The sequence below is a fragment of the Lethenteron reissneri genome, chromosome 43 (genome assembly GCF_015708825.2).
Source record: "Lethenteron reissneri isolate LAM-NWPU_2019-01 chromosome 43, ASM1570882v1, whole genome shotgun sequence".
Lineage (NCBI taxonomy): Eukaryota > Metazoa > Chordata > Hyperoartia > Petromyzontiformes > Petromyzontidae > Lethenteron > Lethenteron reissneri.
In genome coordinates, this window is record NC_083821.1 from 2,680,494 (window position 1) to 2,752,582 (window position 72,089).

The 72,089-nt window shown below is 50.9% G+C and overlaps 1 protein-coding gene across 1 annotated transcript; it reads left to right on the top strand.

Moving 5' to 3' along the window:
• Nucleotides 1–10,348: 10,348 nt before the first annotated feature.
• On the top strand, nucleotides 10,349–25,303 carry LOC133353322 (growth/differentiation factor 5-like). The gene is given in 3 exon segments (XM_061569462.1): nucleotides 10,349–10,990; nucleotides 10,992–11,517; nucleotides 20,077–25,303. Coding segments are annotated over 3 exon segments (2,004 nt in total). The 5' UTR covers nucleotides 10,349–10,765; the 3' UTR covers nucleotides 21,330–25,303.
• The last annotated feature ends 46,786 nt before the right edge of the window (nucleotides 25,304–72,089 follow it).

The following is a 72,089-nucleotide window of genomic DNA, read 5'->3' on the forward strand; positions in this document are numbered from 1 at the left end:
ACCCTCCCCACCTAGCCCCACCCAGCCCCTCCCCACCCAGCCCCTCCTCACCCTCCCCTCCCCACCTAGCCCCACCCAGCCCCTCCCCACCCAGCCCCTACTTACCCCCCCCCTCTCCACCCAGCCCCACCCCTCCCATTTTTGGATCCACGACGGACGGACGGACACAATAATCCCCTGTGGGCTGGTGGAACCAGGTGGTTTCTACCAGTAGAAGTAGCTACATATGTAGTAGCTCCATATGTAGCTACATATATAGCTACATATGTAGCTACGGGCCCCGCGCTAAATGCTTTCAAGCTATCAATTCCGGTTCAGTGATTCTGCACTTGCTATATTACTATAGTACTATACTGCCTTCAACTTTTATGAACGACTGGGTATGGGTGTTTAAGGTTAGCGATTTGTCGTATTATCTGGGCTGTATAGCAAATGAAAAAATACAATTACTTTACTATGCAAGTAAAAAAATAGTGTTTTAATATTTACGTGTTTTTTTTTAATTTAGAGCCCCTTTAAAACATAAAATGCTACAGGCCCCGCAACGAGCTTAATCCGGTACTGGCGCAAAGGTGGAGTCCACGTCGCTGTACCGCCACCTCCTGGGCGAGCCCAGGTACTGCAACAACCTCGACGGGCCCACGGGGCGGGGAAGATTTCATAGCGTTCGTCCAGGTGGATCCATCAACCCTCCGCGGTGTTGGGTTACAGGCGTGCGCTACCACAGTGGGGGCCACTGCGCTCACGACGGCTGTTACGATATGAGAACCCGGGGTAGGCTCGCCGTGCATGGGAGAGGGTGAATTCCAGGATTCCAGCGTGCGCGAGTTTGCGCTGTGCATACCGCTCACCTGTTTATGTGCAAACTTTGCTCTGTTATGAGGTTTGAATTCGCTCAAAATGCGGCTATGCGGTCGGACGTTGTGTGCTGTGTGTGTACTGTGTGTTTTGTGTGTGCGTACCACGTGTACTGTGTGTAGTGTGTGTACTGTGTGCGTATTGTGTGTATGTACTGTGCGTAATGTGTGTACTGTGTGTGTACTGTATCCTCTGGTCTGACACCGTTTGAGACGAGGCTCAAAGGAAAGCTGTCTCTGGTGTGGACCAATCAGTTTAAAAGACAATGCCACAGATATTATTATCAGAGTACGTTTTTTTAGCACTTTGACCACAAGCATTTTGGTTAATGCAGACATGATTCCTTGTAAAAGGTTTCAGTTTGGTGTTTTAACATCTTAACACAGCTGTGTTGTGGCCAGATAAAAGGGGGGAACACATATTCTCTTAAAAATTGGTGTTTTAATATATATTTTTTTAAATGTAGGGCCCCTTTATAACATATGTTACAGGCCTCGCACTAGCTTAATCCGGCACTGGGTACAGGAATTGCGTTGGGAGACAGAGGGAAGGACACATTTGGATGAAAAGGAAAGCATAACGTAGGTTGAGGACAACATTTTGACTTGAGATCAGAATGCGGCACGATGGACTCACCAACAGAGGGAGACACTGCTCTTATTATTCTTTGGTTATTTCGGTAAAGTCACGTCGATACAAAAATAATTAAAAAAGTGAAAAAATAAAAATAAAATGATAAAAATTACTAATGTAGACTTTAGCCTGGTTCTTAATCGGAGTGAGTGTACTGGCAATCTGTCATGTAGACTGTAGCCTGGTTATTAAGCTGGGTGAGTGTACTGGCAGTCTATAAAGTAGACTGTAACCTGGTTATTAAACTGAGTGAGTGTACTGGCAGTCTATAATGTAGACTGTAGCTTGGTTATTAAGCTGAGTGAGTGTACTGGCAGTCTATAATGTAAACTGTAGCCTGGTTATTAACCTCGATGAGTGTACTGGAAGTCTATAATGGAGACTGTAGCCTGGTTCATAAGCTGGGTGAGTGTACTGGCAGTCTATAATGTAGACTTATTACTCCTTCTTTCAGTAATAAAAATAAAATAAGTAAAAGAAAAAAAGATATACAAATTTAAAACCACGACATTTTGATCGCAACACAAGCAGCCGTCATCAGTTAAAGACGGCGGTCACCGCATTGCGCGCTCGCGGGTGCGTTTCTGCGGCCGTCTGGAACGCTCTCCCTTCCGATCTGTGCCCTTTTAAAATCGTCGAGATTAAAAAAATAAAAAAATAAATGAGTTAGAACAGTTTTTTTGTGTCTTAGTTTATTTGCCCTTCCCCCGCATCTCCGATTCGCACTGTTGGCTACGTACGGTGGGAAAGAAGTTTCAAATACACACACGTACGTACGTTGTACATTAACTTCAGGCCGTGAATTGTCAGAGAGGGGATCTCGTATGTGGACAGCTCGATGGCAGCCCGTCTTACGACACTACTCACCAGACACTACTCACCAGACACTCACCACTCACCTAACGACTTTTGCTTTTAAAATACAGAGCGGGGGTGGGGGCAGTGCGTCGTGAATACGGTAATGATTAATTGTTATCGGATAGACAATGGATGGTGACTGATTGATTGATGAAAGTTTAGTTTGAAACATCGATGATGGTGGGTATAATAATGGAGACCAACAAGGTTAAGTCTGTAACGGCAATGACGGTGGTGGAGATAATGCATGCTGGATGACTTGATTGTACCTACGCAAAAATCTGTCAAAACTTGACCCCACCACCCCCCCCCGTACGCACGCGTACTTTTTACACCCCCCCCCCCCCACCTGCGTACGTACGCTTGACGCACCCTCCCCACAAATCCTATAGAACGGCCGATATTTAATCCACGCAGAGACGATGAAGGATGAATAATATTGACGTGTTTAAGCAAACAGATAGTCCACCGCCGGACTATCTCACTCATTTGAAGGCCAATGTAGACAAATTATTATCGAGGCTTCACACCCCCCCCCCCCATTTCCTATTCGTACATTGTAAGTAGACCCCCCATACGCAAGCGTACGCATTTGGGTTAACCCTCCCTCCCCCTTCTATGCGTACGTACTAAGTAGATGGCCCCTTGGTGATTTGATGGATTATTTGATGGCCGGTTTGGAATTGTGAATGGATTGGTTGGCGATGCTAACGACAACAAAAAATCGGCATCACCGTCATCATTCTCACAATGCGTTCGTGATGACACGGGTCAGTCAACCCGGACCGGTCATTGAATTCGCACCCTTGACCTCGTGTTTAGTGCTCGGCGTAACCCACGAAGCGATCTCTCTTCACGAGCAAAACAAATATAATAAAAAACACCCCGTAGCTATAGACTTCCAAAAACAAAACCCCTGAGCACCTAGACGAAGACGCCGCGTGTTGCCTTTAACAGACTGTTGGGGCAAGTGCTGTTCGCGAGCACCTATTAAGCCCGGCACAGCCCACGACGGGGTGGGTGACCAACACCGCGCCCGGCCGCCTTTGTCTCCCCAGTGCCGATGTTTACACACCGCATCAGGAACTCACTTGAGGCTGAGCCGACCTAGGATAAGTCCAGAATTTGGTTCGAACAATCGCCACTTGTTACTGGTCCCGAGCGGGAATGCAACTCGCGTGGTGTGACGGCCGTGGTTTGGTAGCCCTCGGAATCGCCGAGTCGGACCGGCTCCCAACGACCAGGCCACGGGGTTCCGGACACGCCGGTCAGGCTCACGGCGATCGCCAGCGTGACCCCGGCCGCGCGAAACCCATTACGCAATGCGCGGGTGTGGTTGAATCGAGAGCGTCCGTGCGGAGGATCGGCGCGTTTGGGTCGACGAGCCCGGAGCTCCGGGCCGCGCACAGAGGCGGCCAATGACGCAAATAGAGCAGCATCGGCGTGCGTGCGTGCGCGCAGGGAAGCAAATGCGCGTTGCTTGCGGTCACGCACGCACGCGCGTAAAAAGTCACGAGGACGCGTAAAAGAAGAGGCTTTAACGATATTACGGCCTCCGTCCGTCGCGTCTGAGAGGTGTGTCGACGGTAGAAACGCGCGCGCGCGCCGTTGAGTGAGTGTGTGTGTGTTTGCATATAACCAAATTGAGGAGGCTCGTGCAGGAACATTTCAGTTGGAGGCAGTTGCCCTCCAACAATATCAACGACAACGGAGGGCAGAGGAGCGACGCTCACAACAACGAGCGGAGCGCCGTGCGGCTAAAAAGCAGCAAGTTGTCACAATACGGGGTACAGCTGGTGCATCTGCCAGCCATCTCAGTCAATTAACCCATGGCACCTGGGTCTGGCCCGTGACCTCTTGTCAGCGAGCCTTCGATACTGCACGTGGCCTCAACGTGCACCTGGCCTGGCACAGGCGCCGTGGTGACGTTACCGTCACTTAGTGGCTAATGGCGTGTATTATTACATAACCAAACCAGTCGGAATTGCGTCCGATCCCGTAAGATCTCGGACAATAATCACGGTGTTAAGCCTGGATGGTGCATCGACGGGGAGCGGTGGCACAGCGGTTAGCGCATTGCGCTCCGAAGCCGGCGACCTGCGTTCGATTCCTGCTCACGACCATCATCGGTGCAGATTATCTGAGCCGGTCCTGGGCCACCACTCGGTCGACTCAACCTTAAATCCGTACCGAATGCGGCTTGTAAACATCAACACTCGGGGAGACGAAAGCGGCCGGGCGTGCCGTTGGCCAAATCTGCTCCCACGTGGTCCACTCCGCCCTCAATCGGTGCCAGCGAACAGCTCTTGTCCAAATAGCTCGTGTAGGCTATCCGGGTTATCTTTGCTTTCATTATGAGAAGAGAGCAAGTGCAGGAGGCACTGTGGATGTAATTGTGACATCTCGGAACTGCGAGAAACGGCGACGGAGTTGGGCCTTCATCCAGCAGTGGATAGACCACGTCTTGTATATGATAGTAATTATTTTCGATTTAAAGCTTTCGTGACTGCAGGGATTCAACTTCTTGGTTCTTTCGGTAAAGTCACGTAGAATGGAAATAATAAATATTAATACAAATAAAACATAATAAAATAAAAATGTTTTCTTTTTATTATTTTATTATTTCCATTCTACGTGACTTTACCGAAAGAACCAAGAAGATATGATAGTAATGTTTATGAGCGTAGGGGATTTTGCGAGGCGTGCTTGTGTCAACATGAAACATCCCTTACGAGCCATAACCACTAAGCAGTGCGGTAAAGTCTACAGGTCAGCAGCTGGGCTGTATGCACTCCCCGGGTGGTAAATGTGGGAGTTTTTACCTGTCCATGAAAGAGGGCTTTTGCGAAACATTACAGGGTTCTGTGTGACATTGCATAAAGTCTTCTGATCACGCTCACGGGAATGCACCAGCGAATGTGTCCCAAGGCAATTATGACAAAATAAAAACAAACTCAGAAGAAGAAAGATCGTCAACAGCAGTCTGCGGCTTTAAAATGACAAATGTATAATTGGTGACGTATCTGGGAAAAGGCCCTTTTTAAATGGGGCATTTACTAATAGAATGATGTTAGGGCATAGAACGGATGACTCGGAGATCAGTGTCTCAGTCCAGCACAGCTGAGAGCCTGGGTTTGATTGCTGGTTTCACCCGCCTGTGATTAAACCGGGTTCTCAAGCGAAGGGAGTTAACGACACATTTCATATTTACGCGATATAACCCGAACAAAAACCTTTATGATATATAATATTCATCGCGAAAGCCTCCTACCACTACGACGTGTTAGATTCCCGAACCATCCTGGATGGGTAAGTCTATTTGTAAGCCAGAAAATATCCCTGCGCGCGACCAATACCAGTGACGATTATCTGAACCGATCACGGGGCTTCTCCTAGGTCGACTCGGCCTCAAATGAGTCACCTGGAATAGCTGTAAGAAGGCATTGTGCTGGGGTTGGACCTGGGTCACGTGTGTAGTGCAATATCGCCGGCTGCTGTCTAAAAAGTGTAACTACAATGTACGGCAGTACACACGTTAAGAGACGACAGTATATACGGGGGGAGGGGGGTAAAACATCTATGGAAAATTTTCGATTTAAAGCTTTCGTGACTGCAGGGATTAATCTTCTTGGTTCTTTCGGTAAAGTCACGTAGAAGGGAAATAATAAAATAAATAAATAAAACATTATAAAATAATTCTCACGACGTTTCGGCCACAACGCAAACAGCCGTCCTCAGGTGAAGAACAGGTCTGTCGGAAAGACAGCGTCTGACGTCTGACGCTGTCTGAGGACGGCTGCTTGCGTTGTGGCCGAAACGTCGTGAGAATTATTTTATTATGTTTTATTTTTATTATTTTATTATTTCCCTTCTACGTGACTTTACCGAAAGAACCGAGAAGATCTATGGTAAAAGTTCATGCAGGGGGCCATCTGGAAGCCCGGGAACCTGCTAGTAGGTTCCAGAAGGGGGGCGTGGCCAGGGCGGATCAAGGCCACGCCGGGAGCTCACGGCTGTTGCTGGAAGTGGGTCCCCTTGCCGTGCTGTTGTCTCACCACCATCGTCGCCACCGTCTTCTTCACCATCGCCGATGCCGCTAGGCTAGACAGCCTGCCAACTGGGCTAGCTAGTTAGGTGCCGGCGGCGATAGACGGCTGTGTGTGTCTATAAAAAAAATATATAGTGTGCACACACGGTGTAGTCTCCTACCGACACGTGCTTGGATAGTGGGTGACCACAATGGGCGAGAGACAGGTGGTATAGGTATTGGCCAGATCAGCTCAATAACAACGGTAGGAAGCTACTAGACTTTTGTACGGCTCATGGGCTTGTAATTACCAACATGCTGTTCCGGCATCGGTGCATTCCACACAACATCACGTATGCACGCCTGGTCCAAGCAAGAACAGTCTGCTGGACTACATAGTGACGGACCAGCGGATGCAAGCCCATGTTCTTGACACCGGTACTTACCGTGGAGCTGATCTGCCGACTGACCATCGACTTGTCATCTGTAAGATGCGCCTGCCATTCTTCCACTCCGGTGGTGGGTGTACACCCAGGACCCCATTCAAACCTACAGTGGCCTGGTCTCAGCTAGCTGATGAAAGTTGCAAGTGAGAATTACATCATCGCTTGCAGTTGCATCGTCACCCACTCCACCTGATGCCGAGTTGAAATGGGCGAGGTTTAGGACTGTGGCTCATGCAGCGGCAATGACTGCTTTGGGTACACGGTCCAAACCTCCACAGAGACCCTGGTTGACAGAGGTGTTCAGGCTGGCTGAGAAAAAGCGACAGGCCCACTCTCATCGTCTACAGCATCCCACGTCAGAGAATGAGGAGGCTTACCGAAGACTTCGCTTGAAAGGTTTGGAAGCCGTGAGGCGCTGCAAGGATGGGTGGTGGTCGCGGGTTGCTGAGGAAGATGGAATCTGCCTCAGTGGCCCGCGATCATAAATCACTCTTTAACTCCATCAAAAAAGTAACTTGCAGCACCACACCTATCACCATCATTAGGGGAAAGAACGGTGATCCAATCTCCGGCCCCCAGGAACAGGTTTGCAGATTTGCTGAGCATTTCTGTGAGCTCTTGGGGAGGGGAAATCCCTCAGCCTGGAAAACATCGTGGTGCAAAGTGGCGATGACCCTGCTGAGGCTGCGGTGTCTCAAATATTGGAAGAAGAAGTCACCCCCTGTGAGTGGCTGGCTGAGGTGCCATCTGTTGAGGAAGTACGGAAGGCGATCCAGAGTCTGAGACCAGGAAAGGTACCGGGCAGAGATGATCTCCAAAGCGAAATGCTGAGGGAGGGTGGCGTTTGTGCACAGACTGCCTTACATGACATCATAATAACAGTCTGGACCACTGGACGGGTTCCACAGGATCATTAAGAAGGGGGACCACACAGACTGGAACAACTACAGGTGTGCCGGGAAAGGTCCTAGCAATGATTATTCAACATCGCCTTGCCAGGCATGCTGAGCCCCAATATGGTTTCAGGAAAGGGCGGTCATGCACAGATGCCATATTTTCTGTCCATTTTCTACAGTGGAGGTGTAGGGAATTCTAACAAGACTTACATCTCTGCTTTATTAACCTGATCAAGGCCTATAATACCATCAGTAGGCCTGACCTTTGGGTTGTTCTTTGTGCTTTCGGAGTCCCTGACTCTCTGCTCACAATCGTTAAGGACCTTCATGATGGTGAGCAGGCCCGGGTAAAACTACGTGACCAGGAGTTGGAGCCATTCCCTGTTCACTTTGGGGTGCAACAGGGATGTCCTCTGTTTCCCACATTATTTAGCATCTATTTTGACCACGTAGAAGGTGACGCATTCGATGGCTGTACTAGAGGAATTTCCATCTAGTACAGATACCATGGGAGGCTGATCGATACTCGGCTGTGGTCAAGGGATGGCTCCCTATTGGTCAACCACGTTATGTATGCTGATGATCTGGTGATTGCTGCTCACTCAGAGGAGGAGTTGGAGGTGCTGCTGTTGAACCTGGAGCATGCCACTAAGAGGTGGGGCCTTACCATCAGCCCCACCAAAACTAATCACCTGCCTGCGTATTTTGTCCCATTAGATACTCCACCCCCACAACTCCCAATTGGTGATGGGGCAGTTGTGGACAGAGTGGAGAGTTTTCCATACCTGGGCAGTGTGCTCATGACTGGCTCCGGTTTGACAGCAGAGGTCTCACTCTTTTCATCTGTTGCGTAACGCTGTGTGGAAGCTACCTAGTCTGTGGCTCCGCACGAAGCTTCAGGTCTTCTCGGCCACCGTCATGCCCTCCCTTCTCTACGCTTGCGAAAGATGGACCCCCCTAATGGAACATATTCGCCGGTTAGAACATTTATCCCAGCCCAACTACGATCTATCCTGAGTTTAACCAGGTTGGATTGTGTGAGGAGCTCACAAATCCTTGAAAGATCTGGACAAAGTCCCATCGGTGAGCTCCTCTGGCAGGCAAGGCTTCGTTGGCTGGGTCATGTAGCCCGCAAGCTCAGCCACAGCATGCCTCAACAGCTTTTGTTCGGCCGGATAGAGGGGGCTAAACGGGCGCGGAACAGCCTAGAGAAGAGATGGAGTGATGTGGTACAAGAGGATGTGGAGCTGATTGGACTTGCCGATGACTGGTGCCAGCGGTGTCAAGAGTGGCCTCTGTGGAGGAGGCTCGTGAAGGACGCTACTGGGCAGTTGGAGGCAGTCGCCCTCCAGCAGCAACGGAGGGCGGAGGAGCGACGCTCACAACACCAAGCAGAGGGCCGGGCAGGCTAAAACATAGCAAGTTGGCACAATAGGGGGCACAGGTGGTGCATCAGCCAGTCATCTCAGTCAGTCGACCCATGGCACCTGGGTCTGCCCCGTGACCTCTTGCCGGGGGCGTTCGACACTTCACGTGGCCTCAAGGTGCACAGTAGCCTGGCACAAGCGCCGTGGTGATGTCACCTCCACTTCGTGGCGAATGGCGGTTGTTATTGTTGTTATAGGCACTGTGGGCAGTGCCCTGAGAACGATTGCTTAATTGCGCTTTATACATTTAAATTATTATAATTGCATCACAATCAATTAATCTCCTACACCCATTCACCAACTGGCACGGACCAGCCTGGTGAAGTATGTTCATCTATTTTTATCTGTACCGAGATAGAGCGTTGCCCCCTTGCACGCGTGTGCTTTCTCGGGTTTCCTCCCCGCTTGGATAAACACTCAACATTCATTGTCTGACAGCATCTTGAAAATCTTGATATAAAAAAAACCCAAAACGAGGAGTTCCCCCATAAAGCCTGGAACAGACTGCAGGGGCAAGTGCTGTTAGCGAGTAGCACCTATGAAGGTGCCGTCGCATGGCACACGATGGGGTGGGTGGCCAGCACCACGCCCCGACCGTCTTTGTCTCCCCAGTGGGGATGTTTGACGCACCACACCGGGTACTCATTTGAGGCCGAGTCGACCTAGGCGAGGCGTATGACTGGTTCAAATAATAATTGTCGCTGGTGTTGTCCGGGAATCGAACTCGGGTCGCCGCTTGGCACTACCGCCAGGATTCGTAGCGCAACGTACACACACACACGATACATACGAGTGCAAGTTTCGGTTGCTATCGTGAAACCATGAAGCGAGACAAAACCGTGTCAGAGAGGGCTTGCCCCCCCCCTGCCTTCTCTCCCCCCCCTGCCCCCCCTCCCCCCTGCCCCCCCTCCCCCCTGCCTCCCCCCCTGCCTCCCCCCCTGCCTCCCCCCCTGCCTCCCCCCCCCCCTGCCTCCCCCCCTGCCTCCCCCCCTGCCTCCTCCCCTGCCTCCCCCCCTGCCTCCTCCCCCTGCCTCCCCCCTGCCTCCCCCCCCAACTTCACCACTCCCTCCGACTCTCCCACACACTCGCTCGCAGCGCTCACCTCCCTCCCCGAACACGGCCAATCCTATAGCCGGACCCCCGCCCCCCCTCGAGCCCGCCCGCCCGCCCGCCCGCCACCTCCAAGCAAACACGACCCGGCTGCTGCCAGTCGACCTAAGATCGCTCACGCACGGAGGCCACCGCCGTCCCGATATCGCTCTCGGCGTGCGCGCGCGCGCGTGCGTTGGGGTACCGCCCAATACAACTGTCGTCAATTGGGGGTTTAAAAAAAAAACACTGTGTGTTCTTAATTTTCGACGTTAATTGGTCTGAGTGCGATCGGCCCCGCACGTGGCTTCACCTATTCGCGGAATCTCTCGACGGCAAACGACGAACGACATCGTCGGCGAAGGAGGAGTGGATGATGTCGCGTTGTTTGACGAGCCAATTGACGGGACTCGCGCAATGAGCGGCGAGCGAGTGGGATGTGACCGTGAACGCGCTGAATGAATGAACGAATCAGTGGCCGTTGGTAAGTGAGCAGCGGATGACTGAATGAATGAGTAGAAGCATTCCACCATGCGTGCGCACTCGCCGCCCCTGATGATGCTGCTGTTGCTGATGCCCTGGGGGTGGTGGCTTCACGCGGGACACGCGGCCGTCACGAGGGGACACGGGACGGCTCGCATCGGGGCGGAGACGTGGGACGGGCCCCACGGCAGAGAGGACGAATCTCGCTCGGGAGACGACGGCGCCAAGGCACGAGACGGGTCACGCGCGGGCACCACAGAGACCCGCGGTGATGGTGCTGGCTGGTGCTGCTGGTGGTGGTGGTGTTGCTGCTGCTGGTGGTGCTGGTGGTGGTGGTGCTGGTGGCTCTCTTAGCGGAGACGACGTCGCCGCGGAGACGCACGGTGGCTCACGCGGAGCGGACGTCTCGCACAGAGGGGACGACCCGGAGGCATGGGCTGCTGTCTCGCGCCGAGGGGACAGCATCGAGGGTGGGGATGAGTCTCGCCCGGACACCGCACGGACGCGCGGTGTCTCACGCGGAGAAGACAGTCTTGGCACAAGGGACGGCGCGCACGCGCGACGCGTACGGGGGGGCATGGCAGGGCACGTCCCGTACAGGGGGCACCTCCCTCTCGACAGAGCCCACGGCGCGCACAGGGGCCACGGAAACGCCACGTCGCCCGTGGTGGTGCTGCCGGAGTACATGGTGTCTCTGTACCGCACCCTGTCCGTGGCCGAGAACCTGGGACTCAACGGGAGCCTCTCTCGCAAGGGCACGGACGCGAACACGGTGACCGGATTCGTGGATAAAGGGCACGGTGAGGGGGATACATCGTCACCGTCATCATCATCATCGTCACGATCATCAGCATAGCCACCATCATCTTCATCATCACCATCATCAGCATCCTCATCGTCACCGTCATCATCATTACCTACTCTTAGGTTTTTTCGGTAAAATCACGTAGGTAAAAAATTAATAATAAAATATAAATAATAGAAGATGGTGATGATGCTTTTACCCACGTGACTTTACCGAAAAACCTAAGAGTATGAATCCTTGCAGTCACGAAAGCTTCAAATCTAGAATCATCATTACCATCATCATCATCCTCATCATCACGATCATCAGCACCGTCGTCACCATCATCCTCATCAATCGTCACCATTATCGTCATCCTCACCACCAGTCATCATCACTATAATCATCGTCATCATTATAACTTTCATAAGCATCATCACCATCATGGTGCTCATCATCGCCACCTCCATCATCATCATCCCACTCACCTGTATGTCTCTCTCTGTAGGGTATGATGTGTGAGGCGTGTGTGTTGGCTAAGTGTGTGTACTGCATAGGCTATGCGTGTGTGAATGCTATATGTGTGTGTTAGTTATGCTTGTGTGTAATCTGTGTGTGTGTGTGTGTGTAGGCTGTGTATGTGTGTATGCTGTGTGTGTGTAGGCTGTGTGTGTAGGCTGTGTGTGTAGGCTCTGTGTGTGTGTGTGTAGGCTGTGTGTGTAGGCTGTGTGTGTGTGTGTAGGCTGTGTGTGTGTGTAGGCTGTGTGTGTGTGTAGGCTGTGTGTGTGTGTAGGCTGTGTGTGTGTGTAGACTGTGTGTGTGTCGGCTGTGTGTGTAGGCTGTGAGTGTGTGTGTAGGCTGTGTGTGTGTGTAGGCTGTGTGTGTGGGCTGTGTGTGTGTAGGCTGTGTGTGTGGTAGGCTGTGTGTGTGTGGTGAGGCTGTGTGTGTGTGTAGGCTGTGGTGTGTTGCTGTGTGTGTGTAGCTGTAGGCTGTGTGTGTGTGTGTTGGCTGTGTGTGTGTGTAGGCTGTGTGTGTGTAGGCTGTGTGTGTGTAGGCTGTGTGTGTGTGTAGGCTGTGTGTGTGTGTAGGCTGTGTGTGTAGGCTGTTTGTGTGTGCTGGCTGTGTGTGTGTGTAGGCTGTGTGTGTGTAGGCTGTGTGTGTGTGTAGGCTGTGTGTGTGTGTAGGCTGTGTGTGTGTAGGCTGTGTAAACTGTGACTGGCAAGCAACACGATGAGGGAATCGCCAATACATAGTCTTCACAACCATCTCCATCCCACACGCGCGTGTGGGATGGAGATGGCCACCCACCCCCTCGTGTGCCGTGCCGCCCTTCACAGGTGCTCCCCGCTAACAGCACTTGCCCCAACAGTCTGTTAAGGCTACACGGGGGATCTTTGTTTGTGTGTGTGTGTCTGGAGAGCGGTAGTGTAGTGATCAGGGCACTGCATCCTCTGCATGCACCTGATCACTCAAAGGCGAGGCCTTCATTGTGGAATTGCCTTTCTACCACAGACGTTCCATCTGCCTCAGTCGACTCTTACCATCAACGTCTAATCCTGTTTAGGCTTTCCAAAGCGATGTAAAACTAGTACATTTAACACGCGAACAAACATTGCGTAAGATTCATCATTGATTGGTTTGCGTGAGATGGTGTGAGTAAAACGTAGTGTCGTATAGCCTCCTCCACCCGACAAGGCAAGTTCATGAAGTTGCCACGTGACTGAAGAAACGTGGCCGACTGATGAAACTAAACACATCTTTAAAAAAATATTTTATCAGGCAAGGCATACTGAGCGATGTAGTTTGTTTTTCAGAAGCGACCTTGGCCACAAATGGCTCGACGAAGTGGCTTATCGCGTGGACATGTATAGCAGCCCAATACTGTGAACGCGTGTTTGCTAAATGTGGAGGGAAAAACTGGAGGACCCGGAAGAAAATGCACGCGACCACGGGGAGAGAGATAAGCACGCAAACTACAAATATACAGCAGCAGGCGCCAGGGTCTGGATCGAACCCACGTCCTCCTGCACACCAGGCGAGGTAGTTAACATCTCCTAGCCAGCGTGATGATGATGATGAGAGAGACACGCAAACTCCAAATATACAGCAGCAGACGCCAGGGTCTGGATCGAACCCACGACCTCCTGCACACCAGGCGAGGTAGTTAACATCTCATAGCCACCGTGATGATGATGAGAGAGAGACATGCAAACTCTACATATACAGCAGCAGGCGACAGGGTCTGGATCGAACCCACGACCTCCTGCACACCAGGCGAGGTAGTTAACATCTCCTACCCACCGTGATGATGAGAGAGAGAGAGAGACACACGCAAACTCCAAATATACATCAGCAGGCGCCAGGGTCTGGATCGAACCCACGACCTCCTGCACACCAGGCGAGGTAGTTAACATCTGGCCACCGTGGCGCTTAAGTAGCACCGCCTGTAGTGTCGTTGTAGCTGATGTTGGAGATGGATCCAGGCTCAACATTTAACAATCGCGACACTTCAGAGACAGATGCCCGGCAATTTCACAAGAGGGAGACCCGTGACGGTGCGAGAACGCAGCAGCGATAACAAACACAAAACAACCCCACCCCCCTCCTATTAGCACGGTTGGCTAGTACGGTGCGAAAGAAGTTCATTATTTTATTACTTCCCTTCTACGTGACTTTACCGAAAGAAACAAGAAGATGAATCCCTGCAGTCACGAAAGCTTTAAATCGAAATTTATACATTATGCAATAACGTTTGACACACGTGGTTGTTTTATTTTTTTACTAAGAACCTTTATTCGGACACAACGCCATTCCTAGACCCGGACTCGGGATCTCGATACGCGAACTGTGTCTACTCTCTAAGCGTCTCCTTCCCTTGCGCTGTATCCCCTTTTATATCCCTCGAGCCCCCCTTTCTGGAAGGTTCGCTCACCCCACAATTCCTCTCGACCAACCCCCTTCCTCTTCCTCCTCCTCTTCCTCCAGTGGTAATAAAATACAATTCTCACGACGTTTCGGCCACAACGCAAGCAGCCGTCCTCAGGTGAAGAACAGGTCATTCAGACACTGTCTTTCCGACAGACCTGTTCTTCACCTGAGGACGGCTGCTTGCGTCGTGGCCGACACGTCGTGAGAATTATTTTATTATGTTTTATTTTTATTATTTTATTATTTCCCTTCTACGTGACTTTACCGAAAGAACCAAGAAGATGTGGCCACTACTTGAGCACATTGGCACAAGACAGAGAGGAAAGTGGAAACCACAAATGACGAAATGTGTCAGTGGACACTTACTGCGGGTTACCTGCCCGTGGATCGTGATGATGATGATGAATGGCGCATCGATTATCAAGCGATTAATACCGATTCCTAATTCTCGAAATGCACGCACAGGACGATAGGTCACACGTGTTATGGGGATCGATCCGTTGAAAGTTTGGGCGAATTATTACGTCCACGATATGCTGTTACATTTAGGCCAACGGAGTGCACAGCAAAGCTGCACAAATGTGAAATACAACCGAAGATGGTAAAAAAAAACGTTACAAAAAAATTACCAAAAATGTACTATAAAAAGAGGGAAAATAGATCAAACAATATACAAAAAATGGACAAAAAAGAACAACATTAAAAAAAAACTCAAATTAGACAAAAAAAACGAAATTGTTTGAGAAAAATAAACATAAAATAGACAAAACATTTACAAAAAAGAGACAATTATTTTTTACAAAAAGTATATTAAAAAAATTGACGAAGTTTATTGTCAAAAAATTTACGAAACAGTTGGAGAGAAAAATAGACAAAAGATAAGAAATAGACAAAAAAACGAAAAAATAGACATTGTAATTTTTTTTACAAAAATGTGATCAAATTTTATTTTTTGACTAAAAAATGTATGCAAAATTTTACGAAAAAATAGACGAAAAAATTACAACCCCCGCCCCCCCCACCGAATTGTACGAATTGTTAAACGAAATGGCAGTGGCGAACCGCGACAATTCACTCAGTCACCGGCAGGCGATTGGAATCGCCGCACCGATGTGGGAAAATAAATAACAGTTTGATTTTTAAAGAAAATAACTTCGTGGAATGCGATCTCAGTGGGGTGATAACAAGACTCAGGTGACTGCCAACAAACACGGTACTATAAACACATTTGTTTTTATAAGTAAGCTTTCAACACCGATGTTGTGATTCACAATGGCTTTATTTCGTGTGAGTTTTCATCGTGTAGTGTATAATGACATTCATTTGTGTTACTGTAAACCCTCCACCACCCGACAACCAATCAAATCAAGTTGTCACATCACAGGGCAAATATCAGAACCGGAATAATTATTTATACTGGAGGAATCCGATGAGCTACAAAGCTCTTTAATTGCTCACAGATACCAAGTCTTTGACCGCGTTCCCACAAGCGGCTACATTTAGAACATCACGGTTAATCATACACAAGAGTTGTTCAATGGGTTTATATTTGACGTCATTGTTTATACACTGGGACGTTCACGGCACGTGAAAACTCGGTCACAATCAAACACATGCGGCTGGTTTGCCCCACACACATACAACGGCAAAGACCCCCCGTATAGCCTTAACAGACTGTTGGGGCAAGTGCTGTTAGCGAGTAGCACCTATGAAGGCCGGCACGGTACACGACTGGGCGGATGGCCTAGCAGCACCACGCCCGACCGCCTTTGTCTCCCTAGTGGCGACGTTTACACACCGCACCAGGTACTAATTTGAGGCTGAGTAGACCTAGGGGAGGCCCATGACCGGTTTAGATATTCGTAACTGGTGTTGGCCGTGAACGGGAATCGAACTCGGGTTGCCAGGTTCGTAGCGCAGTGCGCTAGCATTGCTACCCTACCGCTCCCCACACATACAAACACGCACGCACGCAACCCATTTCGATCTGAGCGCATTATTTTCTCACGAAAAAATGTCCCCATTGGACACGATGACCGGTTCCTGATTTTTTTTTTGGGAAGCGGTAAATCGCATCTCGAAAACGGTTACCGGTTTGACCGGTCATTGCTTAACGACCCTGGTAAACACACACAGTCCACTATCAGCAGGCTTTTGTAACTTTATGAAGTTTGACGGCACCGAAATAATCGACTATCTTCCCTTTGTCTAAACGTGTAGTCTATCCTAATAGGTGTTAACATTGAAGACTGCAATATTTATACACAGTATACATATATGTGTACTGCATTAATGGTGGAGTTTTGGCACGCAGTGGAAAGCCCACTGCGCTATGTACCGAGCACGTCTGACATCAGTGGCGAATGATATCTGTATCTACCCACCCCCTTCCTCCCGCCGCCCACCTATGCCAATGCATTAAACATACACTGACCCAGCGTGGTGAAGTATGGTCAAACAGCATTCATGGACCATCGTGACGTGGGTTCAGAGGCCATTCATCCAGTAGAGGGATCTACATCAAATGGCGAATCGGTGTCATTCGCATGGGCACTGAATTTCGGCGGCTCTTAACTCCATCAGCTATTAAATGCTCTGGGTCAACTTTTCTCAACCAAATCCTTTAATTAAACCAGATCTGAGCCCGCTGAGAGCCACTGTGTGTCTCTCTCACGAAGCATACCTTGCCGTATCTTAGCCACACTGTTGAACCGTGGTCTTTGCGCTTAATAAGTCAACAGCCCGTTGATAATCTCAAGTTGGACTCTATCGGTTACTGGATTCTGTGTCCACCCCTAAACCGCATTCACTGCACAAACCGTGACGGCAGCAGCCAGCAGCAGATGCGGATGCTGCCTGATTGTGCACAAATTGAAAATTACAAAACTTTGCAGTAGTATTGGTGCGACCGCGGTCATCCAGAACAGACGTATCACGACGACTAAACGCCCCGATCCGCAAATACGATGGAGACATCGCAGCGACGACGACGACGATGATGATGACAATGATGCACCACTCCGCTGCCTCCTGACGTGGTTATCAGGGCTTGGCCACCAGAATGTGAAATTGTAGTCGTTGTTATCGTCGTCATCATCAGCCGTGGTCAACCCACTGCTGGATGAATACCTTCCCCAAGCCACCGTAGCCACAGCGACCGCTCACGATCCTGCGATTATGTAAAAATCCCCCCAGCACCTGCACGCAAAGTGATTTAATCGTTCCATCCACCGAGTGGATGTACTTCGGACGCGTTCCATTCCTTGGCTGCCACTCCGTTCATCTTCTTGGTTCTTTCGTAAAGTCACGTAGAAGGGAAGTAATAAAATAATAAAAATAAAACATAATAAAATCAAATAATTATTTTGTTAAGGCTCTCTTCTTCTTCCACCTCCAACTCAGCTTATATATAAGCTCCTAGCTTGGCAGTGTCTCATTCTTCACCTGAAGACGTCTGCTTGCGTTGTAGCCGAAACGTCGTGAGAATTATTTGATTTTATTATGTTTTATTTTTATTATTGTATTACTTCCCTTCTACGTGACTTTACCGAAAGAACCAAGAAGATGAATCCCTGCAGTCACGAAAGCTTTAAATCGAAAAATGCCACTCCGTTATTAATCTCGGCCATCGTGCCTTCTCGAGCCGGATGACGTCGCTATTATCCCGATTTACGTTCTCGAATCCACGTGCTCCTCTTCCTGTCTCACAGACAACGGAATCATCATCATCATCATCACCACCATCATCATCATCACCATCATCATCATCATCACCGATTCATACATCCAACACAAATGCAAGAACCCTCTTGAAAACGAATTGAGGCGAAGGAATTGAGGGTTCTGCTGTTGGGCTCTTTACTTTAAAATGTTTCAGCCAACTATTGATTAGTGTTTTATTATTATTATACAAGTGGGAGGAAGCCGGAACACCCGCACAAAACCACACGTGCATGACGGGGAGGGGGGGGTTAGCAACACTCCGTCTCCGTACCGATGGAAACGGATGGCGATCAGTCCACTTGCTGTAATGCCTCGTCGACGCCCCACGGGGAAGGAAGTTACGCAACATGTGTGTGTACGGCGGTGATCCACCAGCCCTCGCTGTTGCCTCCACAGCGCTGGGTTACAGGCAGCCACGTGCAGCGTAGCCACACGTGCCCGGCTTGAGAAGGAGCCCTTCTGAAAGGAGTGGTGGGAGCGAGAAATTGCAGGGGCTGCGCCTTCACCTTCACATTTACCTCCGAGAGTGCGATCGCCGTTCCGCAATGCGTTTTGGTCTCCGTGTGGCTGTACACTGCTGCCAGGCTGTGTGTGTGTAGTGGGGAGCGGTGGCGCAGCAGTTACCGCACTGCGCTGTGAACCCGAATTCGATTCCCGCTCACGGCCGCCGACACCGGTGACGAATTATCTGAACCGGTCCTGGGCCTCCTCTAGGTCGACTCAGCCTCAAATGAATACGTGGTGCGCTGCGTACACATCGCCACTGGGGAGACAAAGGCGGCCGGGCGTGGTGCTGTTCACCCACCCGCTCGTGTGCTGTGGCGAAACTTAAAATGTGCTCGCTAACAGCACTTGTCCCACCAGTCTTTTCAGGCTATACGGGGGATCTTTCTCTTTGTTTGTATTAAGTACTTTTTTCTACGAACAGCACTTTATTAAAATTGCAATGTTCGCATATATACTCCGATCGTCTCTAGATGTGCCATGAAGAAGGGCCATTGCCCGAACCGTCGCCCATTATATGTGTGTGTGTGTATGTTGTTGTAAGGCAGTGTGTTTGTCGAAAGCGCTGTGCCTCTGGATGTGGCTGATCGTGTGCACGGCGATGAGCGGTGACGTCCGCGTGTGTGATGCTGTGTTGCGTCACTCTCTCAAAACACGCACACGCGCACACGTGTACACACACCCTAACCCTTACACACACACACACACACATCTACACACACACATGCCCTCACACTTCCTGACGTACACCCTCACACCCTTACATACACACCCACACACACAACCACACACACCCCAATCACCATACTTCATCATGCACATACAACCTGACACACACCCTCACACGCTCCCCGACACACACACACTCACACGCACCCCAACACTCACACACCCTCACACGCCCCCAACACACACACCCTTATAAGCACCCCGACACACACACACACTCACACGCGCCCCAACACTCACACACCCTCACACGCACCCCAACACTCACACACACACAAAGATCCCCCGTATAGCCTTAACAGACTGTAGGGGCAAGTGCTGTTAGCCAGCACCTATGAAGGTACATGAGGGGGTGGGTGGCCAGCAACCACGCCCGACCGCCTTTGTCTCCCTAGTGGCGATGTTTACACACCGCACCAGGTACTCATTTGAGTCTGAGTCGACCTAGGAGAGGCCCAGAACCGGTTCAGATAATCGTCACTGGTGTTGGCCGTGAGCGGGAATCGAACCCTGGTCGCCAGCTTCATAGCGCAGCGCGCTAACCGCTACACTACCGCTCCCCACGCACACACACAAAAAGATCACCCATATAGTCTTAACAGACTGTAGGGGCAAGTGCTGTTAGCGAGCACCTATGGTTCATAGCGCAGCGCAGCGCTAACCACTGCACCACCGTTCCCCCACCGCCCAGGCGCGCCGGCCCCCGCGCTCACGCAGCGCTACGTCTTTGACGTGTCGGCGCTGTCGGCTCACGACTCCCTGGTGGACGTGGAGCTCCGTCTCCTGCGGCGGCCCCCGGAGGCTTCGCGCCGCGACCTCTCCCGCGGGGGGCTCTACCACGTGAGCGTGTGGCGGTGCGGGGCCGACCCCGCGTCACCGCACCGCGGCGACGGCGGTGGGGGGGGAGGCGCCCCCCTCGACTCGCGCACCATCGATGTCCTCGACTGGCAGTATCCGCGCTGGGAGGTGTTCGACGTGAGGAGGTCGCTGCTGATGGGCCAGGGAGGGTTTGGTGGTGGTGCTAGTGGTGGTGCTGGTGGTGGTGGTGCTGGTGGTGGTGGTGCTGGCGGTGGTGCACATCGATCCGCGACTGAGCTGTGCTTGGAGCTCGAGGCGGTGTCGGACCGATCCTCGGCTCGCGTGGACGTGGCCGAGTTGGGCTTCTCTCGGCAGGGACGCGACGCGGAGCGCAGCGCGCTCCTCGTGGTGTTCAGCCGCGGGCTGCGGCGCACGGACAACCTCTTCAGCAAGATCCGCGAGAAGATCAAGCCGTCCAGGAGGCAGCAGCAGCAGCACAACAACAACAACAATCGTCAGAAGGACCACCACCACCATCACCATCAGCAACAGCATCAACCACATCAGCAGCAGCAGCAGCACAGCAACAATCGTCAGCAGCATCTCCGCCACCACCCTCACCACCACCACCACCGCCAGCACGCCACGGACGAGGCGAATGCTCGCGCTCGCCGTGGCAGGAGGATGACCGTCCCGGGTCGCGGCGGTGGTGGCGGTGGTGGTGGTGTTGGTGGTGGTGGTGGTGCGTCTCCCAAGGGCGGCGGCGCGTCCCAGACCTCGCCCGGCGGGGTCCCGGCGCGTCGCTCCTCCTCCTCGTCCTCCTCGTCTCGCTCGCGCTGCGGCCGCAGGCAGCTGCGGGTGAACTTCAAGGAGCTGGGCTGGGACGACTGGATCATCGCGCCGCTCGACTACGACGCGTACCTGTGCGAGGGCGTGTGCGACTTCCCGCTGCGCTCGCACCTCGAGCCCACCAACCACGCCATCATCCAGACGCTGCTCAATTCGCTCGAGCCCGACGCCACGCCACCCAGCTGCTGCGTGCCCACCAAGCTGAGTCCCATCAGCATCCTGTACATCGACGCGGGCAACAACGTCGTGTACAAGCAGTACGAGGGCATGGTGGTGGAGGCGTGCGGCTGCAGGTAGCCCGGTTGGAGCCGCGCGTGGTGTGGGACCTGATGCGTCAAAAGCCAAATTTATCCGGAGGAGCCGTGAACTTCATGAGAAGGAGGAGGCGCTGGCGATTCGGTGCTCCCTCATTGTTTTCCGAGGTTGCCAATCCCCGCGTCGAACATTTTTGAGAGGACCGTTTTGCTTATCGTGCTTCGGTTGGGCACTCCAATTCGCCCTGACCGCACCAAGGTGGTGTTGCCAACTCTCCTGGTTTTTTATATTTTTTTGGAGCGTCTTTTCTCTCTCTCCGTGATGGAGCAGTTTCTCGTCCTGCGAAAATCCGAAGAGTCGTTGGCCGAAAAACATTGGTTTATATCGGTTGCGTAATAATGCACCAAGGGATTAATTTCTCATCGAATATTTTAGGGGGATCGACATTCCCCACCACCCCCTCCCGGCTATGAACTCTGCGCCCGCCGGGAACAGCAGAGTGTGATGGGGCTGGGCGTATTTTCTGGAGCTCGACTGTGGATTAATTGAAGCCACCACTCGCGTAGCTATCCCTGCATGCAGTACTGTGGGACCTTTGCTTTTGTTGTTGTTGAACCTCGGCAGTGGCAATCCTAGCGCCACGTGGCGTGGCAGAGGAGGCACCAGGAGAGGAAACCTGCAACGGTGATGGATTGGTTCGTAGCTTTGGTGGGGGGTGGGGGGGGGGGGGTCAAGGTGTGACTGCTGGAAGAAGGTATCCCCGTGCCGCGTTGGTTGACGGGGGTTGTTTGACCATACTTCACCATTCTGGTCGGGTTGCTAGGTTCGTAGCACCACCGCGATCGCTATTGCTGCGTGCGAGTGTCTGTGTCTTCACCTCCAGACAGACGACTCGAGAGGTGGCTATAGTGTTGCTATGACTGTCTGTCTCCTTCATCATCATCATCATCATCAGTCGTCTGTCAAGGTCAATCCACCGCTGGATGAAGGACACCCCAAGCCGCCGACGTCACCGCACACGCAATCCCGGCACGTAACGTTCGCTCTTCTTCGCGGTTCGAATCATGTCGTCGTTGTCGTCGTTATTACTATGACCCTGCAGGGTCCCGCCCTCTCTAAATCCACACCGCCCCTTCCCCCTGTCCCCCAATACAATTCCTGTATCCTTCACGACTCACAAAGCATGGCGCGTGGATAATGTCAGGTGCTATACAAGCGTGGGGGTGGTGGTTATAGGAGATGGAAGTACAGCAAGTAGGTTTGTAAGGCCATCTGTTGCAGACTGTTTGAGTATTATTGATTCTTATCCGCGACGAGCTTTCTCCGGGCATTGCGGATTATTTTCATTGATTAGCAAACCACTCCTGACTTTAATAGACACTGGTTCAACAGTCCTGTGCATACAGCAGGACCCTCGTGAAGACAGCCTCAATGCTCAGTGAGACTTTCCTGGATATATAAAAGGCATTATTGTACGCACGTATGTGTGTGGAACTTCTTTCGCACCGTACGTAGTCAATCGTGCTAATCGAAGGTGCCATTATTATTATTTTACAGAGGAAATTATGTTTTGTGTTGTACTTTTCAAAAAAGCTGAAAATCAAAGCGTTGTAACAGTCAATACGAATGGCACTAAACGTCCATTTAACAGCCCTGACAAGGGTTAACCTCTGCAAATGTGAACTATGTCAACCACAAAGTAGTACTCGTTTTATATACCGTGGGTTCACTCAGCCCTTGAGGTTATTGTGTTCTTGAATAACGCCATATGCCACGAACATACATAACACTGGGGCACGTGCTGTTAGCGAGCACCTATTAAGTGCTGCAAATGGCATACAAGGTGGGTGTCGTGTTACCAGAATCGTGCTCGGCTGTGTCTGATGTTTACATATACCACAACATTAATTTAAGGCCGAGTCGGCCTAGGCGAGGCTCAGGATCGGTTTAGATATCACTATCAGTTGATGTTAGCCGGCGGACAGGAGTCAAACTCAGGTGGCGGTGTGATTAGTGCGGTGTACGGACCACTTGAATTGAAGCAATTTCATTGATCAGATTTGGAGAATTGTAAAACGGAGTGAAACACCGCTCCCTCCTTCCCATCTTTGTCTTTTTGTGTGTACGCAATCCATCGGCCACACACGCGGACCTTATGGGAGTTGCATCCTACCAGCGGGAATCGGTTAACTGCAAGCAAGCTCTGAACCGGTTTCGATTGCTTCCCCAGCAGAGTCAAGGATCATTTCTATTACACTGGTCAACCAAAAAAAAAATTCTGGCCTGGACTTTTACGGCTGTTTTAGACTAATTTCAGGGTGCTGATTCCAAATCTGATCTCAGATTTGCTCTATCACGTCATTGTTATGCTATCGGCATACCCCATTTTAATTGATTTTACCCGAAATTAACTCTGTCACTTATGATTGCAAGTTGTTGCGAGTCAGTGACTGCTTTAGTGTTAAATAATGGTGCTGTATTTTTAGGATAGTGTGTTTATAATACAATTTTATGTAGATATCCACATTTATTTAATATTTTTCTTCTGCAGTTTTAATTGAAAATGCAATATTTGATATCTCAAAAACCTGATGTGATAGACAAAAACTGATTTGGAATCAGCACCCCAAAATTACATTGAAACCGTTGGAATACCTCGTGCCAGAAAAAGTGTGTTGACCAGTGTTTATAGTTGTTGTCGTCGTTGTAACTTGTTGACCCGCTCCTACTGGACACCCCCGCCCCTACTTGGGCGCCAGGGTGGCGAAATGTTAACTCCCTCGCCTGGTATACAGGAGGTCGTGGGTTCGATCCCGAGCCTGACGCCTGTATATGTGGAGTTTGCACGTTCTTCCCCGTGGTCGTGTGGATTTTTTTTCATCTCCGGGGCCTCCGGTGTCTCCTTCCACATCTAGAAACACGCGTTTAGAATATCTGGCTGCTATAAATGTCCACACAGTCAGCCACTTCGTTGAGTTCTCTATTGCGATACCAGTTCGCTTCTCAAAAACAGCTATATAACTCAGTGGGCCTTACCTGGTAGAATATCTTTTTTAAATAGTTAATATTGGTAAAAGATAAAGCTTCATAGCTCATCCGATTCCTCCAGCCGAAATAAAGATTCCGATAAAAGATATAGAAGGGTGACATTGTACGGGAGGATGAGTAAGGAGACGGAGGAGGCTAAAGGAGGAGGTGGGGGCTAAGGAGGAGGAGGAGGTAGGGGTGGGGGATGCGGGAATAGACGAGGAAGAGACAGGGGGTGGGTGTGTGTGTGGGATAAGGCGAGGCACTAATGATAGCTCGAATGCCCGTCTAGCAACGCGTGGCATGTTAAACACACACTCGCGAGTCTGTACGAGAACAGAGAGGAACAAGCGAGAGAGAGAGAGGGGAGCATGCAGACGTGAACTTAAGGGACCGGCGCGTGAGTCTGGTCTGTGTAGTGAGATTTTTTTTTGTTTGAGAGCGAGCGAGCGAGCGAGAGAGACGGAGAAACACACAGAGAGAGTGAGAGAGACGGGGAGAGACAGAGAGAGAGAGAACGAGCAGAAAAAGCGACCAGGAAGAATTTTTCAAAAGGCAAATGTAAATACATACCTCGACAAGGGACACGGAGCGAGAGAAATTACAGGGTTCGCGCGTCTTAATAGGGGAGTCAGACGGCGGAGGGAGACAAAGGTGGCTTTGGTGTTGGGTGTTGAATGAGGCCCGAGACGAGGGTCGAGGAAGCGTCTGGGGGGGGGGGGGTGAATGACTTCGGAGTTTGGTGGACTCAGCCGGCAGCCACGTCACCTTCTGTAGCAACAACACAAAAATGTTGGGATGTTAACTTTAAGAAGATGTAGGATGTCTGGAGCTCAACCTCCACTCACCCCTCCCCCCCTGAGCCTGTCCCTACAGACACGCTGCGTAGTGTCTACAGGCAGACCGCTTCAACCACAGCGTACACCATACCTCCCCCCTCCGTTTGGGTGATTGGTAATTTTCTTCTTGGTTCTTTCGGTAAAGTCACGTAGAAGGGAAGTAATAAAATAATAAAAATAAAACATAATAAAATAATTATTTTTATTATAAAATAAAACGTAATAAAATAATTATTTTTATTCTTATTTTTTTATTACTTCCCTTCTACGTGACTTTACCGAAAGAACCAAGAAGATGAATCCCTGCAATCACGAAAGCTTTAAATCGTGATTGTTAATTGTTACGTAATTAAATATGAAACGAAGACGCAGCTCTTAACAGTGTTTGAAAAAAACCCAACAACATATATATGGGATTTAGGAGTAATTATAAATAAACAGACATTTATTTCCATGTCACCACACATATATATTACAAAAAACTAATAAACGGTACATAAGAGTTTTGTTTTTTGGGATAGGCCGACGCAAATTGCGTGGCCACGTTTGTGCCGCTATTATCCTCTCACCACCCGACCCGACGCAGCCACACAAATTGAAATCGTCACCGCGTGTCAAGATGTTCCACGACGCACAGTTTGCCAGATCGACACGTGGCCTCATAACTCTTACCCCACCCCCCCACGCCCCCCTCCCGAAAAAAATCAATAATCAATCAGAACATCGGCTGTGAAAACTTGCGCATGAAGTGAAACAGAGCAACGTTGGGTTCCATCAGCCCCTTGGGACCTCTGGACCAAAAGGCCTTCCAGGTAGGCAATTTGTTTAAGTAGCAAACCTTGGAGCATCTTAACATTTCAAAGGGTCTCATCGGTGGAGACTGACCTACTGGTGTGGTTTCAAGTGTATTTTGTTGTTGTTGTTGTTTAACCAGACGAGACCTCAAGACAGCGGTGATGAGTCTCATTTGCAAGAGTCATATAGAGGAGGAGTAATGGTACACTATATATATTTATATAAATAGATATTTGTACGTAAATATATATTACACACCTCGCTGGCTCTTGCGTTTCTGTTTCGTTTTAACTTATTATTTTCTTCTTATTCTTATTATCATTATTTTTGAGTACAGCAATTCCATCGTTGTGTGATGCGTGCAAGGGGTATGGCTGGCGCAAGGGGACTGCTGGGATCACCCCTCTCTCAATAACTTCATCGTTATCATTATTGAACCGATACAAAATGTTTAGCCGGGTCCACAAACTGAGCAATCGGTTGCACGCAACTCAGTTGCACGCAATGCGCATGCGATTTGGTTGCATAGCACACTGGATGAACAATCCAGATTCCACTTTCATAAATTGTCCATTTCCCCACGCCCCACGCCTCTGTCCACGCAGCAGCATAAATGTGTAAAATCACAGTGAGTCGCGTGTGGGGGGGGGGGGGGGGGGGCAAAGTGTGGGTACTTCCACCTCTGTGAAGACATTTGACCCGCATGGAAGAGTCGGCCGAATGTGTCTCCCCAACGCCAACAAATAGAATCAAGCAACCAACGAATCAATCAATCTCTGTAAAACTCCTTCTTAAGTGAAGGACCTTCCGCCCGCAGTGACGCGAGCAATCGACTGCAGAGCTGCGCTTTTGCCCGTTACCAACGAGAAGTGTTATCGAGAGAGAGAGAGACCAGGAGGCCACGCACTGCTTGCCACGTTGCACAGTGGTGACGTTCACTCCGCGTTGCGCGCAGAATGTCCACACGCGACGTGAGGCCTGCTCGTCACACACGTGTCGGCACGTGTCGGCACGGAGTGGAGATTTCACCCCGGCTCGCACTAAGGGTTCATGCCAGTTCCGCGGAATCCTCAGCCTCAATTGTCCGAATTTAAGACGCGTTTTTCTTATACGTATTAATAATGTAATTAACTAATTGACCTCCAACCGTAATACAGTATACGATTGTAGGAGTGCTGTTAACCTGACGTGTTCCATGCTATTGAGTGATGCCAATATTATTGTAATGACGTAGAATCGTGAGACAGAGCGATATATTAACACGTGTAATAATATGTCCGTGTGTACTGTCGTCCGTTAGCCGTGTAAGATTCAGTGTAATCTGTGTGTGAATCCGTGTAATCTAAGTGATCTTTGTGCGCGAATGTCTATCTATATATATATAACTACGCCAACATCCGTTCATATTATTGAACCGTAAAATCAATAATAACAACAATAGCAATATCAGTAGCAATAAAAATCAAATTCAAACGTTCAGCCCTTCGTCAATCCACTGCTGGATGAAGGCCCTAAAACCACACATGCCAAAACGGCCGTGGGTCATTGTTTTGTTTGACCATACTTCACCACGCTGGTCAGTGCTGACTGGTTAAGGGCTAGGACTTAGACTCGGGTCGGATAACACTCGCCAATGATGCAAGAGAGAGGAAGGCCTCACAGAGAATGGCTTGACGACGAAATTGAGAGATCGGTGCCAGAGAAAGATGTGGCCACGATTTGACCCATATTGGCACAAGGCAGTGGACACCTACGGTGTTATCTGCCCATGGATCGTGATGATGAATGATGTTAACCGTTGCCGGGAATTGAACTCAGGTGGCCGGGTTAATCTAGGATCGTGCTCACCCACTCGCCAAGCTGTGTGCGTGAAGATCTCAGTCGGCCACGCGGTCACTGAACGCGGCATCCCACGGAGAGGCTGAACGCTCGTACCTACCTCGTGCCAAAGACCGTGTGCGTCGTCATGCCGGTGGAGGTTCTAGATTAGAAGCTTTCGTGACTGCAAGGAATCATACTCTTAGTTTTTTCGGTAAAGTCACGTAGGTAAAAATTTTTAATTAAAATTAATAAAAATAATAATAATAATAAAAAAAATCACGACGTTTCGGAGGCAACACAAGTCTCCGTCATCAGGTGGGACCGTCACAGCCAAATGTTGATATTTTTTTTTATTATTATTTAATTTTTATTAATTTTAATTTAATTTTTTACCTACGTGACTTTACCGAAACAAACTAAGAGTATGCCGGTGGAGGTTCCGTGACAGGTTTGAAGGTGGCCACGAAGTCCACCTCGGGGTTTTTCCAGTCTGTGGTGCGTGGCTTGTGCAGTTGGATTCATTGAGAAATATTGGAACCCGCTGCCAGTGGCTACACCAATCAGCACGTGCTCGCATCGAGATCCATAGAGTCACGCAGGGGCCCACATACTTGCATAGATACCCATAGCCTCACATAGGAACCAGTAGATTTAGAGACTCATAGACTCACCAATCAGCACTTTCTAATATAGAGGCCAATAGACTCAAACAGACACCAATAGATTAACATTGAGACCCATATACTCACAAAGATAGCGATAGACTCACATAGATACCCATAAACTCACAAAGAAAGTCATAAACTCACACAGAGACTCATAGGCTCACGAAGATAGCCATAGGCACACCACATAGAGACCCAGAGAACGAACTTGTGTTGGCTGACGGTGGCTTCATCATCGGCGCCTCCTCCACCAGACGGGCGCTGGTCAGCCCATGTAACTCCTCCAGGAGAAGGTGGATCCCAGCACTGGTGCAGCCTGATCATCATCACCACCACCACCACCGCCGCCGCACGTAGCCTCTGCGTTCCAACCCATCAGCGGGTCGTGAGTGCGCCATCACGCGTCGTCGGCTGAGGCTGGAAACCCCCTTCGAGGTGGTGAACTCTGGCGAGAGCCTCCCTCGCCGCGGCTGACGAGCTTCCTCGTTGTGTGCCGGTGAACACGGCAAGGTGAACGCTCGGCGACATCTGAATAAAGCAACTGTGTCATTTAACGAGGACCGCCTCCCCCCGTCGTCGCGTGCTGTTTGACGATTCATGTGTTTTGTTTTAAATAGTTTATATTAAGTTTGCTTGCTTGCGTGCTTGCTTGCTTGCTTACGACCGTGCAAATCTTTCGGTCGTTTGTTTTACCCACTTCCCGTGATCCAATCGAGCTGACATTTTGCACACAGACTCGTTGTGCGTGACAATTAATTTTCGTGAAATTTTTTTCTCCAAAATTTTACACTGTTTAGGGAAAAAAATTTCAATATTTAATTACCAACTGCTTAATGGTGGCAGACAATCATCTGACCCATAGGTGGCAGCCATCTCAAGGCAGAGGACGAGAGGACTCTAGCCGCCACGCAAATAAAGGATTTATAGTGAAAAACTTTGTTTTTACGGGTTAATTTTTCTTTTTTCGGGGGGCATACTGATGATTATAATTACGATTTCAACTTTCGCTCACTCTCGCGGAGAGAGAGGGGAGAGAGAGAACGACCCAGAGGCGCCAGTATGAACCAAGGACAAGAGGGAGAGGCAGCATCAGCCACGCCAGGAGCCGGCGCCAACTTTTGTCCAAGCTCTGCAGTCCTCGGTGTAGGAAGATGTTATCGGGAAAACTCATGAGTGCTTACATGTCGGAGGAAACCAGAGCAACTGGAGAAAACCCACGCGTGCGAGGGGGCAACGCTATATATTTATATATTTTATTTTACCAGGTAATGCCCACTAAGCTATGTAGCTCTTTTCCAGAAGCGACCTGGCCAAAAATTAGAAATCAAGTGGCTTATCACGGCACATTTATTTCAGTCGAATGCTCTAAACGCACACCGATTATAAATGTGGAGGGAAAACACGGTCGTAATCGAACCTACGGCCTCCTGCATACCTGGCGAAGTAGTAAACATCTCACCACCGTGACACCCTGGCCACAAACGAGAGCTCAAAGAAGTGGCTTATCACGTGGACATTTACAGCAGCCAAATACGCGGGCACGGAAAGACGAACTCACACCACGCCACACCGTGTCAACCCACACGGTTTACCCCGTATTCTTGTACAGGGAAATTGAGTTTTCAGCTCCATACGGTGTACAGCCGTTTCAATACGGGCACAGAACACGTGTCTATTTGTGTGTTTCTCCCTTGTGATGGGACTTGAAAGGATGAACGTTGAGATTTCTAAGGGGCACGGGGTGACCAATAAGGTCTGAATTGGTCTGTAATAAGGTAGACACTGATAAGGGGTTGACAGGTATAAATAAGGTAGTCACTGATAAGGGGTTGACAGGTATGACTGTAAATGTGCGCACGCAAACAAACGCACACACACAAAGACAAAGATCCCCCGTATAGTCTTAACAGACTGTAGGTGCAAGTGCTGTTAGCGAGCACCTATAAAGGCCGGAACGGCACACGAGGGGGTGGGTGGCCAGCGCCACGCCCGACCGCCTTTGTCTCCCCAGTGGAGATGTTTACACACCGCACCAGGTACTAATTTGAGGCTGAGTCGACCTTGAGGAGGCCGGGGACCGGTATAGATAATCGTCACCGGTGTTGTTCGTGAGCGGGAATCGAACTCGGGTCGCCGGGTCGTAGCGCAGCGCGCTAACCGCTACCCCACCGTTCTCCACACACACGTGCACACACACACAGACACACGTGCACACACACACATGTACACACAGACACGCGCACACACACACAGACACACGTGCACACACACTCACACGTTCACACACATACACACACTCACACGTACACACACATACACACATACACACACTCACACATACACACGTGCACACACACACACACGTGCACACACACACACATACACACACTCACACGTACACACACATACACACACTCTCTCACACACACAGACACACACACAGCCTGGCAGTGCTGTAGCGTGCGGCATCGCTCGCTGCCCAGGAGCTCGGCGCAAGCTTCACCCCCTCCACGGGGATCTCACAGCGGGGGAGCAGCCAACACGTGCGTGTGTGCACGTGTGAGGGTGTGTGAGTGTGTGTATGTGTGTGCGCGTGTGAGTGTGTGTATGTGTGTGTGTGCACGTGTGTGTATGTGTATGTGTGTGCGCGTGTGAGTGTGTGCACGTGTGAGTATGCATGTGTGTGTGTGTGCGCGTGTGAGTGTGTGTATGTGTGTGTGCGCGCGTGTGTGTGTGACTGGGCCTCAAATGAGTACCTGGTGGATTGTGTAAACATCACCACGAGGGAGACAAATGCCTCCGGGCGTGGTGCTGGTCACCCGACCCCCTCGTGTGCCGTGCCGGTATTCATAGGTACTACTCGCTAACAGCACTTGCTCCAAAAGCATGTTAAGGCTATACGGGGGATCTTCGTCTTGTGTGCGTGTGTTCTGCAGGGTTTCCCAAACTCCAGACCTCGCTACCCACAACAACCACCGCTCCGTCTTTCCGCGTTTACCAATTCACTCCTCCCCAATCGAACGCAAATTAACTCATTCCATGCTGCACGCGCCCGATGATTGGTCAACACGTCCCACGTGACGGCGCTAAGCAATTCACTCTGTCTGCATTAGTATCGCTGATTCACATTCAAATACCCCGGGTAGCCTTAACAGACTTTTGGGGCAAGTGCTGTTAGCAAGTAGCAGCAGCACCTACGAAGGCCGGCACGACACACGGTGGGGTGGGTGGCCATCACCGAGCCCGGCCGCCTTTATCTCCCAAGTGGCGATGTTTACACATCGCACCTGGTACTCATTTGGCCGAATCGACCTAGGGGAGGCCCAGGACCGGTTTAGATAATTGTCCCTGATGTTGGCCGTGAGCTGGAATCGAACTCGGCTGGCCCCGTTCGTAGCGCAGCGCACTAACCGCTACGCTACCGTTCCCAGTATTCCACACGTGCATACACACGCATACACACATACACACGCGTGCACACACACAGACACACGCGCACACACGCACACATACACGCACACACACGCACACGCGCGCACACACACGCACACGCACACACGCACACACGCGCACACACACACGCGCACACACACGCACACACACACACACACACGCGCACACACACGCGTGTCCGGCAGAGCCACTACACCAGAGCAGCACACAACTCTGTTGCCACTAATCACTCTCACGTGCAGACGTTCACTCCGTCATCCCCCCCCCCCCCCCCCACGTGGTCAGCAGGGAAACTCCTAGATTTACGCATCAGCAGCTACTCGAACCGTAGGAACCGTTCCTTGCTTTTGCAATCAGAGCCTCGGTTCTCACTCGAGTTTCATCGGCGTAAGGCACTACCACTAAGAACAACAATCTGGAGAAGTCATTAACATCTCGCCATCGTGACGGGCATTGCCGAGAAATGATAGCTCAACGAAATGGCTTGAGCACGTGGACATTTAGAGCAAACGAATCATCTCAATACTCTCGTGACTCAAACTCACAAGCGCCGCCCGGGATCGAGTAATCTGCTGCGGTTTAAGTCAACGGCTCGCACGGTGGCGATGAGATGTTAACTACCTCGCCTGGTGTGCAGGAGGTCGTGGGTTCGATCCCGACCCTGACGCCTGCTGCTGTATATTTGGAGTTTGTGTGTGTGTGTCTCTCCTTCATCACCATCACGGTGGCTAGGAGATGTTAACTACCTCGCCTGGTATGCAGGAGGTCGTGGATTCGATCTCGACCCTGACGCCTGCTGCTGTATTTTTGGAGTTTGCGTGTCTCTGTCTCCCCGTGGTCGCGTGGATTTTTCTCCGGGTCCTCCGGTTTTTCCCTCCACATTTAGAATCGACATCATCACGCGTTTGGCTGCTATACATTTCCACGAGATGACGATCAGCCGCTTCGGTGACTTTTCATTCGTGATAGCCAGATCGCTCCTGAAGAAGAGCTGCGTAGCTCAGCGGGCCTTACCTGGTAAAATGTAAAGAAGTGTAGTCTTCAATTTCGATTTAAAGCTTTCGTGACTGCAGGGATTCATCTTCTTGGTTCTTTCGGTAAAGTCACGTAGAAGGGAAGTAATAAAATGATAAAAATAAAACATAATAAAATAATATAATCTAATTTTATTATGTTTTATTTTTATTATTTTATTACTTCCCTTCTACGTGACTTTACCGAAAGAACCAAGAAGATGTAATTTTCAAGTTTATTGTATTTCACCTAACAGCTACAAAGGTGCCCTGCAGGCAATACAGACGCCCGCAGGGCCCGTTGCGTGAGTTTGTGTGTGCGCGTGTTGCACGTGTGTGTGTGTATGTGTGTGTATGGAGAGCGTTAGTGGAGCGCATAGCGCGCTGCGATACGAACCTGGCGACCAGCACCAGTGACGATTATCTGAACCGGTCCTGGGCCTCCCATAAGTCGACTAAGTACCTGGTGCCATTGGGGGATACAAAGGCGACCGGCTCACCCCCTCGTGTGCCGTGCCGGCCCTTCATAGGTGCTACTCGCTAACAGCACTTGCCCCAACAGGCTGTTAAAGGCTATACGGGGAATCTTTGTCTCTGTTTGTGTGCGTGCATGGTGAGCGGTCGTGTAGCGGTTCGCGCGCTGCGCTACGATCCCGGACTCCCGAGTTCGACTCCCACTTTCACGATTATCTGAACCGGTCCTGGGCCTCCCCCAGGTCGACTCAGCCTCAAATGAGTATCCGGTGCGATGTTTAAACGTCGCCACTGGTGTGGCAAAGGCCGTCTGCCGTGGTGCTGACCACCCACCCACACACACACCCACCCACACACACACCCACACACCCACCTACCCACCCACCCACACACACACCCACCCACCCACACACCCACACACACACCCACACATACACACCCACACACCCACCCACCCACACCCACCCACCCACACACCCACCCACCCACCCACACACCCACCCAACCACCCACACACCCACCCACCCACACACCCACCCACCCACACACCCATCCACCCACCCACCCACCCACACACCCACACACCCACCCACCCACCCACACACCCACCCAACCACCCACACACCCACACATACACACCCACCCACCCACACCCACCCACACCCACCCAACCACCCACACACCCACCCACCCACCCACACACCCACCCACCCACCCACCCAAACACCCACCCACACACCCACACACCCACCCACCCACCCACACACCCACCCACACACCCACACACCCACCCACCCACACACCCACCCACACACCCACCCACCCACACACCCACCCACACACCCACCCACTCACCCACCCACACACCCACCCACCCCCTCGGGGCCATCGTAGATGCTTGCGAGCAGCACTTGCCACCAAAAGTCTGCGTAAAGCCATACGGGCGAATCTTTGCCTTTCAATTGTAGCAGCGCGCGCGTGTCCGTGCGGGAGTGCGTCAGTGCGTCAGTGCGAGCTTCGCGTGTTGCGAATTGATCCGGCTGCCCTCTGGCCGGAGCGTGAACATTATTAACGCAGTCCGCTCGCGCGGGGTCTCTGTAGGGGCATGGAGCAGCTGAGAGAGAGGGAGGGAGGGAGAAAAAATATTTCTCGACTCGGATTACCAACATTCCCTTGCGCGACATCTGGTTCGCGGTGGACGCCGCCGAGTGAAGGATGCCGTGCGGGATGGACGCGGCGCGCGCGTTGGTTGGGTCTCAGTCACGTCCACGGTTTGGGAGACTGCCCCATGTCGCTCCCCCCCCTCTTCCACAACACGACACCCCCCCACCACTACCACTACGCCAACGTTATCGACTGCCCCCCCCCGCCCCTCCCGCCTTATTCGCTCTCAATTTCAATTTGTTTTCCCAGTTGCGCGATCGGCATCACGTCACGAGGCCACGTTGTCCATTCGGAGCGGGCCCGCGGAAGCAGACATCACAGAACACCTTCCGAGATAATCTTCAAGTGATGTGTGTGTGGGGTTTATTTATTTATTTTACTTATTTCACACGCACTCTGCCAAAGTCAAAGATCCTCCGTACAGCTTGACAGGCTGTTGGGGCAAGGGCTGTTAGCGAGTAGCACCTACGAAGGCCGGCACGACACAGGAGGGAGTGGTGGGTGGTCAGCATCACGTCCCATCGCCTTTGTCTCCCGAGTGGCGATGTTTACACACCGCACCAGGTAACTCATTTGAGGCCGAGTCGACCTAGGGGAGGCCCAGGACCGGTTCAGATAATTGTCACTGGTGTTGGCCGTGAGCGGGAATCGAACTCGGGTCGTCCGGTTCGTAGACGCGCTCGGTCACACACTCACAACACACTCAACACGCGTATTGGTCACGTGGCTGAGCAGATATTTGTTGCTAAATAAAAATGTTACAGGTCACGTGATTATTCTACCGCCACTCGTCCTCTCCAAGCAGCAACTGGTCTGGGTTAAGTGTCGGAAAGTGTGGCGCGGTGGCTTAGATCGCTGGTTTTCACTGATTTTCAGATGGGGACCACTTTCGCCGATAGGAAATCATCAAATTTCGATTTAAAGTTTTCATGACTGCAGGGATTCATCTTCTTGGTTCTTTCGGTAAAGTCACGTAGAAGGGAAATAATAAAATAATAAAAATAAAACACAATTAAATACAATTCTCACGACGTTTCGGCCACAACGCAAGCAGCCGTCCTCAGGTGAAGAACAGGTCTGTCGGAAAGACAGCGTCAGACGGTCTGTCGGAAAGACAGCGTCAGACGCTGTCTTTCCGACAGAGACGAAAATAGGAATCTTAAATTGTTTTTATTAGGATTTCTCAATCTTCAAGTTGAATGTACGCACCTGTACGCAAATGCCACAGTGACGCGCACGAACAGCAACATCGTGAATAATCGTTGTCTGAAGTTTTGTGTCTTAAGAAGTTTGTGAGAGGTGGCCGCGTCACCTCGAGGCCACCGCTCAGGTGCCGGTTTCCAATTCGGATCTCAGTCACCCGTGATTAAACCGCGGGCTCCCACGCGCTCCAAGAACGGCGACGCGAAACCGGAGCACCCGGACAAACCCCAACACCCAGCTCGTACGCGAGAAGAAAAACACTCAAGAACGCCGCTCCAAAGACAAAGATCCACACCAGCCCCCCCGCCCATCCCCACCACGTGTAGCCTTCACAGACTGTTGGGGCAAGTGCTGTTTGCGAGCACCTACGAAGGCCGGCACGGCACACGAGGGGGTGGGTGGGCCAGCACCACGCCCGGCCGCTGGCGATGTTTATACATCACAGCAGGTACTCATTTGAGGCTGAGTCGACCTAGGAGAGACCCAGGGTCGGTTAAGATAATCGTCACTGGCGCTAACCGTGAGCTGAAATCGAACCCCGGTCACCGGGTTAGTAGCACAGTGCGCTAACTGCTACTACACGACCACTCCACAGACAAACTCACTACCACACTACCACTCCACAGACAAACTCACTACATTACCACTCCACAGAGAAACTCACTACCACACTACCACTCCACAGACAATCTCACTACCACACTACCACTCCACAGACAAACTCACTACCACACTACTACTCCACAGACAATGTCACTACCACACTACCACTCCACAGAAAATCTCAATACCACACTACCACTCCATAGACAATCTCGCGAACCAACTTGCTGTCCTGTGCGATCATCTGTCCACTTACCCTCCCCCCCCCCCCCTATTTGCTCGGTTCCCAAATCTCCGCGTGATTCACCAACCCTCACCCGCAGAGCGTCCAGATCACAGGCTGGCGCACGCGCGCACGTGGAGAGGGGGGCGAGGGCGTCATCCACACACCCCGGGTGGATGACGTCAGCCAGGCGTCGCTCGCAAGCCGCGTCCCTAACCCCCCCACCACCCCCTCCGTCTCTACCCCCCACGGCGCACAACGCGCGGTCACCGGTCAGTTAACGCCTTAATGAGCCCTCGCCGCGGATGAGCGACCCAGTGAAAGCGACTCTCGCGCGCGCGCACGCACGCCAGACAAAGGTGCTCCCCTTATCGCCATCCGTGGGCTGTGGGGGTGGTGGCAAGTGCTGCGACAGCGAGTGGCACCTACGAAGGCCGACACGGCACACGAGGGGGTGGCCAGGATCACGCTCCCTCCCCCGCACCGCATTTGTCTTCCCAGTGGCGATGTTTTTTTAACACACCGCACCAGGTACTCATTTTGAGGCTGAGTCGACCTAGGGAAGGCCCAGGGCCGGTTCAGATGAACGTTACTGGGGTTAGTGGCCGTGAGCGGGAATCTTAACTCGGGCAGTGCGCTAACCACTGCGCCACCACTCTCCATGCACACACACGTATACACCTCACGATACATACCCAACAACTCTCACACATAGTGATAGGTTTTTACCCTTTCAACTGGTACAAAAACTGACACCTTTATACTCTCACACAGCGATTCATTTAATCCATTCCGGGATTCATTTGAACCCCATCCACCTCACCTTATTTTGTCCTCATGCTTTTTTTGTAGAAACTCGTTCATACGATTGTAGAAACATGGGATTCAAAAACATACGATCGTTATGGATAGACGTTTGTTGTACTCTCGTGGTAGTGCCTTACGCCGGAGATTATTTTTCTGTTCTTGTTGTTGGTATTATCATTAATTTTTGTGTTAAAATAAAATGTACAGGTGTTGCGGTGGTGGTATGAATACAGGCATTCGCGGATTCCCACGCAGAAATATCGTCACGTGTGTTCGTATTCGGCTTTTCTCATGATTCTAGATTATGACGATACCATTGTTACCAGTCAATAACATGCGCCAGGATAGTGCCATCTCGATAATTGCGCATTACGGATGGCAGTCAATGACTTCATCAATGCATGAAATAAGCACAAAGTTTCGACTTCGTAATCGTAAAAAACATTTTTTGGCAGGATCGCTTAACAAATAGAATGTGTGTCGTCACCCCTCCTCCACCCGACACAGCCAATTCAAAAACGTTGAACAAACGCGGCCAATGTATCTGCAGCTTCAGCAGCAGCAGCAGCAGCGTCACTACTGGTGCTGCTGCTGTCACCTTAAGACGAGATCCACACACAAACTTTACTGGACATCTGTGAACAAAGAACTTTATAGCTCATTGGATTCTTCCAGTTTAAACATTCTGATGATTCCAAACCGTTAGGTGCGGACGTTCCGCTGATAGTTACAAAGCAAGCATCATCAGGAAGTTGACATAATTGTGCACAATGAAGTGCCATGTGGACAAAATAACAACTCTCTCAGGGCGTGGGGTGGTGTGGCGGTGGAGATCTTCGTCCAGAATTTAAATCGTAGACAAAGTGCTCGGCCGCTATATTCATTTTATCAATGGGCTGGCTGAAGGCACCCCCCCACCCATTCGCAAGACTTGAGATCATGATTTAACTCGCCACTGAAAACTGTTGGATTCGAGCCCAGTTTTCTCCCAGCGTGTTTTTTTATACTCTTAGGTTTTTTTCGGTAAAGTCACGTAGGTAAAAATAAAAATAAAATTAATAACAGTAATAATAGAAACAAAAGAAAATAATGATTTATTACAAAATAATGATTTATTATTTTATTTTGTTTCTATTATTACTTTATTAATTAAATTTTTTCTTTTACCTACGTCACTTTACCGAAAAAACCCAAGAGTATGAATCCTTGCAGTCACGAAAGCTTCAAATCTAGAAGTGTTTTTTTTACTTTGCACCGACCCAATTGTCACAGACACGGCCATTACGAACCCACCTGGGTGCCACCCGTAGACACCTCGTCCCGTACCCCCCACCCCGCCCCCTCGCCCCCCCCATACCCCCTCACCCCCGCCCCCTCGCCCCATGCCCCACTGCGCCCATGCGAATGAGCGAATCGGGGGGCGAGCGCACGGAGCGGCTCGGATTTCAGGAGGAGACAAAGGCGCAGATCGGCGCGACGGAGACTCACAAAAGCGGTCAAAGTTGACCAAGAGGCGCCCTAATATCACAGGTTAAAAAGAAAATGGTAAAGGCGCGGCCCTGCAACTGCCCACTCACGCCACTGCTGGGCGGAAGAGCACGAAATGCCGCGCGAGAGAGGTTTCCCGAGAGCTCCCCCCTCTGCCGCCTATTTGTGGCCTCACTCTTCCACGGCTGCGCCAGACGTCTTGCAGTTGGGTGAGAGTACCCCCCACTCTACCCCGCCGCACACACGCAACCTGAAGATCGACCGGCTGCGATGCACTTGTTTAACAAAACTGCCGAGCGGACAGAGTCGTGGTCAACTTGGAGTGACGAATATCTTATCAAAGTCCCATCTCCTAGGTCGACTCAGCCCTAAATGACTACCCGTTGCGATGGGTGAACACCGCCACGAGGTCGACTGGTCCACACTTCTCCTGTTGTGTGTCGACCTTAATAGGTGCTCTCTAACAGCCCTTGCCCCAACAGTCCGTTGAGGCTATATGGGGGAACTTTGTTTTGTGTGTGTGTGTGAATGGGTCCGCTGCCCGCCGACCCCTCGCGACGCGGGTGGGTGGCGATCTTAATTAACGCGAGGGGTGACCTGCGACTGGGGTGAGAGTGGCACGACGAGGTTGAGCACCAGGTGAGACGGTCAGCTCTCTCTCTCTGTCTCTCTCTCACACACACACAGAGCAATCCCCTCCCACCCCCGCCCACCAGTGCCGGATTAAGCTTGTGCGGGGCCTGTAGCGTATGTTATAAAGGGGTCCTAAGTAAAAAAAAGATACGTAAATATTCAAACAGGAATTTTTTAAACTTGCACAGTAAAGTGATTGTATTTTTTTCATTTGCTCACACAGCCGGATAATACGACAAATCGCTAACCTTGAACACCCAATCGTTCATAAAAGTTGAAGGCAGTATAGTACTATAGTAATAGAGCAAGTGCAGAATCACTGAACCGGAATTGATAGCTTGAAAGCATTTAGCGCGGGGCCCTTGAAAGTGTGGGGCCCGTAGCTACTACATATGTAGCTACTACATGTGTAGCTACTTGTGCTACATATGTAGTAGCTACTTGTGCTACTGGGATAATCCGGCACTGCCACCCGTAGAGGCTTAAGAGACAATCGAGGTGAGTGCTGTTAGCCGAGGAGCACATATGAAGGCCGGAGCATAGCACGAGAAGGTGATGTTTTACACGCCGCATCAGGTGTTCAGTTGAGGCTGAGCGAACTTAGGGGAGGCCTAGGACCGGTTCAGATGATTGTCACTGGCGTTGGCCGTGAGCGAGAATTGAACTCGGGTCGCCGGGTTCATAGCGTAGCGCGCTAACCGCTGCACCACCGCTCCCCACACACGCACATCGCGTGTGGCTGCAGGTGCTGCGTGGATCAGTACCGGGCGTGGTACTGGTCACCCACCCCCTCCCTCGTGTGCCCGAACCTCCGATTAGCATGGTTGGCTACGTGCGGCGCGAAAGAAGTTCAACATACCGTGCACAAACAGGCGCTACTCGCTAACAGCACTTGCCCCAACAGTCTGTTAAAGGCTATAAGGGCGATCTTTGTATTTGTTATTACATCATTTGGCACATATTCGACTCTGTGTACGTATTAGTGCAATCATCAACCTATTTGTGGGTAATGCTCCTGTTAACTTAACGGTAATTGGGCAATGATCAGTCCGGCATATAATTGTAATCTGCCCCGAGCCAAAAAAACGCTGCAGGGAATGCAATCACAGCATTTGAAATCGACTAGCAACGCGCAAATTCTTACAATTTATTTATTTCACCTTTTTTTAACCAGGTAAAAAAAAATCCCATTGTGGTTAAACACCTATTTTTTGCGAGGGAGGCCTGGCAAGAAGTCAGCAAAAAGAAATGACCACATACACACGCGCGCGCACACACAATACGAAATAGTACAATACAAAACATTACAAACAATTGCAATGGTCAATGACATTTCGTCTGGTTTATATTTGTGCAATATTTGCTATAATGCTTCAAGGTCCTTAAGATCTGGGGATGCAGATCTTCTCTGCATTCCCAGTTTCGAGGTTTCGGTGTATGGGTGGCCGAGATTTTCCCCGTGTCGCCCCCCGCCCCTGCCAGGCTATGGAACACTCTTCCACGAGATAGCAGGGTTCTCGGAGTCTGTGAACATTTTTTTAAAATGCGGCTTCAAACATATTTATATACGCTTCCGCTTGTTAAACTTTTAGTTCATTTAGTAAATTACTCTTAAAATGTATTTATAATATTATGTTCATGCTGAGTGTCTGCTGCTGCTACTGTGTCCTGTACAGCGCTCTGAGATCATTTATGATAAACGATATATACATGTCATTCTTATTCTTATTCGCTTCATTGCTGTGCCTTTTCCCATTCTTCTTGCAAATGAGACTCTACCTTAAATTTATCACCACCGACTGTCACAAAATGAACTTGATTTGAGACGGCAGGATCGGGAGAGATGCTACCGGCTTCGGGAAGCCCTTCATCCAGCAGTGGATTGAACATGGCTGATGGTAATGACGATATCACGAGTTTGAAACTCGACTTCGGGAAATGTCCTTTCGTCAATGTATTATGAATAAGGGTGATTGCTCGAATCGTAGCCCATTACGTTTCCTTTTTAACGATTCTTTTACTGATGAATGTGTTGAGTAAATAAAAAAAATAGTTATAATAAAACAACTTTTAGTTTTCTTTAGCATCGTTCCTGCAAAATGTATCTCGCAATCGTCGCAGACAAACTGGGAGGCAGTTTGCGAGCACCTATTTTTTTTTTAACCAGGTAAGGCCAACTGAGCTGTTTAGCTCTTTCTCAGAAGCGATCCGGCTATCACAAATGATAGCTCAACGAAGTGACTGATTAATTATCATCACGTGCAAATGTACAGCAGCCCAAATACTCCAAACTGCATGTTGATGATCAATGCGGAGGGAAAATCCGGAGGACCCGGAGAAAAATCCACGCGACCACGGGGAGAGAGAGAGACACACCACAAACTCTGAATATAGAAGCGTCAGGGTCGGGATGGAAACCCACGAACATCTTGCATACGAGAACGAGGTAGTTAACATCTCACAGCCGAGATGTTACCTGCATTCCTGTCATGTCAAGTGGTTGGTTATACTCGTGGGGGAGGGAGGGAGGGGAATCACGTACACCCTGAGAAACCCCCACGCGTGCGAGCGGATGCAACGCTTTCACCCACACGGAAAACGACAGCTGATGTTAGTCCCCACTCTGCTGGTACCGCAAGCCACAAGGGGTTAGGGCTCCTCCACACTGACCTCGGCGAAGGGAATTTTCGCCAGCAACCTTCGCTGAAATCGCGCGCTTTCAGATGCGCCTCCGTGGCCCTTCCCGATATTTAGGATGCCACTTTTCAAGCGTCTCGATTAAAACAACTCACGTCTTTAGAACTGCTTTTTGGTCGTCTCGCTCTTACGCGACAGCAACAGTGCTGGCGGTGGTGGCTGCTGGGTGGCCCAGGGACGGGCGGGTACAAGAGACACCGCAAAATCCGATTAGCTCCGTACGGTGCGAAAGAAGTTCAACAGACGCACACACAGCGAGTGCTGGATTACAGGCAGCGACGTGCAGCGTCGTAGCCACGACCGCCGCCGCCGCTTCCGCGGGGCCTGAATCGATGAATTAGTGATTTATTTTGTTTTAAATCGGACGCGCGGGAACTCGTTCGACACAAATCTAGAGATGAATTCGAAACTCGGCCACGTGACAGGTGGAGGAGGAGGAGGGGTGGGTATTGAGTACCAGCTGGAGTTGGAGTCCCGGGGTCCGCGCGGCTCTGATTGATGGACTGATTGGGTTTCTCGCGGGGCACTGTTACTCCGAACACGTGAATTACACATTGAGTGGGCGGGGGGGTGGAGGGGGTGGGTGGGGTGGGGGGGAAGCACCTGACACCCACGTGACACACACACACACACCTGTGGCGTCTCCACGTCGGTTAATGCATTGCTCATGGCGCAGTTTTTATTATTATTTTTATTTTAACCCTCGATGCTCCGCACAGATGGCTTCAAGGAATCAATGTGCCATTCACGCACACACGTCACATGCAGCACGCGCGCTTTGGAGTTTCAGAAAAAAGAACGCAACAACAACATCAACAACATCAACAACGACGACGACGACAACAACGACGAGTGTAGCAGGTTTAATGCGCCGACTAGAACTGCCGCTGTAACTCAAGCGATCGTTTTGTCCCCGTCATCTTAACGAAAGGCTTCCGCAGATTTCCACCGGCCCCGTAGCCCCGTAGACTCCTTCTTGTAGGCTCCCTGTTGCAGTATTCGTGTGAACGCCACCCAAACGTCCCACCCAACCTCCCCCTCTCCTGACCCATGCAGCAGGTGATTGAAGGCGCTCACTCTATGTGCGTGCAAGGAGCGGGAGCCCAGACTCGGTCTCTCTAACAGGAGTCGGGGACCTGCGGAAGAAGGAGGAGGGGGGTGTGAGATACGAGGCAGTCAGGGGGAGGCTGGGAGATGGGGGGGGGGGGTGCAGTGGCGGAGAGAGAGAGAGAGAGGAGTGGGATGTAAGGGGGTGGGTACCATGTAACAGTTTTCTTCTCACCGCGTGTCTCTCTCTCTGCACGTTAATATATTACCCCTGCACAGGGGGTAGCCTTTAATTAACAGAGGGACCCGCTTGCATCCAGATCTCGCCCTTTGTGTTCGCCCAGAGAAAGAATGTTTCTGAGCCAGGATTATGGAGCTTGCGTCGTGGGGGACGGGGGGGACGCTGTGATGAGTGGGGGTTGGGTGAGTGGGGGTTGGGTGAGTGGGTGAGTGGGGGTTGGGTGAGTGGTTGGGTGGTTGGGTGAGTGGGTGGTTGGGTGGTTGGGTGAGTGGGTGAGTGGGTGAGTGAGTGGGTGAGTGAGTGGTTGGATGGTTGGGTGAGTGGTTGGGTGGTTGGGTGAGTGGGTGGTTGGGTGGTTGGGTGGTTGGGTGAGTGAGTGGGGGTTGGGTGAGTGGGTGGTTGGGTGAGTAGGGAGTGGGTGAGTGGGAGTTGGGTGAGTGGATGAGTGGGTGGTTGGGTGAGTGGGTGGTTAGGTGAGGGGGTGGTTTGGTGAGTGGGGGTTTGGTGAGTGGGTGGTTGGGTGAGTGGGTGAGTGGGGAGTGGGTGAGTGGGGAGTGGGTGAGTGGGTGGTTGGGTGAGTGGGGAGTGGGTGGTTGGGTGGTTGGGTGAGTGGGTGGTTGGGTGAGTGGGTAGTTGGGTGAGTGGGTGAGTGGGGATTTGGTGAGTGGGTGGTTGAGTGGTTGGGTGAGTGGGGGTTTGGTAAGGGGTGAGTGGGGTTTGTGTGAGTGGGTGGTTGGGTGGTTGGGTGAGTGGGGGAGTGGGTGGTTGGGTGGTTGGGTGAGTGGGTGGTTGGGTGAGTGGGTGGATGGGTGAGTGGGTGGTTGGGTGAGTGGGTGGTTGGGTGAGTGGGTGGTTGGGTGGTTGGGTGAGTGGGTGGTTGGGTGGTTGGGTGAGTGGGTGAGTGGGGGTTTGGTGAGTGAGTGGTTGGGCGGTTGGGTGGTGAGCGGTTGCGGTTGTGGCTCACCACCACCCCTCTCTCCCCCCTCCCCCCTCCCTCTGGTCTTCCACCACTCCACATTACCAGGTCCTCTCTCGTGCGAAGCAGGCAGTATTGCAAACAAAAAACAATTGGCGGACGGGCGTAGCCGTGCAGCTTGTGCTGATGAGGCTTAGACAACTCGAAACCGACCTAAGGAATTCCCAGATTTTTAACAAAACTGGACCACTTTAATATAAACTCAAACGTCCGCGCAAACTCCTTGAACGTTGGCGGCATTCCTTCCTGCAGTTGTTGTTGTTGTTGCTGCCGTCTTATATGTTTTGGTGTAAATGCAGCGGCAGCAGTTTTCACGGCGCGTGTGTGATTACGTTTGACGCGGTAGAACATTTGAAAAGAGCGCAGAGAAGCGTGGAGAGATGCACGCTAGGAGTTGCACTGACAGAGAGAGAAGGGGGGGGGGGGGGACTCAACTAAAACTAAGTTATAAAGATTTTTTATTTTATTTTACCCGGTAAGGCCCATTGAGCTATGTCGCTCTTTTTCAGAAGTGGCTTATCACGTGGAAATGTATAGCAGCAGTAGCCAAATACTCCAAACGCGTGATGTCGATTCTAAACGTGGAGGGAAAACCCGGAGGACCTGGAGAAAAACCCACACGACCACGGGGAGAGAGGGATCGAACCCACGACTTCCTGTATACCGGGCGAGGGAGTTAACATCGCGCCGCGCGGCGTCTTCCACTGAACGCGTGGATCAGAGAATACGCCCGAATCACGGCCTCCATTTGGACTATGAAGCAAGGCAGTGGCCTAGCAGGGAGAACGAGAGCCGAGTGACGAGACTCGTGACGGAATGGCAGCCAAAGGAGGAGCGAGAGATAATGACCACAAAGGAAGACTGCAGCTCTGAGACGCGGAACGATTGCTGAGCAGCGATGCCTTCATCCAGCGGTGGATAGTTCGTGGCTGTTGACGTTACCCTCGCATTTTAAACGTTTTCATCGCCACCAATATTTGTTAAGTTTTTTGCTGTTGTTTGTTTTTTTGGGGTTTGTTATGGCATTTGGATTGAGATGCGAATGTCCGCGGAGCGCCTTGACGTCGCCACAGAAGTGGCCACAGCAACGCGGGCGCTTTGAAACGTTCACACGTGGACGTGCCCGACTTGATCTCCAACGCGACGCTTAAACACATTACACACCTTACAAAGGGCTAGGTTCCCACCCCCCCTCCTCCCCTCGTACAGCTCTGAGCAGACTGTTGGGGACTGCTCGCGAGTAGCACCTTATGAAGACGGCCTGCACGGAACACGAGGGGGTGGGTGGCCAGCACCACGCCCGGCCGCCTTTGTCTCCCTCGTGGTGACGTTTACACACACACGCGCACCGGCTACTCAATTGAGGCTGAGTCGACCTAGGGGAGGGCCAGGACCGGTTCAGATAATCGTCACCGGTGGTGTTGGCCGTAAGCGGGAATCGAACTCGGGTTGTCGAGTTCATAAAGCGGTGCGCTAACCGCTGCACCGCCGCTCCCCACGCACCTGACAAAAACGACAAAGCTCCCCCCGTTTCGTATAGCCTTTACAGACTGTTGGGGCAAGTGCTGTTTGCGAGCACCTATCAAGGTCGGCACGGCACACGAGAAGGTGGATGGCCAGAACTACGCCCGGTCGCCTTTGTCTCTCTAGTGGCGATGTTTTTACGCACCAGGTACTTATTTGAGGCTGAGTCGACCCTAGGAGAGGCCCAGGACCCGTTCAGATAATCGTCACTGATGTTGGCCGTGAGCGAGAATCGAACTCGGGTCGCCGGGTTCGTAGCGCAGCGCTTCTTACACACACACACATGAACACACACACGCGTCTATGTATTATCTGCAAGATGACTTTAAACCCGTGCTGTCTGTTTTTCTTTCCTGCTTTGGAATAGGCACCGAATTCATCGATGTTTTGTTGTTGTGTGGAGGCTGGGACAGATCTTGAAAAGCAGATGGCGCGGCGCGTATCGAGGGGATAAGACAACCTCAGCTCCTTGAGACTCCCTCCATCACGAGCGCGGCCGCGGTGTCTTGAATTCGCTCATTCACTCGTCCGGTCAATGCCTCCCTAAGCCACTCACTCGCCTTCCTTCTAACACAACACGTGCGCGCGTCGCTAACACAAAGGCGAAGACTCCCCGTATAGCCTTCACAAACTGTTGGGGCAAGTTCTGTTTCGCGAGTAGCACATTTGAAGGCCGCCACGGCATACGGCGTCCGACCGCCTTTGTCTCCCAAGTGGCGACGTTTACCCACTGCACCAGGTACTTATTTGAGGCTGAGTCGACCTAGACGAGGCCCAGGGCCGGTTCAGATAATCGTCACTGGTGTTGGCCGTGAGCGGGATTCGCCACGGTGGCGAGATGTTAACTACCTCGCCTGCTATACAGGAGGTCGTGGGCTCGATCCCGACCCTGACGCCTGCTGTACATTTGGAGTTTGCGTTTTGCTCCCCGCGGTCGCGTGGATTTTTCTCCGGGTCCTCCGGGGTTTCCCTCCACATCTAGAATCAACGTGCGTTGGCTGATATAAATGTCCACGTGATAAGCCACTTCGTTGAGCTATCATTTGTGGCCAGGTCGCTTAAAAAAATATCTACACAGCTCAGTGGGCTTTGCCTGGTAAAAAAAAAAAGCTTTTAGTTTAGTTTTTAGTTTAGCTAGCACGCTAATCACTGCACTACGCAGTTCCTCCACAACCAGCAACATTAATAGTAATAATATCATTCTCTCGCGACCGAAATCTCAATAATTCTCCGATGAGGTCCTTCTTCTTCTTACTGTAAACAAATTCACCACAGGGGAAGCGGCCGAGACGCGGACGGAAGTGAAACTTCGCAAGCTCCGGGAGCAGAGGTCACGCGCGTGGTGCCCATTGAGTGGCCAGGTCATAAAATTAACCCTTCAAAGCACATTGTTGTCATCACACTATCATCATCATCATCAGTTATTGTCGATCCACTGCTGGATGAAGGCCTCCCCTATCCGCCACCGCCGTTGTCACCTCTCGTGATGTGACAGTCCACCCCATCACCTGCGCCATGGATTGATTTCGTCGCTCCATCTCCTCGGCGAAGGTCCTCTCTGTTCCATTCCTTGGCTGTCACTCCGTAATTAGGCTTGACCATAGGACCGTCAGTCTTTCTGGCGACGCGTCCTGCCGAATGTTATTCGTAATTTTACATATCCCCCCCAGAAATGTATGTTCTTCCTGTTGTGCTGCTTGCATCAGTCATCAATGCGTCCAGAAAAGGTTAAAACAAATATATATTTTTTATAATCGGCGACGTTTCGTGCATTGGCTCTTCGTGACAGCACTTAGATAAAGGGACCAGAGAGAGAGATTGCAGAGCGGATAATACGAGTTGGAAACTGCAACTCTACACTATGCGAGCCTGATCACGATTGACAAATGTCTTGTTATATATATATTATATAAATTGTGCTTGTGCACCAAATGTATAATTTTACTGATGTGAAGTACCCTATATGAGTATATAATGTACGAATAATTGAACGGCGTAACGTAATAGCGAATTCGTTCCGTAACGTATAATTACGTTATAGCGAAACCCCGTATATCGAGTTGCCGTGTGACGAGATATGATCGTGTAACTTATTCTCGTCACCACTTCAAGCTGCGTGTTCATCTCACACTGCTGTGCGATTGGTGTTTCCGCGCGACATTCTGACTCATAAAATAATAATAAAATAATAATAAATGAAAATAACTAGTTAATAAATGAAAATAAATAGTTCTTTTCATTTATTATAATTTAGTATTATTAATAATTATAAATGAAAATAACTAGTTATTATTATTAATAAATAATAATAAAATAATACTAAATGAAAATACAATAATAATAAATGAAAATAACTATTTTTTCATTTATAATAATAATTATTATTTTCTTTTATTATTATTTTTTACCTACGTGACTTTACCGAAAAAACCTAAGAGTATGAATCCTTGCAGTCACGAAAGCTTCAAATCTACAATTAATATTTTCATCCTCTGAGATGTAATTCACTCAAATTTAGTGGAAAAAAACAAATTCAACCAGATTTCCTGTTTTTATTGGTGATCAGGCTGAGTCCATCAGCTCGCGACACTTGACAATACATTTTAATAACGAGACCTGGATTAAAACCCAGGTTATCAGCAGTGTCCGCTCAGCGCTACGAACCGCATGGCCACTTGGACACTTTCTATTTTATTCTAAAACAAGAGACAATTATCTTGTTGTACGTGAAGGTGGAATAATGTATCTCTCCCTGTATCTCTCTGTATCTCTCTGTATCTCTCTGTATCTCTCTGTATATCTATGTATCTCTGTCAAGCTCTGTTTCTCTCTGCGTCTCTCTCTCTCTCTGTATTTCGTTATCTCTCTTCATTTCTCTCCATCTCTTACGCATGTGTCTGTTTCTCTCTGCGTCTCGCTATCTCTGTATCTCGCCATCTCTCTGCATTTCTCTCCGTCTCTTATGCATTTGTCTGTTTCTCTCTGTGCGTCGCTCGCTCTCCCTCTCTGGACGGCACCCTCGTGTTCACCTTCTGAAGCGCTCGCTCGTCACCGTGGCGTGCGCGACGACCACCACAAACACGTGATTTTTCTTTCGTGTTGTGCGCGATGCTTTTAGAGCCACAGCGCGTGGATTTGTAGCGTTTAATTTCATTTGTTTGCTGGTGACTTTGTGTATTTCCTATCGAAATCGCCTCCAGTGCTTTTGCTGCTGGCGGCAATAAAAGTTGTTTAAAAGTCAAAGTCTCTTTATTTATCTGCATATCTATGTATCTCTGTCAAGCTCTGTCTCTCTCTGCGTCTCTCTCTCTGTATGTTGCGATCTCTCTGCATTTCTCTCCGTCTCTTATGCATCTGTCTGTTTCTCTCTGTGCGTCGCTCTCTCTCTCTCTCTGTATCTCCCCCGGCTCTTAGTATTTCTCTGCATCGGTCTACGTCGCTGCTCTCTCCGTGTCTCCTCGAACGCGACAGTGCCCGTCCCGATGACACGTTTGGTAACGTCTGCAGGGCTTTATCTGAAACGGCCCGACCCCTAACGCGTGATCGCAACACGGGGTCTGGGTGCATCTTACCCTGCAAACACTCGGCCCGTCCAATGAAACCACCGAGACGTATAGACGCGTGTGTATGCACATCACTGTGTGTGTATGCACATGACTGTGTGTGTGCCCGCGCATGTTACAAACTCGTGGGAAGCGATCGTACGGCGGTTAGCGCTACGCGGCCCTACGAAACCCGGCGTCCCGAGTTGGATTCCCGTTCACGGCCACCGATACCAGTGACGATTATCTGAACCGGTCCTCGGCCTCCCCTAGGTCTACTCAGCCTCAATTGAGTATCTGGTGCGATGTGTACAGATCGCCACTGGGGAGACAAAGGCAGCCGGGCGTGGTGCTGGTCACCCACCCCTCGTGTGCCGTGGCGGCCGTCATAGGTGCTCGCTAACAGCACTTGTCCCAAAAGCCTGTTAAGACCATTCCGGGTACATTTGTTTGTATTACGGCGAATATCCGAACCGGTACTGGGCCTCCCCTAGGTCGATTCGGCATTAAATTAGTACCTCGTGCGGTTTGTAAACATCTTCACTAGGAGAAATAAAGGCGCGGTGCTGATCACTCACCAACCTATCGTGCCGTGCCAGCCTTCGCAGGTGCTCACCCACAGCACTCTGCCTTTTACGTGCGCGCATGTGAGTATGTGTGCGTATGTGTGTGTATGTGTGTGTGCATGTATGTGTGTATATGTATGTGTATGTGTGTATGTATGTGTATGTATGTGTATGACAGCCCCACGAATACGACACATCGTGTGAACACACACACACACCCCGATCGATGCCCCCTCCGCTACACCCCCCACCTCCCCAAACCTCCTCTTCTCCTAACCCCCTCTCTCCACCCCCCCTCCCTCCACCACCTTCATCTCTCACTTGTTTAAAAGTCAATCCACTCCCACCAGCGTGATGCCAGATTCCGAGAGCGAGTGGACGGGTTGCGACCCGGGGCGGTGGTGACGGGCGCAGGGGCGGCGAGGCACGTGGGTTGGTGGACTCAAGCCCCGGGGCGAGCGAGCGAGCGAGAGTGGTGAGCGGGGTCCGTGGTGGGGGTTTCAGTGGTGGTTGTGAGGGTACCGGTTTCAATCGCCGTAACTTCTCACTCGGCCGCTCGCCCACTCGTCCACTCGCTCTTCAACTTAACCTCCCATTCACCCACCCACTCATTCACTTACTTACCCATCCACAAACTCACTCAGTCATTTCCTCAACTCACCCGCCCTCAGACCCACTCACCCGGCCACTCATTCACTCACTTATCTGCCCACCAACTCACGCACTCAATAACTGCTCCACTCACCCACCCTCAAACCAACTTTCCCACCCAATCATTCACCCACTCAATCACTCACCAACTAACCCGCTCATCCACCCACCAGATGACTCACACACTCATTCATACACTTATCTACCCACGAACTCACCCACTCAATCACTGCCACACTCACCCACCCTCAAATCAACTCCCCCCCCCCCCCCAATAATTCGTCCACTCAATCAGATAAGCACCAACTCACTCACCCACCAATTCGTCCACTCACCCCGTGCTCACGTTGGAATTCCACACTGGATGGAGTCGCCTGGGGAGATACATGTTGGAGTAAAACATATAAAATCCCGAAGGATGGAGATAATCAATTCCTGGTGATTATGAGTCATAGCCTGAGACTCAGTTTCCAGCGGCACGCTTGTAATTTCAGGCACCAGATTCCCGTGTTGTTACCAAAGGAACGTTCGTTTTTTGGTGAAAATGTGCAGATTTTGTTCCGTCAAAAAACAATGGGTGGGTTGGTGGGTGCGTTGGTCGTTTGTTAGGTGGGTGGGTTGGTGGTTGTATGGGCTTGTTGGTGGAATAGTGGGTGGGTTGGTTGATGGGTGGGTGGGTTAGTTGTTTGGTGGGTGGGTGGGTTGGTTGATGGGTGGGTGGGTTAGTTGTTTGGTGGGTGGGTTGGTTGATGGGTGGGTTAGTTGTTTGGTGGGTGGGTGGGTTAGTTGATGGGTGGGTGGGTTAGTTGATGGGTGGGTGGGTGGGTTAGTTGATGGGTGGGTGGGTTAGTTGATGGATGAGTGGGTTGGTTGATGGGTGGGTGGGTTGGTTGATGGGTGAGTGGGTTGGTTGATGGGTGAGTGGGTTGGTTGATGGGTGAGTGGGTTGGTTGATGGGTGGGTGGGTTGGTTGATGGGTGAGTGGGTTGGTTGATGGGTGAGTGGGTTGGTTGATGGGTGGGTGGGTTGGTTGATGGGTGAGTGGGTTGGTGGGTGGGCTGGTGGGTGGGTTGGTTGTTTGCTGGGTAGGTTGGGTGATTGTTGGTGGATAGGTTGGTGGGTTGGTGGGTGACTGGTTTGGGGACGGGCGTGTGGTAGTGAAATGGGGAGCGGGTGGGGTGGTGGTGGTGGGGGGTGGTGGGTGGGTGGGTGGGGGGTTGGTGGTGGTGTGAATATCGACTCGTAGGGTCACAACTTCTTAGACGACAGCGATTTTTCACAAATCCTTTTTTATTGCTGCCACCGACAGCAGCACGGTGATCTACAGCCCGAACGCACCTGCGGAGAAGCGACTTTAACAATCTCAACCACCCCACCACCCTCTCTCGTACCCCCACCCACTCACCCTGCGCCCCTCTCTTATACGAATCCCACGGGTGCACGCTAATGGATAAATAATCAAAGCCTTCCCGTCGGCACCCGCCCCCCCCCCCGGTAAAGGCCGCGGTTTTCTGCACGCCGCGCTGTCGAACCGAGCGAGTGGTGGTTGTTTTTGGTGGTGGTCGTTGTTGGTGGTGGTGGTTGTTGTTTTTGGTGGTTGTTGGTGGTGGTCGTTATTGGTGGTGGTCCTATAACCACTGCGCCTCCGCTCCACGCCGATACGTTACATATCCTGCATGTTAAATCAAAACATCAAGCAGCGGACGTTGTGAAATTTTTATGTATTAATTATGGCCCTTTATTGAAGCCGCTGCTGGACGAAGACCCCCCCCCCCCCACCACCCGCCACGAACTGCCTTGTGGGTGTCATACTTCACCACGCCGGTCAACGCGACAGAGTGAACGTGGGGGAGAGACAGGACCGGTCAATTTATAATTCGCTACGGATGCGACCTGCCGCCAGGAATCGAACTCAGGTGACCAATACGTAGGTGCACGGCACACGCACATTCCACGTACATGTGCCCTGTGGCGCGTGGCATTGGCGCTTCGCATTAGACACAACAGATAAAGGTCTCCCGTATAGCCTTCCACAGGCTGTTGGGGCCAGTGCTGGCGCAATGTTCTCTGTGATAGTGAGCTGTGGAGAGCCCCTTCTCAAGGGACTACAATCCCCGCTGGATAGAAGTTCCTGCAGTGGTGTGAGTAGCCACATTTGACCTCACCGCACGTGACCTCCCGATCGATTAACTTGTGGCAAACTCATCGACGCAGTGCAGCAAAGGCGCGGGATTCCATCCGTTCCCTCCGCGCGTTTGTTTATTGGCCGGCAACGAACTTCATGTGTAGAGGACCGCGGAGCTTGGGAAATTAATTGTTGTGTAGCGCCGGCTCAGCAGCTGCTGCTGCTGCTGCTGCTGCTGCTGGTGCAGCCCTTGCCGCTCGTCAGCGGTTGTCTTCTCGCGTCTCTGTGAGTCGTTCGCTGCCTCGCTCTCTCTCTCTCTCTCTCTTGATCCAGCTCGCTCCATCTCGCTCGCTCTCTCTCTCTCTCTTGATCCAGCTCGCTCCATGTCGCTCGCTCTCTCCACGAGGGCGAGCGAGATGGAGCGACTCTCTACGATGAGCGCGAGTGAGAGAATACTTCGCGGCGGCGGCGGCGGCGTTACAAGTGGACATCATCGTCGTCATCTTCGTCGTCTTCGTCATTATTATGACAACGGCCACGGCGGGCCCCATTGTGACGTCACCGCTGCTACCCCCCAAAATGACCCGCACGCAGTCGCCCCCCATCGTGCGAGCGTCAAGAACAAAACAACGGCGAGTGCGTGGCGCGATACACTCCCGCGATAAATAACACACACACACAAAATAACACATACACAATCACAAATAACATACACACACAAATAACATACACACACAAAATAACACACACACAAATAACACACACACAAAAAATAACACGCACACAAATAACACACACACACAAAAAATAACACACACACACACAAAAATAACACGCACGAAAAAAGAACACACACACAAATAACACACACACAAAACAACACACGCAAAATAACACGCACGAAAAAAGAACACGCACACAAAATAACACACACGCAAAAAAGAACACACACACGAAAACATGACACACACAAAATAACACACACACATAAATAACACACAAATACACACAAATATAACACACACACACAAATAACACACACAAAATAACACACACAAAAATAACACACAAATACACACAAATATAACACACACACAAATAACACACACAAAAATAACACACATACAAAAACAACACACAAATACACACACACACAAATAACACGCACACACTCGGCCTCAAATGAGTACCTGGTGCCGTGTTGTAGTAACACATCACCGCTGGGCCCGGTCTCGAACTCGGCTCTCAGCCACGTGACCCCCCCAGCCCACACCCCTCCCCACTCCCCACTCACCGGCGTTTTTGAACATCTGCCCGCATTTGCTTCGCGCAGAAGGCAGCTATAGTTTCATTTTCCTTTGTGCCACCAGCAGCAACAACAACCACCACCACCAGCAACAACCACCAACCACCACCAAAAGACAAAGGTCCCCCGCGTAGCCTTAACAGACTGTTGGGGCAAGTGCTGTAAGCGAGTAGCACCTACGAATGCCGGCACCACGCCCGGCGATGTTTACACACCATTACCAGGTACTCATTTGAGGCTGAGTCGACCTAGGGGAGACCCCGGACGGTTTCAGACAATCGTCACTGGGTGTTGGCCGTGAGCGGGAATCGAACTCAGGTCGCCAGGTTCGTATCGCATCGTACTAACCGCTAGACTACCGGCTCCCCACTAAGTCGACCTAAACACACAACACACACACAGTACAGGTTCTTACACACAACACACACACACAGTACAAACCCTTACACACAGCACACACACAATACAAACTCTTACACACAACACACACACAATACAAACTCTTACACACAATACAACCTCTCACACACACAACACGGACACAACACACGGTTGGTACACGAACACACAAGACACAAATACAAGCTCTTACACACAACACACAGACACACAATACAAGCTCATGCACGGATACACACACACATCACACATCTGCAATTCCGCACGCGCGCACACACACAGAGTCGGGCGCGACCCCCAAACGCTCCTTGCGCAGACCCCTCATTTAGAGCTCACACCTGTACACTCGGCGGAACCCTTCAAAGACTGGCGCTGCAGATTGACTGGGGTTGAGCGGGTGGGGGCGGTGGAGGGGGGAGGGAGCCCCCCCCCCAATCCCCCCGTCAAACCAAACTTTCTCACCGAGCAGCACGGCCCACATGGCCCAACCCGCAAACCTGACCGCCGGCGAGAATGCGTTTGAACGTGAGCGTGTGTGTGTGTCTGTGTGTGGGTCTGTGTGTGTGTGGGTCTGTGTGTGTGTGTGGGTCTGTGTGTGTGTGTGTGGGTTTGTGTGTGTGTCTGTGTGTGTGGGTCTTTGTGGGTCTGTGTGTGTGGGTCTGTGTGAGTGTGTGGGTCTGTGTGTGTGTCATAGGTGCTCGCTAACAGCACTTGCCCCTACAGTCTGTTAAGGCTATACGGGGGATCTTTGTATCTTTGTTTGTGTCTGTGTGCGTGGGTCTTTGTGGGTCTGTGTGTGTGGGTCTGTGTGTGTGTGGGTCTGTGTGTGTGTGGGTCTGTACACACCGGGGGGAGTGGGGGAGCGGTGGTGTAGCGGTTAGCACGCTGCGCTACGAACCTGGCGACCCGAGTTCGATTTTCGCTCACGGCCAATATCAGTGACGATTATCTGAACCGGTCCTGGGCCTCCCCTAGGTCGACTCAGTCTAAAATGAGTACCTGGTACGGTGCGTAAAAAGATCGCCACTAGGGCGACAAGGGCGGCTGGAGGTAGTGCTGGCCACTCACCCATTCGTGCGCCGTTCTGGCCTTCATAGGTGCTCGCTAACAGCACTCGCCCCAACAGTCTAGTAAGACTATACAGGGGATTTTTGTCTTTGTACACACACACGCGCGCGCACACACACAGGCGCGCACACATACACTCTCACATCATTCCCCCTGCTCCTGCTTTGTAATTATAGAGACCATCACCCGACCAACACGTGTTGATGCCACCACACCTTACTGCTGCTGCTGCTGCAGCATCGTGCGGTCGATGGCCATCACTGCTGAGACTTTTTGGGCTTCGGATTTGTCGAATCGGTGACCCAGGGTGACGCTTGAAAAATGGGAAATATGTCCGACTCTGTTGGGTTCTCGCCTGGTCAAAGCAATAAACGTGGCTTTCAGCCGCCCGCGATCACAGCGGACTCTCGCGCACAGCGATTTGGTGGTGGTCTCAGCACGATCATTGTCGCTTGCACGGGTACTGCGACTCCTCGCTGTCGTGAGCAGTGCACGGCAACGTGCAGGGGATGTGGCCACCGTGAGCGACTTCGTTGAGCTCTCATTTGTGGCCAGGTCGCTTCTGAAAAAGAAGCTAATTGCTGAATGGGTTTTAACTGTTTAAAAAAAGTTTCGTTTTATTGGGATTTTTTAGTGTGATTTGGTTACCTTTCCTATACTTTACACTCCCATAGTGTTTTGTACTGTTTGGGGTTTTACATTTCTGACCCCGTGCCCCTACTGGACATCTGTAAGAAAAGAGCTTTATAGTTTATCGGATTCCTCCAGTACAGATACTTGTATGGGAGACTGCCGGAGTTATCCGCGGTGTCTGTAGGCTTGGGCTGCGTGGCGCACAAGTGGTGGCAGTAGAGCAATGGATTATTGAATGCATCTGTGCGGAGTTTCAACATGTATGCCGAACAATGGGTGAAGGTCTTGACCAAACATCCCAACGCAGAGAAGGAGCGACGCTGTTTGCCGAATGGGTCACGAACCAGAGTTATTATAACGAGATGTTAAATCCCTCGCCCGGATAACAGGAGGTTGTGGATTCGATCTTAACCCTGACGCCTGCTGCTATACATTTGGAGTTTTCCCCCCCTCCACATTTAGAAAACGCGCGTTTAGAGTATTTTAGCCTTCGTAAATTTTCTTGTGATAAGCCACTTCATTGAGCTATCATTTGCGGTGAGGTTGCTTCTGCAAAAGAGCTGTATATAGCCGAGTGGACCTTACCTGGCGAAATAAAAATAGTTAAATAGTTTTTTTGTGCTTGTTTAGAAAATATTATATTTATAAAACGTCGTCACGCTCGTGCGAGGAATATCTGCGAGACGACGCGACACATCGCCGAGCCCTTTGAACTCTTTGACGGCGGCGATAGCGGCGGGGAGAGAGATCTAAAATAATCATCTACCCGCGAAACGCGCTCTCCCTTTTGTCTCCCGGGAGCGGCGGGCGGTTCACACTTTGTTTGCATCTCGATCCGTCCCGAGAGATCGGGGCCCGTCTCCGCTGCAAGATAAGAGCCGGACGCCGTCAAAGGCGGTGGCCGACAACGAGAAAGCGGAAAGGGGTTCACGTGCCGATGAACACAACGCACGCGCGCGCGCGCACACAACAACAAAAAACAACGTTCAACCAACGGGGCTTCAATGCGAGCGAATGTGAGCCGTCGACAGATCCCGAGGAATGATATAAAAGGAAAGGTAAGAAGCGGGTATTGGGACGGGTCAATCTGACGGTACGCCTGTGTGTTCGTGTGACTTGGGCGGCGGTGTCTTCAATGGGCCGCGCCTATAGAGGAGCGATGTGCGTGGCACGGTGCTATTGTTGTGCGCGCTATGCTACAAACACAAAGATCCCCCCGTATAGCCTTCACAGACTGCTTGGGCACGTGCTGTTAGCGAGTACCTATGAAGGCCAGAACGGCACACGAGGGGGGAGGGTGGCCAGCACCACGCCCGGCCGCCTTTGTCTCCCCAGTGGCGATGCTTTTACGCACCGCACCAAGTACTAATTTCAGACTGAGCCGACCTAGGGGAGGCCCAGGACCGGTTCAGATAATCGTCACCGGTGTTGGCCGTGAGCGGGAATCGAACTCGGGTTGTCGAGTTCGTAGAGCGGTGCGCTAACCGCTGCACCACCGCTCCCCACGAACCTGACAAAAACGACAAAGATCCCCCCGTTTCGTATAGCCTTTACAGACTGTTGGGGCAAGTGCTGTTTGCGAGCACCTATCAAGGCCGGCACGGCACACGAGGGGGTGGATGGCCAGAACTACGCCTGGCCGCCTTGCTTTTACGCACCGCACCAAGTATTAATTTCAGACTGAACCGACCTAGGGGAGGCCCAGGACCGGTTCAGATAATCGTCACCGGTGTTGGCCGTGAGCGGGAATCGAACTCGGCTCGCCGGATTCGTAGCGATAACCGCTACGCTACCGCTCCCCACACAACATCAAAATGAGAGGGTCACAGCGCCGGCGGAGATGAACTGGGTGGCCCAGGCGCGGTCGGAATCATAAATGGCCACGGTCAAGAGACGACCGCGCCTCCCATTAGCACGTTTTTTTTGTCGACGCACTGATCGTGAAAAAAGTTCAACGGAAGTACACACGCGGTGACCGACCGGCGCTTGCCGATGGCACGAGTTCGAGCCCACCCGCGCTTCAAACGGATTCTCAAGCGGCGCAGAGGACACGCGTGCGTGGCTCTCGTCTCGTCATTCGTTACGCGTTTTGTTCCGAAAGGGTTCGGCGTAATAATATTGTTTTGTCGAGATCACAATGCCGAGGGTCGGCGTTATGTCAAAGTAGACGACGAAATCTCCGTCGGGATCTCTTCCGGCAGAACCGCGCGCGTTGCTGTTACCCCCCCCCACCCCCCACCGCACACCGCTGCGGCTCGTCGATGCGGCGAGGCGAGTAGCACCACCGCCGTGCGAGAGATGTGGTCACGATAAGCCCACTTGGTTGAGCTATCGTTTGTGGCCTGGTCGCTTATGAAAAAAGGAAGATAATAACTCCGTGGGCTTTAGCTGGTAAAATAAAAAATAGTTTAAACTTCGAGTTAAAGCTTTCGTGACTGCAGGGATTCATATTCTTGGATCTTTCGGTAAAGTGACGTAGAAGGGAAATAATAAAATAATAAAAATAAAACATAATAAAAAATTAAATAAACATAATAAAATAATAAAAATAAAAAATAGTTTAAACTTCGAGTTAAAGCTTTCGTGACTGCAGGGATTCATATTCTTGGATCTTTCGGTAAAGTCACGTAGAAGGGAAATAATAAAATAATAATGTTCATTAGGACGCTGTCTTTCCGACAGCTCTGTTCTTCACCTGAGGACGGCTGCTTGTGTTGTGGCCGAAACGTCGTGAGAATTTTATTATGTTTTATTATTATTATTTTATTATTTCGCTTCTACGTGACTTTACCGAAAGATCCAAGAATACAATTACACTAACAATCACAACAATTAGAACAACAATAACACGAATAACAAGGATAAAAGTAACAACAATAAGAACTATAACAACAAGAACAACGGCATTACCCAAAACAACAACAACATCAACACATTCGGCAATTTCCAGGGTGTAACTATTATTATTATTCGCTCCATCTCTGTTTCTCTCTCTGGCCTATCTACTTTTGTGCTATGAAGAAGGGTCATTCCCGAAACGTCGCCCATTACTGTATATATCCCCCCCCCCCATTAAGGTCACGGTGTTATTGACGAACGTCCGAGACCAAGGTGCTCTGCAAACCTTCTGGCTACCATCAAATGTTTGTACACGAAGCCATCCAGATATACAAACACAGACATAACTTCAACCATGATGATGGGTACAAACTGAGTAATCATTGGAAAGATTTAACTAAACATATTTGTACCATCTTATTTGACAGGTACTATTCTACTTTACCGAGTGTTGACATCCCCAGCGTTTAACAGTACTGCCTTTTTTGTATTTGGATTGTCAGCCAACACCGGTTACAACCCCGAGTCGAGGCGCACCTATTGGTCTCTTTTAGCCCCGCCCACCCCCCCCAATACGTTCCATTCATTGGCTACCACATTCTGATAAGCCCCTCCCCCCCTCCCCCTTAACTTGTATTTAAGAGCTTGTCTCTTGGAATTTTGCCTCACTTGAGACAGTAAATTTAGCTGTGACGGTCCCACCTGATGACGGAGACTTGTGTTGCCTCCGAAACGTCGTTATTTTTTATTTTATTTCTATAATTATTTCTATTATTATTTATTTTTACCTACGTGACTTTACTGAAAAAACCTAAGAGTATTGACGCACGTGTTGACTCGTGCGTTGCTTGTAAGTTAACGGCTTCTGGAAGTTGACTTCGCAGAACTACTTCTGAGATCCGCGTCATTGCCCCTTGTCCCCTACCAGGTGATAGCACCTTGACGCACGCCCTGTCGTCACGTGACAATCTAAATAAATACGTACACAAGGTATTGTGTACTCTGGGGTGGCGTTATCCGAATTATGGAGTGCAACACGTTTGACAGCTGTGCCCAATTCAATTATCTTACCAGACATCCCATATTCATGAGCCTTAACGTAAGCCAACACATCATCATGATGCTCTCACATATTAACTATTTACCACACATGCCCTTTTCATGTATGCATGTGGAACTTCTTTCGCACCGTACGTCGCTGACCGCGCTAATCGCATGTGCGGTGGAAGGACAAACTAAACGCAAAAATAAACAGTTCTAAAGAAATGAGTTCGTCAATGTCAATGATGATTTAAAAATGCATATCTCCAGTGTCTTCCTAAGATCGGAAGGGAGAGCGTTCCAGACGGCCGCAGAAGCGCTTCTGAAAGCGAGGGTTGGTTGATCACCGCACGGATGTGGCGAAACTTCCCTTCGCCGAGGTTGGCGTGGGGGAGCCATAAACCCTTGTCGCTTGCGGTACCAGCAGAGTGGGGACTAACATCAGCTGTCCCTTTCTGTATGGGTGAGAGTGTCGCATCCGCTCGCAGATTTTTCTCCGGGTCCACCTTGGCTTCCTAACATCGCAAGGAAGCGCGACGCGTTGACCATCTGTCTTTGTGCGATGTCTGAGCCAAGAGCCGCCGCCGCCGCTGCCGCTGCGATGCCCATTTAGATGCCTCCTTGAGCAGGAGGTCGCGACACACACACGCGCGCGCGTCAGCACGCAGGGTCAAGACGGCCGCAAACACGACCGCCGCATTGAAGCGTCACGTTCAGTCTGGAGCCGAACGGCGGTCGACGTTGACACAGCGGAGGCAGGGGACACGCAGACACAGACACGCGCGCACGGAAGACAACGCATCTCCACGTGCAAGCATTTCGCACACACGTGGGGGGAGGGGGGGCAGAGGTGGTTTGGAGGCCTTCAACTCACAGTTACGGCCGGTCAGGGGTCCTATAGGGAGCCCCCAGACGAGGTTCGAGTCTGGCTCATAACCTCCGGATGAAACATAGCGACGTGGCCCTGGTCAAAGACACGTAGTAGTAGTCGTAATAACAGAGACAACAATGCCCCGTCTCGCTTTTAACAGGCTGTTCGGGAAAGTGCTGTTAGCGAGTAGCACCTATGAAGGCCGGCACGGCATGGTTCGGGCAATGGACCTTCTTTATGGCACATAAGAGACGATCGGGGTATATTTGCGAACATAAAGACTGCCGTTTTAATAAAGTACTGTTCGTAAAAAAGTACTTAATACAAAGACCCCCCGAAAAGCCTGAAAAGACTGTTGGGGCAAGCGCTGTTAGCGAGCAGCACCTATCAAGTTCCGCCACAAGACACGAGGGGGTGGGTGGCCAGCACCACGCTAGACCGCCTTTGTATCCCCAGTGGCGATGTTTACACACCGCACCAGATACTCAATTGAGGCTGAGTAGACCTAGGGGAGGCCCAGGACCGGTTCAGATAATCGTCACTCTTGTTGGCTGTGAGCGGGTTCGTAGCGCAACGCTCTAACCACTGCACCACCGCTCCCCACGTAATACTCACACACGAGTACCCGCGTGCGTGCGCGTGCACTTGCCCCGACAAAGGTGCCCCGGGTAGCCCCAACATTCTGGTAAGGCTATACGGGGCACCTTTGTCATTGTTTTGCACGTGTACCCTGACGCCCCCCCCCCCATTCTTGCCTGGTGTATACGTGACCCAGCTCTCGCCCACCAAGTGTAACGACCGCGCGTCTACGCTTCATCACGGCCCCGTGTCTGGCCCACGCCAACAATGGGAATCAATTTTCACAGTCACATTTTTCCCACTCCGCTCCTTTCATTCATTCTCAATTGTAATTAATTTCCTTTATTTCGGGTCAGACGGGAGCCTGCTGAGACGAGCCTGTTGCATAGTGGGGGGGGGGGGGGGGGGGAGAGGGACCTGGGGGTAAACACGTGGGATGGATGGGTTACGGACGACGCGTTTGAGTGCAGAGTTCACCAGAGTAGGGGATCTATTGTTTGGTTCCTGAGTGAACTGCCACGTAGATCCACATCACCAAACTGAACCTTGTAGATCCACATCACCGAACTGAACCACATATATCCACATCACCAAACTAAACCACATAGAACCACATCACCAAACTGAACCACACAGATCCACATCACCAAACTGAACCACATTGATCCACATCACCAAACTGAACCACATAGAACCACATCAATTAACTGAATCCCATAGATCCACATCACCAAACTGAACCCCATATATCCACATCACCAAACTGAACTACATTGAACCACATCACCAAACTGAACTCCATAGATCCACATCACCAAACTGAATCTTGTAGAACCACATCGCCAAACTGAATCCCATAGAACCACATCACCAAACTGAATCCCATAGATCCACATCACCAAACTGCATCTTGTAGAACCACATCGCCAAACTGAATCACATAGAACCACATCGCCAAACTGAATCACATAGAACCACATCACCAAACTGAACCACATAGATCCACATCACCAAACTGCCACGAGATAGCGGCTGGGAGACATACAACCCATGTATTGAATGCATGAAATAAATGTTTGACTATGGTGTTAGAATGACAAACAGTACAATACAACTTAACACATTCGGCAATAGCCCTCCCGCTACGACGAAGGGCCATCGCCCAAGACGTCGCCTCTTGTATATTTCTAGTGCTTGTCAGGACGGCGGTAATTGATGCCCGTGTTTAAGTGGGAATTCAATGTATTTGGGAGCGGTGGTGCAGCGGTTAGAGCGCTGCACTACGAACCAGGCGCCCCGAATTCGATTCCCGCTCACGGCCAACATCGGTGGCGATTATCTGAACCGGTCCTGGGCCTCCCCTAGATCGCCTCGTGTGCTGTTCCGGCTTTCATAGGTGCTACTCGCTACCAGCACTTGCCCCAACAGTCTGTTCAGGCTACACAAGGGGGTGTCTTTGTCGTATTTAAAAAAACGACTAAAAACATTCACACGTGCTCTAGGGCCGGGGGGGGGGGGGGGGGGGGTTGCTCTCCGAGTCCCTACTGAGGCCCTCATTTTCCCAACGGGTCACGGAGACAATAATATAGTTGTACAAAAAGACAGGATTACAATAGGGGGTGGTGGGGGGGGTGTTGGTTGGTGGTAACAAAGAAAAAAAAACCCCAAGAAATTAAAAAATCTCATTAAGCTGAACGGCTTGGCTCCAAATTCCAGTGGTCACCGGGAGACAGTGACCACTGGAGAGGGCTGGGTGCAGAGTGGTGAAAGGAGAGGCGAGTTGGATGAAGTCTGTGGTCAACAATCACTCTTTCTTTCTTTATTTTAGTGGGCCGTTGAGGAATTAGAGTGGGCGCTAGGGCAGGGCTTATAGGCCAGTGGAAGTGAAGAGGGCACGTGGATGAGAGTGGTGACGGAATGCCGGCCGAAGGTGGACTCGAATCCGAGACGGTGAACAACGTGGAAATGAAAGCGATTGTTGTTCATCAGGAAGCCACTGGAGCAATGCACTTTACAATAATGTGGATTGAAAAATAAAAAAATTCAGAGCTTCCTTTTGTGTTTAGTTTGTTGTCCTTCCCCCGCACTTCCGATTAACACGGGTTGCTACGTACGGCGCGAAAGAAGTTCAACCCTTCATACATTACAAGCATCATCATCATCATCATCGCCGTCGTCGTCGTCGTCATTATTATCTGACCTGCGGGCGCTTGTAAATCCCCGTGTGTGCGCGCAGTGAGCCGTGACCTGCGACGCGTGCTACAGGTGCTGTTTGAACTTGAAAGAGCGGCCGGGCACCGAGAAGACCCTTGAGCATTAACACACTGACCACAGAGACAAAGATCCCCCGCATAGCGTTTACAGACTGCAGGGGCAAGTGCTGTTAGCGAGGAGCACCTATGAAGGTGCCGGCACGCCACACGAGGGGTGGGTGGCCAGCACCAACAAAGACCAAAGATCTCCCCGTGTAGCCTGTAACAGACTGTTGGGGCAAGTGCTGTTAGCGAGTAGCACCTATGAAGGCCGGCACGGCACACGAGGGGGTGGGTGGCCAGCACCACGCCCGGCCGCCTTTGTCTCCCCAGTGGCAAAGTTTTTTTTATAACACATCGCACCAGGTACTCATTTGAGGCTGAGTCGACCTAGGGGAGGCCCAAGACCAGTTCAGATAATCGTCACTGGTGTTGGTAGCCGTGAGCGGGAATCGAACTCTGATGGCCGGGTTGGTGTCAGAGTCTGCTAACCGCTGCGTCACCGCTCCACCCCCAACACCAAACACACACAAACCAATACAAAGATCCCCCGTGTAGCCTTAACAGACTGTTGGGGCAAGTGCTGTTAGCGAGCAACTATGAAGGCCGGAACGGCACACAAGGGGGTGGGTGGCCAGCACCACGCCCGGCCGCCTTTGTCTCCCCAGTGGCGATGTTTACACACCGCACCAGGAACTCATTTGAGGCTGAGTCGACCTAGGGGAGGCCCAGGACCGGTTCAGATAATCGTCACTGGTGTTGGCCGTGAGCGGGAATCGAACCCGGGTTGCCAGGTTCATAGCGCAGCGCGCTAACCGCTACACTACCGCTCACACACACGCACGCACTTAGACACACACACACACACGCGCACGTACAGACAACAACACCCCACGCACGCCTCCCCTTTTATCGTCACGCAGTTCGTGTCGCCGCATTCCTGAGTCGTCGCAGTCAATGGAGACGGTGAGAGTCGCGGCGAGCGACCTGAGACACTCGACCCTCGTGACCTCGCCAGCACACGGAGGGGACACGGGGAGGAGGAGCAGGAGGATGGGTGGGAGGAGAGAGGAGAGGATCGGTTGGGATTGGATGGGAGAGAGGAGAGGATGGGAGGGAGGGTGGGAGGGAGGGAGGGAGGAGAGGATGGGATGGGATGGAGGAGAGGATGGGAGGGATGAGGGGATGGTGGAGGAGGAGGGGGGATGGGAGGGGGGCGTAAAAGTGTAGGGAAGGAAGTTGAGAGGGGGAGATGAGAAATGAATGATTGGCGTGTGAGTGGGAAGGAGAGATGGGAGAGGATGAGAGAAGAGGGTGGTGATGGGAGATGGTGGGGGAAGAGAAAGAGAGATGATGTGGGATGGGAGGGAGGAAGGGGGTGGGAAGAGAAGGAGGTGATAGGATAAGGGTCGGGCGATGGTAGATCACGGGAGGATAAGATGATGTCGGATGGCAGGAGAGAGCGCAATGAGATCATTGGCTATTCCTGTGCATGTTGGCAGCAGCAGCAGCAATATCTCCCCCGCACATCCGATTCGCACGGTTGGCTACGTGCGGTGAAAAATAAGATCAACGTACGCACATTCGTTGTTCAGGAGCTCGGTGCTCATGTGGAGGTCTGTTGCTGCTGGCCACGAGGAGAGGGCTTCAGCAGCAGAGAGAGAGAGCGAGTTCGTGTCGCTGTTCCTCCTCCTCTGTTGAAAGAGCGCAGACTCACAGTGGCCCACTCTGTGGTCGGTAGTTTGGATTTCATGGCCGCATGGTTTGTCTCTAATGTCTTTCTCTGATCACCTTCGTATGTCTACGAGTCTCTCACATATCTCTGTGTGTCTCTGTGGGTTAAACTGCATGGAAGAAAGTTCGGGTTTTATGGTCAGATTCGCGCCATGGCCTGTCTTTGAGTCTCTATGCCTCTCTATGGGTCTCTATGCCTCTCTATGGGTCTCATTGTCTCTCTATGGGTCTCTTTGTCTCTCTATGGGTCTCTTTGTCTCTCTGTGGGTCTCGATGTCTCTCTAGGGGTCTTTATCGCTTTACTTGTGGTCCCAAAGTTTGAGATCGCGTGGCAACAATCGCACGGTCGCGGCTGATTTTGTGTCTTTAATTTCCCTCGTTGTTGTTGTTTTTTTGTTTTTGTTTTTGTTGTTGTTTACGAAAGGTCGATGCGCGCTTCGGCCTGTCGACGAGGACGTTCTCACAGTTGGCGACCTCGAAGAGGATCGTCAAAATGGGAGAAGACTGGGGACGCGAGAGTGTTGTGAGAGGGGAGGGGGGATTGGTGGGGGGGAGGAGGGGGGGAGGTGGGGGGATGATGGGGGGGAGGAGGGGGGGGGAAGAGGAATGGGGGGGATGATGGAGGTGGGGGGAAGGAGGGAGCAGGAGGGGGGGAGGGAGGATGGCTGGGGGGGGGGGGTAAGGAGGGGCCGGAATGCGTGACTCCGCTCCCTCTCGCCGCCTCCGCCGCGGCCGCCACACAAAGCGAGCGCGCTTACCGCGGCCGCCTCGGCTTTAGGAGTCCATTAAGTAGAGAATTCTAATGGGGCCCCCGGTCATTAACCCTGGACACACTCTACCCCTCCCCCCCATACTCACCACCCCCCCTCCCTCCGCACAGTAAACCCCAACACTCCCTCGCTGTCGAAGCCGCCCACAACCGCGAGCATTGACGACGATTTTGCGCAACGCGCTGCGTGGAAGACGTCTCCGGGTTTCGGATGAGTGATCGATTTGGTTCCTCTTCTTCTTCTGTCCTGGTTTTTTGGAACCTCCTCTCTCTGTCCCTGATGGAGCAGAGTCGTTGGCCGCGACACGAAAAGCCTCGGTTTATATATTCTTAGGTTTTTTCGGTAAAGTCAAAACCTAAGAATATGAATCCTTGCAGTCACGAAAACTTCAAATCTAGAATTAATGCCCTCGGTTTATATCCGTTGCGTAATAATGCACCCAGAGATTGATTTTTCATCGACTCGTAACGAGGCTCACGATGCGACGGCAATAACAAAATGACTGCCACAGCGAAGTTTGTAGCGTCTTGTTGGTTTATAATGATCCGTCCCGAGCTCAGGTGGATTTCCGGAATATTCTCACGGCGCTGCCAACTCCTGACCTCCTCGCGGGCCCAGCGGTGAAGTTCGAGACTTTCACAATTCTTCGCGTGATCCACCAACCTCAAGCCCGATACGCCGAGGTGTCGCAGAGCACTTCGCATGACACCTCATCTCAACACAATTGATTGGGCAACCCCCCCAACGCCCCCCCCCCCCCCAGTGGCAGCAGTGGCGGTTAAGCTCGTGTGGGGCCTGTAGCATATGGTATAAATGGGCCCTAAATAAAAAAAACACTTAAATATTAAAACACACAAATGTATAACTTGCATAGTAAAATAATTGTATTTGTTCATTTGCTTTACAGACAGATAATACGACAAATCGCTAACCTTAAACACCCAATCGTTCATGAAAGTTTAAGGCGGTATAAAACTATAGTAATAGAGCAAGTGCAGAATCACTGAACAGGAATTGATAGTTCTAGATTTGAAGCTTTCGTGACTGCAAGGATTCATACTCTTAGTTCTTTCGGTAAAGTCACGCAGGTAAAAAATGAAATTAAAATTACAAATAAAACTATAAAACATTTAGCGCGGGGCCCTTGAAAGTGCGGTGGCCGGAGGACATGTAACTGCTTGTGCTACTGGGACAATCCGGCACTGAGTGGCAGCTGTCTCTGCGCGGCACACGTGGAAACTCGGCACCTTGTCCCGCAGAAAGGGCCATCAGTCGGCCAGTCGGGAGCGATTACTGCTCCGTGTGATCTCCAATCGAGCTAATGCCGACACAAAGTGGGCACTCAAGCACGGAGAGGTGGCACGCGTACAGCAGAGCGGCGAGGCGAGGCATGCATGTACATGTGTCGATTCGTCACTAGTACAGCACACCGGTGTGCTGGAGAGCAAATCCACAACATTCACAATCTGAGTACGGCGTTTCGCCAGTAACTACAACTGGCTTCATCAGGCGACAGCCAGATTTTGTGACGAACATTACTAATTGGCCGTGTCGGGTGGTGGCGGGTTTAACGACACATCTCCAGTTACGCGATCTAACCAAAAAAATACCCCTATATTATGTGTTAAAATGTACATATGTGTATGTATGCATGATGATGAAACTTCTTTCGCACCGTACGTAGCCAACCGTGCTCATCGGAGGTGCGGACGGATCGGAGACGAGGAACTCGTGGCTTTACTGGAAGAAAAGAAACGGAGAACCCACAACATCGGCTTGTCCCAGAGAATCGCCTTTTGTTGAGTCGGCGCATTGATTGTGATGGACTCGTGGTTTAACTGTCACGGTCATCTCTGGGGAGATGCTTCTGTAATAACTGTCTAGAGTGGACGGTAAAGTGGTCCAATGTAGCAAGCGTGGGCTATATCTATATATCACGGTGGTGAGATGTTAACTACCTCGCCTGATATGTAAGAGGTCGTGGGTTCGATCCCCACTCTTGACGTCTGTAAATTTGGCGTTCGCTTGTTCGCTCTTCCCCTGGTCACGGGTTTTCACCCTAAAAATAAGTATAACCCGTAAAAACAAAGTTTTTCACTATAAATCCTTTATATGCGTGGCGGCTAGAGTCCTCTCGTCCTCTGGCTTGAGATGGCTGCCACCTATGGGTCAGATGATTGCCTGCCAGTATTAAGCAATTGGTAATTAAATATTTAATTTGTTTTCCCTAAACAGTGTAAAATTTTTGCAATTTTTTTTCACGAACATTTATTGTCACGCACAACGAGTCTGTGTGCAAAATGTCAGCTCGATTGGATCACGAGAAGTGGGTTAAAAAACGACCGAAAGATTTGCACGGTCGTAAGCTAGCAAGCAAGCACCCAAGCACGCAAGCGAACTTAATATAAAGGATTTAATAACCCTGTGTGTCCTGACTCTTTGGCTACCCTATATAATAACAAGCCTATGTGTCCTGACTTTTGGGCCACGCTGTTTACAAGTGTGGGTGCAGACCGCCACCTGGTGGATGTGGCAGACATCGCGGAGGATAAAACCGCGACCTCCGCTTGCCTCTCTCTTCCACGCCCCATGCCTCCTCGTTTCGCGTCTTTCCTGTACGATTGATGACGATTAAACACGATGACCGAATCCTTCGGGCTATATACAGGGTGCTTCAAAATTCATCTTCTTGGTTCTTTCGGTAAAGTCACGTAGAAGGGAAATAATAAAATAATAAAGATAAAACATAATAAAATAATTATCACGACGTTTCGGCCACAACGCAAGCAGCCGTCCTCAGGTGACGCTGTCTCCCCGACAGACCTGGATTATTTTATTATGTTTTATCTTTATTATTTTATTATTTCCCTTCTACGTGACTTTACCGAAAGAACCATGAAGATGAATCCCTGCAGTCACGAAAGCTTTAAATCGAAATTTAACTGCTTCAAAATTATTTGAACACTTCTGAGATTTTGCAACAATACCACGAGAAATGTGACTCTGGAGATCACCTGGAGAAGATTCCACACGCACATGGCGAGAACTATCGCCTTCATCACGACTTTCCCAATCACCTGGCGACCCAAGAATAAGATTACAAAGACGCTCCCGTCATCTTCTTGGTTCTTTCGGTAAAGTCACGTAGAAGGGAAGTAATAAAATAATAAAAATAAAACATAATAAAATAATTCTCACGACGGCTGCTTGTGTTGTGGCCGAAACGTCGTGAGAATTATTTTATTATGTTTTATTTTTATTATTTTATTACTTCCCTTCTACGTGACTTCACCGAAAGAACCAAGAAGATGAATCCCTGCAGTCACGAAAGCTTTAAATCGAAATTTAACGTTCCCGTCAATTAAGACGTACTCAAAAAATACCTGTGCTAGATGTCAATAAAGTTATACAAATCTGACAAAGACAAAGATCCCCCGTATAGCCTGAGCAGACTGTAGGGGCAAGTGCTGTTAGCGAGCACCTATGAAGGCCGGAACGACACACGAGGGGGTGTGGGTGGTCAGCACCACGCCCGTCCGCCTTTGTCTCTCCAGTGGCGATGTTTGCTCATCACAGCAGGTACTCATTTGAGGCTGAGTCGACCTAAGGGAGGTCCAGTACCGGTTCAGATAATCGTCAACGGTGTCGATGGCCGTGAACGGGACTCGAAGTCGGGTCGCTGGGTTCGTAGCCACAGCGCACGAACCGCTGCACCACCGCTCCCGACAATGCACTCAGCCACTCACCACACCGCAGGCCGCAATGCGTCTCTTTGGGGCCGTCCATAAATGACGTCACGCACCTGTGACGATGTGTGACGAGGGGGGGGGGGGGAGTTGAGAAATGTGACGTCACGTAAAAATGCGCAACTTTAAATAAATATAGACAACACGTTCTACTTAATTAAATAGACTTTTTAATAAATGTTTTCTCCTACAACATCAGAGTGCAGCGGCACATTAAATACGCACTACAATGACAATAGTTTAAAGCGATTTGAAGCGTGTTTTATTTTTGGGGGGGGGGCAGAGCTTTGTGACGTCATATTTGAGGGGTGTTCTGACTTTTTGTGACGCCGTGTGACGAGGGGGGGGGGGGGTCAAAAATCGTCCAAAATCGCGTGACGTCATTTATGGACGGCCCCTTCCTCCTTATTTATCACAACTTCAATCGTGTTGTTTGTTCGCTGCCCGATTGGGGTTCTGGTGCCTTTGGGGCCTGCACCGCTTAGCAACCACGATAGGAACCACAAACCACCCCTCCAATCCCCCCACGGTGAACTCGGACGTAACTTTCCCTTGGAGGGTCTCCACACTTTAAGTGGCAAACGGGCACGTGCGCGCGCGCGTGCGTCTCACGGGAACATTGCAAATTAGAGGTTGCCTCGAATGCCATGCAGAGAACCCCCCCCCCCACCCCAAAAAAAAATCCATTGTAATTAAATACAGCAGGGCACTGCACCGCACGCGATGGTTACCCCCCCCCCCCCAACCAACCGGTTAAAGATATTTTGAACAAAACCTAAACATTCGCAATATAGCTTCGGAGCGATGCCCCGCTTGGAATGGCATTGAGAGGCGGAGAGGGGGAACGCGTGGATTGGCGAAACGCGCGCGCGGGTTAAGAATGACATCATTGTTCAAGCTGTTGAGAAAAAGAAAGTGAAGCTATGGCAGGAATAATACTGGTAGGAACCTCCTGGTTACACCAGCCCACAGGGGATTATTGTGTCCGTCGTGCAGGGAGGGTATGGGTGGGAAGGGAGGGTGGGGAGGGGCTGAGGTGGGGTGGGGTTGGGTGGGGGGTTGGAGGGGTGGGGCTGGGTGGGGAGGGGCTGGTCACCCCGTGGTGCCCTTATAAAACTCAACGTTTAACCTATTCACGCCGGCTTGTGCCCGCCCTCACAGTCGGACATATTTGCGGAATACACCACGCCGCCGTTGACCCTGGCCATTGACCGAGCAACCCAACGTTCCTACCAGCTCCCTCCGCAGGAATGTGTTTCACGACTAACTGTGACCATGGCCGTTTGTCGAGGATAATGAGAAAAAAAAACTAAGAGCGTGAGTGGCAGCCAATGAATGGAATGCGTTCGAGAAGTCGCACACCTTTGGAGGCGTAGCGATGCAATGGGTTCACGTGCAGGTGGTGGTCCAGGTCGATTTTATTGACGTCGCAAGAATCGTGAGAGGTGAGCGAGCGGCTTGTTTGGGCCTTCGCCCAGCAGTGGACTGAGCGTGACTTACGGAAGGAATGTCTCGCCACGTGTGTGGAATCGCTGACGGGACTCGCGCAACTTGCTGATTCCGCACGAAGACAATTTGAAAGAACAAATAAAACGCACAAACCGTACATCGGCAGCTGTTATTTCCGATGTTAAATCAACCTCGCATACATTGGCTCGCCTGGCCCTGGGTCATCCCAGGACATATTAGCTATATAGTCAGCCTCTATCTGCTTAAAGTGTAACGTTTCCGTGGTTTAGATTGGCAATTATTGCCGTGATCAAGCTGAAGATAAAGCCGCCACAGCCGATTTGCACATCCTGGAGTTTAATATTTCACTCGGGAATTAAAAATGTGATGTCTGCTCGCGCGATGTTCTATTGCTAATGAGACAGATTGTTTTGTTGTTTCAGATTTATTTTTCAAGTTGTTGTTGTTGCTGCTCTGGTCACTTCGGGTGAGCCGAGTGACCTTTGTAAATTAGAATGTTTGCTCATCCTGCTCCCCTT